Genomic DNA, 72089 nt, shown 5'->3' with positions numbered 1-72089 from the left:
CGCTGTGGACTCCGTGAAAATTGTAACAACACTGAGAAACATGAAGCCAACACAGTCACCATGCTACTTATTTCTCTTTTCTCAAAATATGGCACAAAACCGATTCTAGGGGTTGAACGAAGTTATCACAACTTTTTTGATAGCATCCAAAATGCACATCAATATGCAAAAATACATTACGGAAAAATTTTCAAAAAAGGAAATAAGAGCTAATATACTAACAAGATTTTGTGATTTCGAACAGACCAGACATCTGTAATCACATGACCAGAAAAATGTGGAATAAGTTTTGTTTAGACGACTACACTTTAACCCACTTTTCATACTGTCGGAATACTTACTTAGGTGTAAATTAATATGACATTCGTTTGCTAGCTTATTTCGCTCATTCTTTTTCCTCTTTTATTTTTATTTCGCTCATTCTTTTTCTAGACGGCACATTCGACTTTTTAAAAGTTTTCTCCTTTACAGTACGTAAACAAATAAAAATTGAATAGCAACACATGGGTAATATAATTTTAACTACTATAAAACAATTACAAAACAAAAAACTACGACAGCTGTTAGAAGTCTAGCCGCTCATGAGAGATTGCAATATGCAAGCTTTAGAACTATTGTGTGGAAGTAGTACATCTGTGCATTACTCGAACCAAAAGTCTACATCAATGAAAGCTACGTTCAGTTTATATCCGGCGTGAGCCGTTAAAAATGGGTATAATATGAACGTAACTTAACGACTTACGTAGAAGGCCTGCTATCTCTTGTACATGACTTTGAGCATGTATTAGCACTTGAATGGAGACGCTGTTATGTTGAAGTCATTGGGCACACGTTTCTTATTTTCCCTTTTACTGGTTGGATTTAAATACAGCTTGGCAGAAAAACCCACCATAGACCGTTTGGAGGTGAGGAAATTCTGTTGGCAGCATGACTAGTTTCTTGTTTCAATAATTTCATGCTCCTGTTTTTAAAAAAACGTGGAACCTTTTTGCTCATCTATAAGAATAACTGCTGTGACGAAGTCTCTACATGTGGGGTCTCTAATCAAGAGCAATGTACATATCAAGGGTAAATGTAATGATCATGCAGCTCTCCTAGGAGTCATCTGGATACGAAAGAGCCAATAAATGTAAACTGTGAAATAATACACAGTTAAAATTGCCAGACGCATCTTGTAAGCGCATTTATAGAATGAAATCGGACAAGAAGGGTAGGCAAAATCAGGTAGAGAACATGCAAAAATGTTTATAGTGTATTGCCCACAGTTGTTGCTGCGTCCGAATAAGCTACGTAACATTAGATTTAGCGCGACAATCTCAACGATATTGGTATAACATTAGTTACTGATGTGAGGCTCATCATGCTCGCCTAGTCTCCAAAAATAGCTCAACGCGCTGGACGGCTGGGTACAGTGAACATGCTCAGGGTGTAACGAAATATTTTTGCTCAAATTAGTGGACCGAATAGGAAAGCCGCAATGAGTAATCTACTAAATAAAATTCAAATATGCGTGGCATACCTCCTGTCATGAAGTAAGCTTAAGTACGGTTATAAGAATTTGGAGTTTTTAAAAAGGAACATCTTAGCAGCCGAGATGGCACAGTTAAGCGGGACTAATATAAAGATTTAAGAACCGTTTGCTTTAGCGGGAGACTTCAACGTAGACATTGTGGATCTTAGGACCTAACTTCGCATGATCGTCAGGCCCAGTCGTCATGATTCACGATATAGAGACAAGATCTCGATATCACCATTGAACATAGGTGATGATAATGTCAAAATATGTGCAATTCTGTGGTTTCTTGAAAATAGGTATCCTATATGGCGTACAACATCCCTGTGAAACAGCTGCTCTCAGATAAATAATTAGGAAGTTTGTGAGCTTCCTAATTATTAAGGGGAGGAAGAAGAAGTGGTCACAGAAAACAGCCTCTGCTTCGAGCTCTGTGAGTTTTCTCATTACTTTATTAAAATTTTTTAATAATCCACACACCGCGGAGAGACGTTCTGCCTTAGAATGGGGGACCAAAACCGCATCCAGCAACCGGGACCGGAACCATCACATCATAGTGCGTCTGACGCAAGTTCTCATTCCGGCCCGAGCATGGTACACATTGACAACTCTGATGACTCTTCCGTTGAAGATATGGCTTCGGACAGCGACTACGTGGTCGTACGAAGCCGACGCCTGAAGAGGAAAATCAGCTGGACATCGCCGACTGGCCGGCAAGCACAGACAAAGGCGAGTAGCATGCGGTCGTACACAATTTTGTATGTGTCGACATCGAAGACCGCATCTTGAACTCTCTGAATAGTCAGAGCCTGTCGGAGTACTTTGAGCTCATCGCCCCAGTTAAAGTCGTAGAATAGGCATAAATATTTTAAAGAACATCCTGTTTGTGGAGGCCACTGTGAAGGCCTTATTGGACACGCTGAAAGCGATTGTTCAATTAGGAAACGTTCCGGTTCGCGCATTCTCCGCGTACGACTAAGAAACGACAACAGGAGTTATATAAGATGTGGATGAGGAGATCACAGACTCGAGTCTCGAGAAACTGCTGTCGTCGTCGGCTCCCGTGCTTGGCTTCCACCGCTTTGGACGGACGCGATGTGTTAAAGTAGTGATTCAGTCGAAGACGTTACCCACACATGTAAAAGTTGGATACGTGGGGCACTCGGTACGTCCTTATGTACCAAAACCTCTGCATTGTCATAACTGCATAAAATTTGGGCACATTAGTGCAGTTTGCAAGGGTGCTGTAACCTGCAAGCACTGCGGTGGCCTTCATGATCGTGATAACTGCAATGCTGCGGCCAAATGCCCAAACTGCTCAGGCGCCCACGATGCAAAATCAAAGGAATGTCCCCAAACGAGGAATGAAATGAGTATCCTGAACAAGATGGTTCGAGACCACTCAACTCACAAAGAAGCTGCAAGAACTGTATGGCGCCGTAAACATCGTTCCCGACACCAACGCAAACGAAGCAGCAGTGCTCATAGCTTATCGAATTCGAAACACAAAGCTGTGCCCTCACCACCTACTAGCCTACTTTTGTCGGCCAGAAAGGAGGATATAGATACTCAAGTGCCAATACAGTCGACGCATGTACAAGGCAGCCAGTCATTGGCTCTCACCACGTCGGAGACTCGGTGGCCTTTACTACCGTCAAGAGCTGCCGTAGTTCCATCATCCAATGGTGCCTCCACCCCAATGAAGAAAACAAGAAGATGGACAACACAGATGTCAAGGCATTGCTTAAAATTTTGATGGGTTCCCTGCGTAAGATCTTCAGCACCCTAAATTTACCCGCTGCTAAAGCGGCTGTGCAGTAATAATAAGCTACTTGAGGTTTTGGAGCCTCTTCTACCGGTTCTTCAATAAGTGAATATGGCATTGATGTTCAAAGAACGCATGCGCCAGTCGCTTGTTATGCAATGGAATGCTCAAGGTCCATGTGGTCGTTTGTCGGGCTTCAGACAATGGGTTTTTAAATATCAATTTCCTGTTATCGTGATATGAAACCGAATATGGTTTCAACTTTTCGTATATCTGGATATATCCAGATTTGGTGCCACAGTGATCAACGTACAAGCAAAGTTCTCGTTTGTATACGCCGTGATTTGACGTTCTTGATACATGCAGTCACGTCGCATACCAGCAATGATTACGTGAGCCTGACTATAACTCATAAAAAGCGGACATTTTCAGTAATAGGAGGATACATACACTCAAGCCCACAGATAGACTGCTTCCACCTGGGGACCATTCATCAAGCAGCACAAAGGCCACACAGTGTGATTGTCGATTTCAATGCACATCATCCTCTCTGGGGTAGCACTACAATGAATTATCGCAGAAGGGATTTGGCCAATTTCATATGCAACTATGGGCTAAGCGTGCTCAACGATGGATCACCAACATTTATTCGTGGCACGTCCTACAGCAGCTGCCTCGACCACTGTTTTGTTTTCCAGAAGCCTTCTGTCTTCCGCATGCTGGTGCACAGATTTGGACACTCGCGGCAGTGACCACCTTCCAGCCTACGTTCAGTTGAGGTGGTTTCGACGCACACACACACGCTACATCGTCAAATCGACTTGACACTGTTCAAAGCATCCGTCGAGTCCGCGTGTGAGCGCATGACTGATCCATTCGAGGTAGAGAACATCATTGCTTCTTCACTGCGTGACACAACCAAACAGGTTAATCTATCGATGCAGAGACCAGCAGTTGACTCCCAATACGAGGCCCTTCGTGCAATCCGTCGCCATGTAGAACACCGATACAGACAAATGAAGTCGTCTCCAGACCTTTTCGCCTGTCGTCAAGCTCAAGTACATGTTCTTCGGCATCTTGACAAAATTTACAGGCAGCGTTGGAGAAAATCCTGTGGATCTCTGGACCCCAGGCAACCTATAAGATGTGGTGGTCAGTACGAGGTTTGCAGACAACTCCCCAAGAACGTCAACCATTTCAAGCTGTTGCTCTACATCAAGGAAGACAGAAGTTGAGATAGCCAGCGACTACTGTAGCCTCATCATGGACACCACTGATGGTCTTGCCGCTAATGAGCCTCTTACTACCATTGCACCTCCATCGTCTGACGAGTGTTTTGATGTGCGTTTTACAATGCATGAGCTTGACGCTGCGATTTCTGCCTCTCGACGCTCATCGGCACCAGACCTTGACGGAATCACGTATGCTGCACTCAACCATCTTACTACAGAAGCACAGACATATCCTGCTATCTCATTATAACACCTCATGGGAGTCATAAGTAGTCCCAGCTAATTGAAAATGTAGTTGCATTATTGCATTGCTTAAGCCGGGAAGTGTCCTTATGCGCTTTCCTCCTACAGACCAATCGCCTTAGCCAGCTGCGTCGGGAAAGTAATGGAAAGAATGGTACTGTCAAGAATTAGAGTGGCTTCTAGAGAGCAAAACCTCCTTTCCTGCATTTATGAATGACTTCAGAAGTGGCCGATCTGCCATTGACGGTGTGGTCGACTTGATCACCAGCGTTGAAGAGGAAAGAAGCCGACGCAGACTATTGGCGGCGGTCTTCCTAGACATCAAGGGTGCCTATGATAATGTGCTGCATTATGTGATTCTTGACGCACTGGAAGATTTCGACATCGGTGGACGACCATAAGCTTGAATTTTTAGCTACCTTAGGGACCGCACCATTTATATGACGACAAATAACGGAGACACCGATCTCTATAATGTTCATCGTGGTGTTCCCCAAGAAGATGTTCTAAGCCCGATTCGATTCAATGTCACAATGATCGGCCTTGTAGCAGAACTTCTCAGCACGGTGAAGATCAGTGCATACGCTGATGAAATATGCTTATGGGCATCCGGAACTACTCGTTCGCAATTGCGAGCTCGACTACAGCATGCAGTGACGATCACTTACAAATATCTACGACGTCAGGGGTTCACTCTTTCAATCGACAAATGCGCAGTGGTTGCGTTCACGCGCAAGCATATGTGGCAATACCCGATATTTATTAATGAGACAATGATACCTGCTGTAACGCACTACAAGTTTCTTGGGCCTGTCGTACACATAGATCTATCGTCGAGGAGACATGTGGCAGTACTTAAATCTAAATTGAAGAGCTTTGCTCTCGTTCTTCGCCACATGGCAGGAGCAAGATGGGGCCCATCAGAATCATCGCTATTTCAATTGTACAATGCCTTATTTGTTGAATGGGTTTGATACAGCATGCCGGTGGTCTGCAATATGAAACCTAGTTGTGTGAAGACGCTATAGATTGTTCAAGCTCAATGTTTACGAAGATGATTGGGTCTACCACACTGTACTTCAACAAATGGAACAATCGCAAAGGCTCCGGCTTGTCCCATCAGTGTATACCTGCTGTGCGGGTCTCTTAAAGTTCACCTTCCATTGCTGAGCCGACACAAACAGCACTCACTATCAGTACTACCCGCCACTCACTCAGAGTGAAGTTTCTTTAGAGTAATATCGCGGCATGAGAATATTATGTCATCAAGGTATTCGCCGCGAAATGTATGGGCAGTGCCTCCATGGGTGCTGCCTAAACCATCTGTTTGTTTTACGATACCTGGAAGTACGAAGAAGTCGCCCATTACTTCTGTTGGCCTCAGACAACTGACCCTATATCAGATTTATACAACGTAGGGTGATTCTCTGCATGTGTACACTGACGGGTCCACGACTCTAAACACCTCTGCCGCAGCCTTTGTCATCCCAGACATGGATATCACTCGACGATTCAAAGTGGACCACAAAACCGCATCAACTGCCGCAGAGCTTGTCGCTATCAGGGAGGCAATAAGATTTATTTCCGGAGAGCGACTTCAAGCCTGGACGATTTTCTGTGATGCCAAACTGGCTTTGAAAACCATTAATTGCATCATGAAGCACGTTCTGTATTACAGCTTGGCAATAAAAATCACAGAACTTATTCAGGTTGCTTCAACAAATGGCCATCTTATCACTTTTCAGTGTATTCCCGCGCATTGTGGCATGATGGGAAACGAAGAAGCAGACGCTGAAGATAAAAATGCCTTAAGCAGTGCCCCTGAAGTGCGCATTGTGTTTTCACGAGCTGACACGAACGCCCTGATACGCTGCGTGATGCGCAGCACACTTCAGCACTGGACCAAACCGGAGTGGCGACACCGGCGACTTCACAAATGGGACCCGGAAATGACGTTCCGCATGCCCCCTAAATTGAAACGGCAACTAACCAAGTTTGATCCACCGCATTCGTCTTGGTGTGACGTACACCAAACGTTACGCAAATACCATCGGTCGCAGTGACATTGGTCCTAATTGTGAACACTGTGATGTGCCAGAAAAACTTTAGCACATATTTTGTATCTGCCCAGCATGCGCACGTGAACGGCAAACACTGATTTCTTCTTCAGAACTATTTCGCAGTAGGTCATTAACTCATGAAACCATGTTAGGCCCTTGGCCAGACATCAACAGTGCAATTGTGGCCATAAGAACGGTTATAACCTTTTTGGAAGCAACTGGGCTATATGCGCGGCTATAAAGTTGATCTCAGCTAGAAAGAGTAGTACATACCCACCTCTCTATCTCACCATCATCATCCATTATTCTTTTTCTCCCTCTCCCCGCCCGCAGTGTAGAGTAGCAGGCTAAAGCAAGCTATGGCTCAGGCCAACCTCTGCCTTTCTCTAAATAAACCTATCTCTCTCTCTGTCCGAACTATTAACATCTATCTATCTATCTATATATCTATCTATATCTCTATCTCTCTATCTATCTATCAAGCCGCCTGCGACTTTCAGCTCTCCTAGCCGTTTCGATAACGGTATCGATACCAAACTTGTCTGTCTCTCTGTGGTTGCGACGACACACCTGGCGCGGAGTATGAAGCACAAGATCAAGGTAGAAGATAAATTGGTACGATTTTGACTCAGCGTGACGGTCACAATCATGGAGCCAGGCGTTTTCTCGATATCTGCCTTGAGGAGAGGACCAATTGCTCTAAAAATATTCTATTTGAAAAAAAAATGACAAGTACCCTGGATCGTATGTCGGAATCTTCGTGTCTTTTTGTGTTTATAGAGCCACATTTTCATCAGCCTGCTGAGAACTGTAGCCCATACAAGTGATTAGTACCACTCAACTTGTACCTTCAGGCGAGTGGGATTCCTTATTATTGTTGTGGGTCATTCTCGTGTGCAGATCACCGGACAAGTGGTGGAAGGAACTTCTATACTCCCAGGCTTGAAATACTGCGTCGACGTCGGATTTCGTGTAAGTGTGTGAGAGTGTTTTATGATACAAGTCTTCATAAGTTATCACACTGTTTCGACAAATTCGGAGCCACAAGGTAGCCACACAGTGCATCAATGTGAAACTCCTTCCAGTAATATCCTTAAATCTGAATTCTAACTACGAACCTAATCACGATTCGGCCCACAAATCGCACACTACGCCACTCTATGTGAGCCGTTACCACGTTCCGGCCTCGGTCCGCGCGGAGCGGCTTGTGAAACGAAAGAGTCCCAAATCACAGTTGGCATTCGTGGTTGTAGCTATGCTGAAATCCTAGCTTGCAGCATGAATTCTCCCCCGCCGTAAGAATATTGGCGATTGTAAGAGTCTTCCGCAATAAAGTCTCTCATGTAAATAAATCTTGAAGGAGCCTTGATAGAAGAATAAAATCTTGAGATGTACCATTCACTCGATAGCTTGGTATATTCATGTAAATTGCGTCGTTTACGTAGACGTTATTTTATATGAACTAGCATACCTAGTAATTAAGCAATACGGAAAGTATCGGCAAAATTAACCTTATAATTGGTCAATCCCCTTCATTTAGTACGAGCCATGTGCAGAGGAAAACAACAACAAGGCAAATTGGGCTTCAAGGCCCGACATGCCAACCACCCCGTACAAAACGAATAGTACTATGACGCGTTCACCATTTCTGCAGGCCAAGCTTTCGACGCAGTAGAACGGGGTAGAAGTAGTGATAACGTAGACGACAGCTGTGTTGTCATTGTAGTGCCACCTGGTGGAGACCGCCGGGAGCGGCTTCGTTTCAATTATCTATTATCTTTCGCCACAAACACCTGGTTAGTAGATGTGCCACTTCCCATGATCTGCCGCACACTTCTCAGCGCGGGATAAATCAAGCCCCGATATCAACGGCATAACGCACTAGCATATCGTGAAAATCTTGTGCATAACTTACACAAGGGTCACTTCACGCGGAATGTTCTAGCGGTTTTGGCGAACATGTCAAATATGCTCAAAATATTGTCATGCTAATTTACTGACTTGAAAACCGTGAACTCCTAGAATGCCCCCGGGGCGTCTCGCAAACCCAAAGCAGGGCAGCGTCTGCTAGCAATTTTATTGATTGAAAGAAAAAAATAGCAGATTTCACGTAAATTGGGAATCAATGATATGCGAAGCACGAATGATAAAGGTTGAAATGGTACCTTAAAATTAACACAACGTTACCAGATGGAGGTAAATGATGCCGCACATGACTTCCATGTCATGATAATCATGTTAGTATGTCTAGTTTACGTTTGTCATCTATAAATGCCCCGTGATACCAAGTTTAGTATTTGGGGAGCTAGCGAAACGCCAGCGGGCACTCCATAAGCGTGGTATGTTGTCATATTCTTACAAACACGCGCGTCAGGATTATCAAGTTTGCACCAGTCATATATTTTTTCATCCATTGGCGTCACCTAACACCGAATTTGGTATATGTGGAGCTAGCAAAACGGCCGCGAGCGCCACATGAAGGGCCCATAATGCTCCATTGCAGCGTTGACGCACGCGCACGCTGGGCACAACGACGCTACGTTAGCAAAACACGAGGACTCTATAGTCTGACGTCAGCCGTAACCGGCGCGACCAGCGTCCATCGGCGCAGCCCGACGGCAACCGGCGCAAAATGCGACATGCTGCATTTCGTGCCGATGCGTTACTCAGACAACACTGCGTCTCCCTCTTTTGGTGACCGATGCATGCCGGACGTGCTTAAACACGCATGCGTCAAAGCAACGCAGCGCGGCACACGCCTGCGAGTATATGGTAGGACCGGTGCCTGGCGTGGCAACGCCAGCGTGACGCAATGGAATGAACACCAGCGATCTCGTGCACCGCATCACGTCGAAATGTATTGGCGCCTTGACTGTGGCATGTAGTCATGTTCTCACATGAGACGCATCTCATGATTATCATGTTTGCACCAGTCACACACCTTAGTCATCCATTGGTGTCACGTAATACCAATGTTGGCATATGTCAAGATAGCGAAACGGTCGCGAGCGCATGAGTGTGGCATGTGGTCCTGTTGTTACATGACACGCATGTCGTGATTATCATGTTTGAATTTGTCATTTACCTATGTCATTCGTTTGCATCGCGTAATACCGAGTTTGGTACATGTGAAGCTAGCCCAACGGCTGCGAGCGCATCATGAGCGTAGCTTGTAGCCATGTTGTTACATGACATGGCATCTCATGATTATCATGTTTGCACCAGTCACATACCTTTGTCATCCATTGACGTACCGTACTACGAAGTTTGGTATATGGGAGGCTAGTGAAACGGCCGCGAGCACATCATGAGTGGGGCATGTAGTCATGTTGTTACAAGGCACGCATGTCATGTTTTTCATGCTAGAACTGTCGCTTGTGTTCACCTTGCAATCATGCCATAGCATACCAGTTTTGCAACATGCCATGTGAAACAAACCACCGCAAGAGCAGCAACACCTTGAAGTATAAATCATGACATTCATGACATACATGTCATGATTTTCATGTTATGACTAGACAAATATGTTGCTCATACAGTCATGTTATGCCATACCAAAGTTGGTATCGATATTATTATCGAAACGGCCAGGAGAGCTAAATGTCGTAGGCGGCTAGATAGATAGATAGATAGATAGACAGATAGATAGATAGATAGATAGATAGATAGATAGATAGATAGATAGATAGATAGATAGATAGATAGATAGATAGATAGATAGATAGATAGATAGATAGATAGATAGATAGATAGATAGATAGATAGATAGATAGATAGATAGATAGATAGATAGATAGATGAGCTCAAAGTCGCCGAAGTTCGCTAAGAAAGGCTTCGCACAAAAAAAACGGCTGCTCGCGCTGCACAAACGCGATGTTTCGCATCACCCTATGATCCCCTTCAGGAAGAATGTGTTTTTTTTCTTTTACTGCGCCTATCACAGCCTTGATGCACCTTCATCACTGAGAGCTACGAACTCTTGAAACAGCTTTCACTTTTGAAATAGCCTGCTGCTATTGCAAGAGACAAGTTCCGGTCACTGCTTCGTACTTGGGCGTATCATGTGGATTGTAGTGTGTACATTTATCCCTCTTCTTCCAGGCAAACCAGACACAGTGGCAGTCATGATGCGGCACCGTACTGTGCACGTATAACGTTTTCAAAACTCTCTCTGAGAACTATTGGTCAATTGAATGGACTGCCTTCAACTTTTTTGTGTGTGTGAATGTCACATTCCTGTCATAAAAAATATGTTCATTCTTCAGTACAAATAGCTGAGCTATTGGCATATTATATTATGTCATCTCAATATTTCAGTTGTGGCGTTATACGTTTTTCTAGAACCAAGTGCACTTTTTTCTGCAAATGTATATTTAATCGTCGTAAGTAGTATGTACTTTTTAGTGGCAATGTTTACTCAAGCCTGCTGCATAAATTGTTCACTTTTTCTACTATGTTCCCTTTTTTCACACCTTATGTCTGGTCTACAGACTGCAGTATGTATCAAATGAATTAATAAGAAGGTAAAAATGCTGAACAGCCTTTCTTCAAGAATTCTCTAACTAGGACCGTGTACATGGTTTTATTGCGTGAAGATCTTATAGGGCGTAACAGAAATGGCTTTGTTTTACGACTCTATGTAGGCGTGCATGCATACTGACGTTGGCGTAACAAAGAAAAAAATCAGAATATCAGTGAATGATGATGTGTGGGGTGAAGCTTCGGAATCTTTTATTGGTAAGCCGTGAATGGGCCGTCCATTCGTTCATCCGTCCGCCTGCCTGCCTGCCTACCTGCCTGCCTGCCTGCGTGCCTGTCTGTCTGTCTGTCTGCCTGTCTGTCTTTTTGTCTGTCTGATTGGTTGATTGATTGATTCGTTGATTCAGTGATTGATTGATTGATTGATTGATATGTAGGGTTTAACGTCCCAAAACCACCACTGTCTGTCAGTCTGGGTATGTGTTCATCTGTCCGTTGGTCTGTCCATCCGTCCGTCCCTCTGCACTGGTTGTGTAAGTCATCAAAGTAAACGGTCACGTACGAGCTAGGAGGGCAGACCCACGGCTTCAGGAGAATCGCCCATAAAACAAATATATTTTCCCGGAATCAATCTGTACGCAAAATACTTTATTCAGCTAGAGGGCAAGGCAATTTCTTTGGTGTTCAAGTGGCTTTGTGAATGGAGACGATTTTATTGCTTATAACTAGCATTCCAATGCAATAGAAAAACTGATATTGTACATTTTAAGAAATATATTGTAGGAAAAAGAAGTTCTTGCATAGTTTCTCTGCTAGATACCTAAGACGACATTGACTGTACACCATCACTCACTACAATATTTTCTTTTCTTTGTAGTGTTCCTTCAGGAGATGCTGCCCTCCATATGGCTGTCAGCACCCTATATACCGATGCATCGTGCCGTAGCCTGTGCTCCTCAAAGAAGAAGTCAATCGTTAGATGCACAACTTTTTTTTTCAACAGCGGTCCTCAAAATGAACATTTACAGACAGTTTCACAATAAATTTTGTCACCAGTTTTTTTTCTGTCAGCTGTATTGCACCAAGCAGATTTTGGCACCCATGTAAATGCAACTGGCACGGCCACGATGGAACCCGTGACTTTCGGATCAGCATCCGAGCACCGCAACTAGTTTATCAACTCTACAGACGGGAGGCCCGTCCCCTACGCGTGGTACAGTCGTTGAAAGCAGAGAGCGGCGGAGCTAGCGTTCGTGGCCCTTCTTGGAGGGACGCTAGCCCTTTAGTGACGGTGTTTATTATGCATTAAGGATGCGGGCCACGTCTACTCGGACAACGGCCTTCTGCTCACGTCGAACTCAGTCACTGCCCGATACTCACATAAAGGTTGATCAGTCGATCTCGCGACGTCACGTAAGGGTGTGAGATGATTTCGGCGCCAAAAATATTGGTACTGAGCTTGTGTATGAGCGAAGCAGCTAAAAAATTGAAGAAAAATTAGCTTGAGTGGCAGTTTCATTGCAACCTTGTGGTACTATCACCTCACTTCTGCTGTCGCAATGCCACCTGAAAATTAGCGAAAGACACATATGGAGCCATTAAGGTCACTATTTTATTCTACATATCAGCTAATTCGTGGCGCCAGCAGTTTTACAAAAAAAATGTTTTGCCCGGTAACGCTCGAAGTGTTATCAGCATGCTGTCGTTTGCCGCCTGTGTTCTCAGCTCGCTTTTCGGAATTAACTATACCAACCGACTCTGTTGCATCAAGTTTATTCGGCCGCACTTGTTTTGAATGGAAGGGAAGTATCACTTACATGCGAGAAATGGAGTCGCATGCACTACGAAGTCTCAATGTTAAGGCACACTTTACCAGCGTTTCGCACCGGCATTCACTTTTGAGTAATGCGTTCCAGGTGCCCCTACGTAGTCAAAGCTTGACGAGACTGTATAGGGTCGTTCTTTTCTTTTAAATTTCAATCTTTCTTTTATCTTGTATATGCTGCCTCTTTCATTTTGTATACGATCACTTGCTGCTTCTTTAACGCCTGTCACATCATCTGTCTGTTTGTGTGACACCTGCCAACTTTTTGGTCCAATCGCTCATTGTGATACCAATTACGCACATGCCCGACGCCTCACATGCCTCAGCAGCTTACTCACTCACGCGATTGATTTCACGAAAAGCCGTGTGGCATTATCAGACACGGAACAGCTTCTAAGGTAAATGAGACGTGTAGTTATCTCTTATTTAACAGAGCAGGCTCGAATCAGTTCTCCATGCAGAAGAAACAATTTCTGCAGCGACCGTATGTTCTGGCTGCTTTAAAGGGACACTTAAGTCAAATAACAATTCATGTCACAGTGAAAACTCTGACAACATCTCAAACGACAATGTTATTAACAACAGTGCCCCACTTACCGAGAAATCATGGTAAATGCTCAAGAACAAAAGCGCCGCAGTAAGACACTATCAAAATGATTCCGATGGCATGAGATGGACCGCTTACAATCAATCACTACTAATCAATCTAACTGCACTAAATAAAAAAACCTGCCGCGCATCAAGAGAGGCAATAAAACGCTGCTTGCTCATTTATAAATGAATAATGGAAAAAAGAACCGCCAGACGCTACTACGGGGACTGGCGTGAGTGATTCGAAAATTCTATTTTCACGTGGTTACACTGGACAGGTCATGTAATCTAGCGGGGCGCAGTTGAAACAAAACGTCTGCAATCTCGAATTCAATGGCAGGAAACTGATTATTGGCCGTTGTTGCTGCTGTGGCTTCCGCTGCTTTTGGTCTGCTGCTACTAGCGCAGTGAAGCTGTGCGACGTTCTGCACGACAACGGAGACGTAAGTCGGTATGATCGGTCCGCTTCTTAAGGCGGGTAATTTGAAGTGCACTAACGCTATGCGGAGCACTAAAACGTGAATTTATTTCAAAACAGGCCCTTTTTTAGCACAAAAGTAACACTGCGAGGTTTCTGGACTGGCATTTAAACAATCAACGTCGACTTAATAGTTTCCTTTAGTGTCCCTTTAACTGTGTGGCAAGATATGCATGCGCCATGTGATTCAAGAGAAATTGATTATATTTCTGTGAAAACTATCACAACGAGCCCAAGAGAAGTTCTCCTATGAATATGTACGCAGAGACTGCGTGACATGTTATGACAATCCAGCCCTCAAAGGCCCTTTTATTAAGAAGTTGACTTGTTTGTGTGACTCCCCTGTCTTCGTTACTTTTTCGACATGTTCTGGTGGCTGCCCCGCCGTGGTGGTCTAGTGGCTAAGGTACTCGGCTGCTGACCCGCAGGTCGCGGGTTCAAATATTGGCTGCAGCGGCTGCATTTCCGATGGAGGCGGAAATGTTGTAGGCCGGTGTTCTTAGATTTGGGTGCACGTTAAAGAACCCCAGGTGGTCGAAATTTCCGGAGCCCTCCACTACGGCGTCTCTCATAATCATATAGTTGTTTTGGGACGTTAAACCCCACATATCCATCAATCAATGTTCTGGTGGCTGCTCTAAATGTACTCAAAACTTCGCGTTGTGTATGCGAGAAAACACAAACCACGTACATATGTTCAAGGATCTTGAGCATCGGCACTGCTACCCTGGCAGGACCTCGGCTAGTAGAAAGCAGAGGAAGACGAAGCGGAATAAAGACTGCCTTCCTGGAATACGGGTGCTGTGTCTTATGGCATGTCGTTCATGTCGACAAACGCTATCCACACGTCCTTGACTATGTACCCGTTCGTCATCAGCACAAGAGTCACCGCGCACTCAGGGCTTGTCGGGTGCCTTGGTCGGCAATCGTGCAGAATTCTCGCGCATGCTGGAAGAACTATCCTGTCGACTGCGTGATTGTAAATAAACTGAGATAAAGAACAGCCGGCCTGCAGCTTGGGCCTTGCCTCTTTGTCTCATTTCATTTACAATGGCTTGTCTAAACTTGAAATTGCATGGTCCTCAACGTTCCGGTTCGACAGAACGCCAACAGCATGTCAAGAAGTGCGACTGAACGATCAACGCAGCCACCTTCCCGCACCGAGTATCCCCTGCTACCCACTAAATGCGCCTTCTGCACAGCACGTTAATTTGCACCATGGCTGAGAACTGCGGTCGCAACGAGGCAGTCATTGTCAGCCACCTGAGAGTTTGACACTTGAGGCGTCGGGAGCATATATAGTACGTGCTTCTCACAAATACCTAGAGAGAAGTGGGGTGCCACCGTCTCATGCGAATTTCTTAAGGGGTGATGTTAGAGCGCTGGAAATCACGGTATATGTGTCTGCGAGGCAACAGCACCCTATATTTCTCTTGCCTGCTCGATTATCGGCGGTCACTTAGGAGGCAGCCGTCGTTGGAACTGTGGTGGTGGCGCCACTTAGTACGGTTGTCTTAAAATACGTTTTTACGTTTTCGAAACTTATACGCAACAAAAACAACATCAATGTTTTTAAAAGACGTGAACGCAATAATAGTTAACTATATTTAACCATACGTAACTGATGCCGCCATACACGACGGGCGTTTTGTGTTCATTCAACAGGCAAGCCCATCGATACAAGGCATAGCCTCTGAAATTAGCAAACGCCAAAGTTGCTAATCTCAAAGGCGAAGTACAAAGAACCTTAACCTTACGTAGGTAGGACCCCCTTGGATGACGGGCGTTTGGCGGTTTGGCGCTTATCCGGCAGGCAAGAAAAATATAGGAGGCTATGGCGAGGCTTGTGTTGGTTAGTGTTAAGCGAGGCTTCGGCTCAAAAGCAAATACGACTGCGTAAATAAAGATTCTCTAAAAAAACACTTATAAGTGAATCTCTTCCACAGATTTTATATGCTGAAATAAAACTCTATTTACCCTGACGGCACAACCAAATGGCGAAAGAAAGGAACAAACGACATAAACGTGGCGGAAAGAACGCTCGCTTTGTCGTCTGCCTGCTAAGTTTAGCGGCCGTTGGTTACTTCTTGCGCTTCGTTAAAATATAAATCAACGTAGAAGGTTCTAGTGTTAAATAAAACACGTTTCTGTTAAATGACAAAAGATAGCTTATAAGGTGCACTTTTAGTGAAAAATCAATCCCTTTAACGTGAAGCCAGATGCATCTTCTTGATATACAAATCCGAGTCAAGTTCGAAGCTCACATATCCCGTCATTCCCTCGCATCCAGCAGCTCACTAGCGCTAGATTTCCATCTAGGTATGATGTAGGAAACTCTATGGCTGGGAGGTACAGAAAAAAGTCACTCATGCACAACCCAAACTAACCGCCATGCAACAGCCAAGGCCGACCACGAGAGGCATTGTTTTTTTAAAAAACGATAGTATTTCTTGGACACCTTCGACGCAAAAAGTTTGGTCGGTCTGCACATTTGTCTGTTTGTCCACCTTTAACGGTACCCTACACGGCACCAAAGTGACCAAACGATACTCCAAACGGCCGACCCCACCCGCAGCGCCCACCAATACTGCTTAAGGCTCGGCGTTCATGCTTGTGCGATTGTCAGTTAAAGGCAATTATTGCGCATATCTGAGGCACCATAAGAACACGCCAATATTATGTATGTGTATTTTTTACAACAAAAAGCATACATGAGTAATTATAGGGATCTTAGCCTCTACAATGCTGCGCTGGCCATGCAATGCTTGTGCGAAACGGCAAGTGTTTCCAACGCTTCGCTAAGACGACCCGGTGGTGGCACGTACCCGTCCCCTTGCGTTCTACAACTTACCACTTCAGAGACGTCGGGCGCGCACGGCACGCGCCTCGTTTTTTAGGATAATTGCCAGATAGCGCTCATGTCTCTCGTGTGATGTGACTTGATATGCTCCTTTGCCTCCGTTGCATGCTCTAGGCACTCTAACCCAGCACCTCCAGAATACCATTCACTGATTTTCTTACGCAGAACATTGTTTTGTTCACTCTCTCCAGGCGCAACACTATCGTGTTTCGACGACATTTGCAGATTAACATGCAGATACGGGGCCAATTTTTTAGTAGGCCAACATTCACTATGCTATCCTTCGTCATTCTTCAGGGAAGTGTAGTATTCGCTACACACTAGAAATTTTGTGCAAGTTTTTATAAAATGGCTGAAAACAATGAAAAATTGTGCCTGAAGTTGGTGTGCGCCACATTTATTAGGTGATCAAAAGTAACCTTTATCACGAGTTAGAGGATTGGATCACCCACTTGTTACGCAATTCGCATTGTGTGACATCTGGTTGTTTCTTTGATGTTCTAAAACGCTTTATTACTCATAATAACGCGACTGTGTTCCCTACGTCAAGCTTGCTTAGGGCCAGTTCAGAAAGAAGTTTCAAAAATCGGCCTGGCTTAGTGTTAGATTTCTGTGCTGACCCACAGCGAACTTTGGTTCAATTTGCAAAGTGTGCCTATTGCTTTATATACCGGCCCCGCCGCGGTGGTCTAGTGGCTAAGGTACTCGGCTGCTGACCCGCCGGTCGTGGGTTCGATTCTCGGCTGCTGCGGCTGCATTTCTGATGGAGGCGGAAATGTTGTAGGCCATGTGCTCAGATTTGGGCGCACGTTAAAGAACCCCAGGTGGTCGAAATTTCCGGAGCCCTCCACTACGGCGTCTCTCATAATCATATGGCAGTTTTGGGACGTTAAACCCCACAAATCAATCAATGCTTTATACACCGAGTTCTTTTTTTTATTCCTTGCAATACTGGTTACGGACACCGGCGGCGGAGGTGGTGGCAGCGGTAGCGGTCAAGTACGGCGCCACACGTTATCCGCGTTCTAACTACATAACACCTTTTGCTGTAAAAAAACGTGCAGGTAATGAGAACAGGGAACGTACGGGGCTACGTCAATGGTACACTCACAGCTCCAACAGATGCAGCTCTATTTGCAGGAGTAAAGGCTTGTCCCACATTTTACTCTCTTTTCAGGAATGCTAGGAACTCTCTGCTGCACAGAGTAAGCACACATTCTGAACCGAGTGCTGGTACTCTGACTTTACGAGAGTGAACAAGCTCCCTCGCCAGAGTACAATCATGCTTCTCAGATAGAGTTCATGCATACACTCTCTACGGGAGTTGCGCTACTATCTCACCGAGCTTTACAATCTGGACGGGCTAGAGTGCATCAGCCTCTCCAAGAGTAGAATTACTCCTGCTGCGCTAGAACTTTTGCCGATGCGTTAAATGTTGCCGATGGTTTTTTGCTTAGAATTAAGGTGTTACTGTTGGCGCTTCGGGAACGAAAGGATCATGATCACACAACCATACTTTTGTTATCAATGAAAGTTATAAATATACCTATGCATTAAACTTACGTCTAGGGCTTCTATGCATTCAGACGTATAGTTACGAGACAGTCATATTTCTTTGCGGCGTCGGTGCTAACATTCAACCGCTAGATCTTACTCCGTCTGCAAACACGGAGCGCCAGACCACATTCACCCCTTATCGGCACGAGAGTTGCAGAGGTCGGAAACTCCACGTGCGCAGCAGAGTGTTCACACTCTCTTTTACTCTGCCTTCAACAAAAGAGTAAGTAGCGGACAACCCTGCTCTACTCCCCCACGGAGTGAAAGAACTCTAGGGAGGGTATCACAGTTCCTCTGCTCTTACAGTACTAATTGTAACATATATTTTATGAATATGAATTCGACATACGAAAAACCTGCATTTATAGGAGGTGCCAAACCTGCCACAATAGAATGACACAGCCGATGCAATCGCCCGTTGAGCTATGGCTGTGGGCATCCCATCACCCACATTGTGGCGTAGTTTTGTGAATGCAGACCCTTCAAATGCAAGTCAGCCCCACTCGCAGCCATGACAGCGAACGTTGAGCACTCTCTCTTGCCCAGCGGGCATATCATAAAACGTAGTCTTTCAAAGAACAGCCGACTCATAAACCACCTGAAGCCACCGCGTTTTGTCGGAACAAGACCTTCGCAATTCGGAAATGAAAAAATTTGAAGCTTCGAGAGCTTGAATATTTCTTTGATGTACTGGTAGTAGAAACTACTGGATAATAAAGCCAAATAAAGTGTAAATGACGTAAATGAACTTGTTTTAGGGGACCGTAGTAATAGTGGTATAGGTGTCAATATAGTATAGCCGACCAGCGTTTGCATGCACTTCAGTACCAAACAAAGTTATTGAGGAAATACAGCCCATGATAAATAATAAGAAGCAGTGAGGTCATATCTTTTAGTTTAAGTGATCGCTCTTTTCCGGCGACAAGTTTGCTTTATTTCATTTTACTTTCTTCACATCTTCATCACAGTTTTTATTACATAGTTAAAACAGTCTAATGAACGTCTCTCAAAGTTTTCTTGGCTATTCATGTGTTGATTTTCATAGTGATTTTTTGCACTGCGGTCTCACTGCGTCTTCTGCGCAGGTCTACTGCGTATTCGCAGTAGACCTGCGATGGTGAATACGCAGGTCTCACTGTGTATTCACCATCAGAAATTCGAAAACATGAAGGGCATAGAGTGAAAAATCTTGTCAAGATACGATGGTGAGCAAGTTCTACGGAACGAGGATGGCATTACGCTGAAAAGTAAATGTTATATTTTTTAACAATTATTTGAATGCTTTTTATATGGAGCGCCCGACATTTAAACATGTACGCCACTTGCGTAATTATCGGTTCTACAACCTACGAACAAGCTGTAGGTCACTTCAGTGCGATGAGAAATATTCTCTGATTTGATTATGCCGTAAGTGGAAGCATAACAGAAGCTTTGGCTTTACCTAAGGGTTAGTGCAACTCTACAATATTAAGGTTAAAAAAATGGGATTCTTCAACTGCTAACAAGAATACGCGTGCTCCCAGTAGTTATTTCGAAAAATATTGTCGACGTGGGTGACACAGCATTTGTGAGTTTCGCTTAGTTGCTCATGACTCTTTTAGAGAGAAAGGGAGAGGTTCACTTATGAGTGACAATCTAAGTCACTATTACTACTGATGACCAAACCACTTAAACGAGCCACTATTTCAAGGGCAAATGAGATTACCCTCTTATTTCAACTACAGGTCTAATTTTCTTTCTGTGTTGATGTCATAGTACAGCTTCATACATGGGTCGCATACGGCTGTATGCCCAGTATATAAGAAAAGTTGCGGTACATTAATGCCGAATTTTGTTTTTCCAGTGCATCAGTATTATTATAAAAGGGCCAATTAAAATTGAAAATGTTTCCTCCAGTTTTCGTCGCAAATGACAACTGCGCATGTGTCACTGTCACGCACAAAAAATACCCTACTCGATCAGTTTGCTTATTCGCTGAAAAAAGCCAGCAGCTGTGCCAGCCGCAGCGTCTACAGTTCAGTGATTGTGAACGTGCATTCGACACACGCGTTCACAGTTCGGATAACTTTGCGAAAAGAAGATACATCATAAAGAATCGTCTCTGTTTCCCCGAATTTCTCGGCAAAAATACCGTTGAGGTAAGCTTTACCAATTTTTTATTCAGTACAGATCCCAACTACGCATTTTACCTCGCTGAGAACCTCAAACGCTACTCGATACCACCACAACAAACGTAAACAAGAGATTACCCGTTTTTCAGGCTAGCTGGCTGAAGTTTCAACCGGGAAACAAACATATGTGCACCTATAAAAAGGACGGCCAGGCAGTTTGAGGCATTGTGAATTTGTCTATCCAAATTATAACGCAAATAGGGCTTTCACTACTCACTGAAATGTTTGCGTTGACTTCCAGTGGCTATTCAGTATCAGTGAAGCGTCGTCAAAAATAAAATATTATTTGACAGCGGTCACTCTTACTTCAACGTTTACAGCATGATACATACCTTAATGAAACGAGTGTTATCAACTATAGAGATGGTTCTTTTTTCCAACATAAATGAACACCACGACACTTCATATGCTTTGCTAACGCACTGTACTACCGACTTAAAAAGGGTGTATGATGCAGAGGGTAATCAGCGCAACTCATAATGAGCTGGCAATGGCGACTTTGGATGAAGAATTTTGTATACTAGTGAACATGTGTAGGCGGAAAGATTAGGTTCAATAATTCAAATTGAACACCTTAGAAGTGTTTTTTGCACTGCCTGCATGGTATGTTTTAACGCGAGAGCCCTAAAGAGCTCGTGTCTCGAAAATTTCGGCGTTGGCTTTGTTGGTTCTGAGCAAAAAAAATGATCTTTTGCGCGACAAAAAAGTAGAATGATGCAAATAAAATAATAAATAATCTTACTCCGACTCAGGATTGAACCAGCGTCATCTGGATCTGAGTGTGGATCAAACCTGGGAACTGTGCGTTGCAAGCGAATGTCTACCACACAACCACTATTCTGCTTGTGAGTACAGAGAAAATAACTTCTTCTGCTTGGAAATGCAGTCATGAAACTTTTATTTATGCTTTACCAAACACACGCCCTGAATACAAGCTTCACAATAAACCACGAAATATTGCAGTTATATTCGGTGACACAAGCGTATACATTGATATCGGCAGTTATGTCGCGTGATTATCGTGATCACTTCAGGGTTTTTATCCGGTCTTCCGCTACAAAGTGCCCACTCGTTACTTCACCTTTCCATAAAGCCCACGTAGTGGCTGAGTGAGTAGTTCAAAACTTTTTCTTGCATTAAGGGCTTGAAATACGCACTAGGGATATAATATCGCTATTGCGTTCAACTTTTGAAGGCAAAGCATAAGAGTCCCGCAATTTTTATGGTCATCGAAGGGAAACCCTACTGCCAAAAAAAACAAAGAGAAGTGAAGAATTTTTAGCACACAAGCTATATCAAATTTTTTTAAGTTCTCTGTTTGAGCAGCTAGATGAATTAGCCCTTAAGACTTTTGGGTAGCAAGTGCTGCAAAGGTTAGTTGTTTGTATTTCAAAACAATACTTAATGGAACGTCAAGTATAAGATATATTTAGTAATAACAATCAAGGTATTCCGTTCTTTTCACCGTTGTATTCACTGTTAAGATATGAAATGTTCTGTGTGCAACACATACAAATATACCAACGCATTCATTCGGTGGCAATCAACGCATACATTACTGACAGCGTCTCTGTCATCAGTGACATATATAGAGATATTGAAGTCCACATTCCAGAGTTCATCTCTTTCACACACAGTTTTTTTTACCTCTACAGCTTATTACCTATTAAGAAGGAGTGAGGTATTACTGAATACAATTGTAGCACGTACAGCCTAATTAACTTTCATTATGTGTGTAGATTTCATAATTATATTGACATTTCATAATTATATTGACATCAAAGCTTCTTTACAGCTTCCCTACCTCTACAAGGTTACTGAGGAAAGATTATTACTGTTGTGCCCTAGAAACTGTGTCGGTTTCAAGTGATGTGTGGCAGAATAACTACGAATGAAACTCAAAACGACAGTTCTTCATTAGTATTCAATTTCCGCAATTTGTTAATGCAAATTATTTATAGCGCGCATGTTTATTACACGTCGTGAGCACTGTATCGCAAAAGGGATTGCAATGGTTCAAAGAAGAACACGATAGCGGAAAGTAGAATAGCTGCGCGAGTTAACTGCTCAAACTGCAACTCTGGCTCGCGTGTTCCTGAAGCACTCTTCAACATGCGAACATGCTAACTATAGAGGTTATCCTATTATTGTTAGACGCACACCTCGTCATCTCTCCCTTGAAGTAATGACGCTTCGAGGGAGTTACTAAAGGGTAGCAGTATTAGTTTGTGTGTTTGTTGTTAGCTTCGCGCGTCCTCCACACTATTCTGTGTCTAGTCATATATAACCATTTGCACCAAATTGATTTGGTCATCATATAGAATTTAGCCGTCTCGATGGAGTTGTATCATCAGGCACTAACTGGTACTATGCTCGTCACAACGTGCCATAGTCACTAGGTAGCAATAAGAGTCATGTGCGCACATATATATGAGCGTACAGTAAAGAATCAACTATAGTGAGTCGATTTTCACGTCTATGGTATATAAATTCCTATGATGGAGACATCAAAATTTTTGATGTCTCCAGTCAGCTACACTACAGTCAGCCACTACAGTCAGCTCTCACTGACTGTATTGCAGTCATTTCCATGCTTCACTATTATAAGGAATGATGACGTGCAAGGAGTATCATTTCGTGAACCATCATAATATACTATGGAGAAGGCAACTTAAAGTTTATTGATGCGTCCGCTTGTTGTTTTAGTTTTGTGACCATTTACAAATACGCAATGAAAGCTATTATGTATGAAAAAAAGAGCAGCATATGCCACATCTTGGCCAGAAGCTATGCGTTTAAAAGCATTTCTAAAAAATCCTTCTTCAAACCTAATCTCGATCAAACTTTTTCGTATAATTCTAACATAATTTTATGCCCTGTGTCCCCCAGAACTTGCTCAACTCATTGAGTGATTCCTCTCATTAAAAGCTTATTTTTGAATTGTTTCCAGTTTTGTGGGTACATTTATTACTGTAAATTAAACCCCGGTAAGACAGAATATACGTGTACGCTGAAGGCTTATTGTGCAACGTTCAGCAGCGCATCGAGTCGCCATTTTTTGTTTGCCTGATGGTTCCAACAATTAACTTTTTGCGGCACATTTACAGTATTTGGGAAGTGCAGCCAAAGCGCTGCACTGAAGCTCGCGAAATTCATCTCGCTGAATTTGCGGTTAACATAAATCTCTTCAAAAAATTGGCCGACCCCACGTACAGTGGTAATCGGTGATATGCAAAGCACGAATCAGAAATGTTGATGTGTCACTTTGAAATCAGTAACGACGTTATGAGGTCGAGCGGAAAGATGCCGCAAATGACTTCCGTGTCATCGTTATCATGTTTAGATGTGTCGTTTACCTTCGTCATCTACTCAGGTCACGTGACCAGAAATTTAGTTTATGTGGAGCTAGCAAAACTGCCACGAGCACGCTATGAGCGTAATAAGTTGTCATGTTCTTACATGACACGCGTGTCAGGATTATCATGTTTGAACCAGTCTTGAAGTTCGTCATCCATTGAGGTCTCGTAACACCAAGTTTGGTATACGTGGAGCAAGCAAAATGGCCGCGAGCGCATCATAAAAGGCTCCATATACTCCAATGCAGCATTGACACGTGCGCATGCTGGGCAACGCGACGCTACGTTAGCGAAACGCGAGCACTCTATAGTCTCACGCCAGGTATGACCAGCGTCCGTCAGCGCGGTTTGACGGCAACAGGTGCGAAATACGACATGCTACATTTTGCGACCATGTGTTACCCAGCCAAGAACACCAGGTAGTCAAAATTTCCGGAGCTTCCCACTACGGCGTCTCTCATAATCATATGGCGGTTTTGGGACGTTGAACCCCACATATCAATCAATCAATCAATCAGCGAGACCCACCGAACACTGCACCTCCCGCTTTTCGTGACGGAGGGACGCCGGATGCGTTGTAACGCGCATGTGGCAAAGCAACGCAGCTCGGCCTGCGCCCGCGAGTATAAGGCAGCACCGGCGCCTGGCGTAGCAAAGCTGGCGTGATGCGACGAAATGAACGCCGGCGAGCATGTGCCCTGCGTCACGTCGAAATGTATTGGCGCCTCGACTGTGGAATGTAGTCATGTTGTCACATGACACGCATTTTCATGATTGTTACGTTTGCACCAGTCATATACCTTCATCTTTCATTGCCGTTACGTAATACAAAGTTTGGCATGTGTGAAGCTAGCGAAACGGCCGTGAGCGCATTATCAGTGTGGCATGTCGTCATGTTGTTACACGACACGCATGTCGTGATTATCATGTTCAGATGCGTCATTTACCTATGCCATCCGTTCGCGTCGCGTAATACCGAGTTAGGTACATATGAAACGAGCGAAATGGCTGCGAGCGCATCACAAGCGTAGCAGGTAGTATTGTTGTTACATTGCACGCAACTCATGTTTATCATGTTTGCACCAGCATCATACTTTCGTCATACATTCACGTCCCGCAATACCAAATTTGGTATAAGTAAAGCTAGCGGAACGGCCACCAGCGCATCATGAGCGTGGCATGTAGTCGTGTTGTGTTACATGACACGCATCTAATGACTATCATGTTTGCACCAATCACATGCCTTCGTCATCCATTATTGTACTGATACCAAATTTTGTATATGTGACACTTGCGAAACGGCACCGAGCGCATCATGAGCGTGGCAAGTAGTAGTCAGGTTGTTACATGACACGCATGTCATGATTTTCAAGCTAGGGTTTGTCGCTTGTGTTCGCCATGCAAACATGCCATACCATACCAGTTTTGGAACATGTCATGTGATTGAAATCACCACAAGAGCTGCAGGACCATCAAATGTAAATCATGACATACATGACGTACATGTTATTTTCATGCTATGACTAAAGAAGTATGTTCTTGATACAGTCACGTTATTCCATACCAAGATTGGTATCGATACCATTATCGAAACGACCAGGAGAGCTAAAAGTCATAGATAGATAGATAGATAGATAGATAGATAGATAGATAGATAGATAGATAGATAGATAGATAGATAGATAGATAGATAGATAGATAGATAGATAGATAGATAGATAGATACGCTCAATGTCGCCGAAGTTCGCTGCGATATACTTCGCATTTAAGACATTCCAGAAAGAGTCTGATGATAACCAACTGCGGATGCTGCACCGAATTATTAAAGCACGTGTCTTATCACGTCGCTGGTGGGTGCCCTCCGGCACCTCTTCCGTTGATGCAAGTGAACACCAGCTGCAGAACTTTTTCGCACTTCCGGCATCATTAATATCTGCAACGCCCACTCAGTGCCATGGAACAACTGGTATTCGGTTGTCTGTAACTAACAAACTTCTCGGAAGTATTCAGTCACTTGCCCCAACATATGCCATGAGGCTGGGTTGCTTGGAAGTACTTGCTGTTTCAGACAGCTCAGGCTTCTTGTGTGTAGGGTAACTGCACGAGAGAGAGATAGAATAATGAGAAATACAGGGTGTTTAACCAGGGCTGAGCGGGGTAGGCTGCCCTGAACTGGGGAGAGCGAGGAGAAAGTTGCATAGAAGGCGAATAAAGTCATTGACTGGGCCACCACATTACAGTTCCCCGTTCGACATCACAAATGAGGAAACAGATTGGTGTCTTTCAGGAGATGCAGCAGCGCTTTCGGTGCCTTTTGGAAGTGGGACGGGCAGCGTCATGGTCCCACTGCCTTCTGCACTGTTAAATCACTTCCGCTCATTTGATTTAGAACTTTGCGGAGGTGAAGCCTCTCTTTTCCGAATGCCGGGCCGTAACAGAAAATGTATTCAATCGTCTCATCGACGGTACAGTCATTGCACTCTATGCTGTCGTCCATCTCAATCTTAAAAGAGTAAGCATTGGTAAGGGGTACATTCATGCGCAGAGTGTACAACGCTGTGCGTTTCTTCCTGGAAAGACCAGAGGCTAGCCGCCGTCGTAGAGATGGGTGAAGATATACAGTCGATTATGTGCGAACTGTCATGTATACGACTTCTGTAAAGTCTTGTTCTGCGCGAACTTAAGTATCGAGCCGCGTCAATCTTTATACATGAAGTATTGAAACAAGGTTTGTTTGTACGTGTGAATTTCTGGCAGCTTCGTCGGCGCGGTCGTTGCTGGAGATACCGCAATGAATTAGTATCCACTGTAACACAACCCTCTGTCTTTTTTCGGTTGCATAGTGCAGCATTGCTCTGATCTTGCACACAAGTTGTTCGTACGGCCCACAATGAAACATTCTATTAGTGCTTAGGACCTCTGACATGCATCGTGTACCGTGAGCGATCCCTTTCTCCCATATTAATTAACACAGAGGTCCGCAAGCAGAGTTCCCTCAAGCATACTTTTAGGAGAAACAAAGTATAAGTGGTTATTCTTTTCAGTTAAAGCAGAAAACATAAAAGTTAGGTTTGGCTGTAATAGAGCCCTTTATGAAAAATTGTAGTGGCTAACGTGTGCAGCTGTTCATACAAAGGTCTTGAGTTAGATGCTGGACGTGGCAGTCGTGTTTCAATGAAGGTGATACATTGGAGGCAAACGCATTGTGCTGTGTCAGGGCACGTTGAAAAACACCAGTTGGTCAAAATTTCTTGAGCCCCCCACTGTGCTGCACCTCATAGTCCTAACGTGCCTTTATTTGACACATGAAATTCCAGGTGTTGTATTTATCACAAATAATAGCTCCTAAATTAAAAAGCTATCCACAGTAATAAAAAAGGTAAAATTGAGTTCCCATTATCCTTGTTAGACACAATAATAATGTGAACTGACACACACCTATGCAAAGGAAAGTATAACGGATGTTACTGGAAGTAATATTTGTAGTGTGATTTTGAAAAAAACGTGGGAAAAAAACTTGCCGTAGGCAGGCAGCAAACCTGCAACCTTCAAATACCGCGTCCTATGCTATACCAAGTGAGCTATCATGTCAACTATGTCCTCGTTCACTTTGTATGGTATACACGTGCACTAAACCTGGGAGTGTTACTGGGCGCTGGCTGTTGCAATTACGGCGAGTGCGGGACACTCATTTTACTCCTGTTAGCATCACGTAACACGTGATCTTATTACAAGCTGGCAGCTGACGAACCAGTCACAATTACAATGCAATTACTTTGAATAATATTCGCTATATAATTCCTACATAATTGTCTGTCATTTCTCATTATTATTGTGCCTAACAAAGAAAAGGAGCCTTTGAATTTATGTTCTTTCCTTCATCCATTGCGAGGGTCTCTTTCTGGCATGCTTAATCTTATCATAGTGATATGCGAGGGATTATTAGTCAGCTGCAAGCTCGTAGTAACATCACGGGCTACGAGAATTCAGCAGGCGAAAATCACCGCAAAAGCGAGAAGTGGCGCTGACGGACGCTCCCACGTTTGATTCGCATGTATACCCTAAAAGTGGTAGCTCAGTTGGTAGATGACCGGACGCGGTATTCAAAAGTTGCAGGTGTGATCTATGGGCAAGGCTAGGTTTTATTTCCATCCACTTTTATTTCTTCAAAAAAACACTGAAATTACATTTAATAACATCCTCTACATCCTCTTTGATAATTTGTCAGCTCTCGTTACTATAGCAACAGAGGGATCTATCGTTGAGTTTTATACACAGTTGATTACCACCACATAAACAACGCCTCTGTCGGCACATTTTACCGTCACTGGCAACACCACGGCTAAGATTGATAGGTGTATATCATGTACCCATTTGTAATCTGGGCTGATTGAGGCAGGTATGGTCGCATTCACGCAAACAAGAGAGTACGATAGGTTTGCCTGGCGCTGGTTGCCCGAACTCTCCTCTTCACAATGAGTCATGCGCAGTGGGCCCGGGAACAATGAATAAAAGCGAAGAAGCACACTGGATCAGTGCTGTACCAAGTCGTGTGAAGCGCAATTTTTCGGCTGTATCTCTTCTCTTCGCACGATGCGATAACAAATTAACAAAGCGACATGAATCAAGTTTATGAACAGTGCGAAGGCCACCTGCACTAGTGGCAGGTTGTCGTCAGAATAGAAGCTTCATATAACCTAATACGAGACATCTTGAAAATTTGTACTGGAAACGAAAGGCACAAGTAAGAAAATAAAAATCAAGAGCTATGCACTCTACCTCATCCTACTTAATTTTTTTTTCAATTCCAGGAGTATAAAAGAACTGCCAGTTGTAGTATGATAGTAGAATATGAAAATAGTAGACCTGCCAAGGACTGTGGTGCCAACAGTCATGCCATGTAGCGTGAATTGGGCAACTGGTGGTATGAAGCCGGGAACTACTGAGTCTGCAATACTGCTTATATATTTCCTTCTTTACAATATTATGAAGTCATTAAACTTCCTTCCGTGTTTCTAGAAAAAATAAACGTAACGTGGGTGCTAATCATCACACATAATATACAGACAGAGAGAAAAAGAAAACGTTCATTGAAAAACCGAAAGCCTTAGATATGCTACCCTGAGTGGTGAAAAGAAGCCATAAGTGGCACTTTTCTGGCTTCAGAGTGAGTCCAGAGGTTTTTATTTCTTGTAAAGTACAGCTTCAAGGCGCTGGAGATGGTTGTCGAAGCTTGAAGAAAGCACGACGACATCGTCCAAATACACGAGGCAAGTCTGCCAATTCGATCCAGCAAGCAGGGTGTCCATAACACGCTGGAATGTCGCAGGCGCATAGCAAAGACAAAAGGGCATGACTTTGGACTCGAAGAGGCCATCTGGTGTTATGGACGCAGTCTTTTCTTGGTGACTCTCGTCCACTTTGATCTGCCAATCGCCTGTCTTGAGGTCTACCGATGAGAAGTATTTGGTGTTGTGGAGTGGGTAAAGGGCGTCGTCTATTCGGGAAAGAGGGTATACGTCCTTCTTCGTTATCTTGTTGAGTCGGCGATAGTCAACGCGGAAGCGCGTTGTTCTATCCTTTTTCTTCACTAACACCACCGGTGACGTCCAAGGGCTCTTTGAAGGCTGGATAATGTCATCGCGGAGCATTTCGTCGACTTGTGTGTTTATTGCTTCGCGTTGTCGCTTCAAAACTGTACGAACTCTGACGCAGTGGCCTCGCATTTTCATCTATTACAATTCGATGTTCACGACAAGAGTCTGTCGAATCTCTGATGACGACGAAAAGCAGTTCATGTATTTCAGCAGCAGGGTATTGAGCTGCTTTTGTTTATGCGTCGGAAGTCTCAGATTAACGTCGAAAGCTGGTTGAAGGGTTTCAGTCGTCGAAGTAGATTCGGTGGAACCAGTGAGGGCGAAAGCGTTGCTGGCTTCCATTATATACATATATATTGTTACGAGGCAGTGGGCATGGCTCTACCGTCGTGGACAACAAATCGATGAAAAAAGAAGTGGACTCGCCGCGCGAGAGACTGGCAGCTCTGAAGCGTCACTTTTACATGTAAATATAGGAAATACGCTCATTTCTCTCTTCCGTGTGTTTGCGATCCCCGTAACAAATTGGTGGGAGTGCTGGGTAACGAAGCGCCATACAACGGAGCTCCGCAGTGGTCGTCAAATCGGAGTTTCCGTGATGGAACACGGGACTGATCCCACGGCCACCTCTCCATCGGCCTCGGCGACGCCCGCACCATCCACGGCAACGCCTCCACTGGCCCCACCCCCACCCACGTACGTGCTGACGCATCCGAAGCATCCTGGAACGTTCTGCGGTACGGACGAAGTTGATGTCGACGACTGGATAGCCGACTACGAACGCACCAGTGCTCTCAACCGGTATGATCCGACTCTTATGCTGGCCAATGTGCTGTTTTACCTGAAAGGCACGGCCAAAGTCTGGTACGAGAACCATGAGGAGGAGATCGGCAGTTGGGACACCTTCAAGGAAAAGCTTCGCGACTTATTTGGGAAGCCCATCGGTCGAAAGGCGGCTGCAAAGAAGGAGTTGTCTATACGTGCTCAGACGTCCACAGAGCCATATATTTCATATATACAGGACGTGCTGGCTCTCTGTCGTAAAGTTGACAACGACATGTCGGAGTCTGACAAGGTTGGCCACGTCCTCAAGGGCATAGCGGACGACGCGTTCAACCTGCTAATGTGCCGGAACTGTGCGACCGTCGACGAAATTATTGAGGAATGCCGGCGTTTTGAACTGGCCAAAAGCAGGCGGATTTCAAGATCATTTACTCGACTGCCGAACACCGCAGCGACGTCCTCCTGCGAAGATGGACTGTCCTCTCGTCGGCAGTCTTCACCAGCGTCTGAAATTACGCGAATTGTCCGGCGGGAAATCGAAGCAATTACACCTACTCTTCCCGCCAACGGCCACGTCGATTTGCAAGTACCTCAGGTTTGCTTGGTACAGTCGATTGTGCGGGAAGAACTGAGCAATTTGGGCTTCGATGTCTGCGCCGTTGCTCAGTCTCGACCAATTGGCTTCCGTTCAAGGTCGCCGCCTCGCCCCAGGTCACCACCCCAAGAAAGGTCTTATCCACGCTCTCGCAATCCGGCCGAATGGAGAACTGCGGATGATCGGCCGATCTGCTTTAACTGCCGCCGCATAGGTCACGTCGCACGGTATTGCCACAACCATTGGTCTTCGTCCCGAAACCAGTATAACACTGCTCGCCGCACCGATAGCTACCGTCGTTTCCAGCCTCCTGAGCCGATCGCCGACAACTACCGCCGGCCTCTGCCCGTCGATTCCTACGCCTGCGATGCCCCTGATACGCAGCACAGCCGCTCACCGTCGCCTCGACGTCACCAGTCTCGTTCGCCGCCAGGACGTCGCCCGTCGTCCCCTTCTCCTCTACGACGACGCCCGACCTCCCCGCTCAATTCTCACCAGGGAAACTAAGCGGTGCAGCTCTTGGAGGTGAAGCTGCATCCTCGATACCGACCTCAAATCCTCTCCTTGTACTGCCGACACGACGAAATTTGATCGACGTCGACGTTGACGGCCTGACTGTTTCTGCACTTGTTGACACTGGGGCGCATATTTCTGTGATGAGTGCCCGACTTCGTCGCCGCCTGAAGAAAGTGCTCACACCGGCTGCTCTTGGCATTATTCGTGTCGCCGACGGAAGAAGTCTTGCCATCACAGGAATGTGCACAGCACGCATCACTATCGCCGATCACCCCACATCTGTTCTCTTTGCAGTTATTGAGCAGTGCCCAAATGACCTAATTCTTGGTTTAGATTTCTTGTCCACCCATGCTGCTCTCATCGACTGTGCAACCGGCGTTCTTCAACTTGAACTGCCTCGACTTGGACCTGTGCCGTCCTCACCGTCACACCGCTTGTGCGCTGTTGATTATGTTCGGCTGTCACCGCAAGCCACCACGTGTGTTGCCTTAACGATATCACCAGCTCTTCCTGACGGTGACTACATAGTGTCTCCATTGGTGGATGTGCTCTTGGCTCGAAGTGTTGCTGTGCCGCATACAATCGTGACTATTGTGGACAACTACGTTCAGCTTCCGCTCCTTAACTTCAGTAGTTCGACCCAAGTTCTCCCGCAAGGCATTTCGTTAGCCCACGTTTCCCCACTTGATGCATGTAGCATCGTGGCATTGGACCCTGAAGACTGCTCGTCCCCTACTGCAGCCAGCCGAGCAAACGCACCTAGCGACGAAATCACGATGATGATCGCTCCTGATCTTCTGCCCTGTCAGTTGGCGCAACTCCACCACGTTCTGACTACCTACCGAGATATTTTCGACTTCGATGACCGCCCTTTAGGTCAAACGTCCTTCGTGCGTCATCAAATACATACCGGCGATGCTAATCCTGTTAGACGGCGACCGTATCGTGTTTCCCAGTCCGAACGCCAGGTCATACAACGAGAAGTCGAGAAAATGCTCTCCAAAGGAGTCATAGAGGCCTCTTCAAGTCCATGGGCGTCACCTGTTGTTTTAGTGAAAAAGAAGGATGGCAGCTGGAGATTTTGCGTTGACTACCGTGCCTTGAACAAGATAACCCGCAAAGACGTATATCCGCTGCCACGAATTGACGACGCCCTTGATTGCCTTCATGGCGCGCGATACTTCTCATCTATTGATCTGCGTTCGGGCTACTGGCAAATTTCTGTCGACGACTTAGACCGAGAAAAGACTGCCTTCGTCACACCGGACGGCCTTTATCAGTTCAAGGTTATGCCTTTTGGGCTGTGCAACGCCCCGGCAACGTTCGAACGCATGATGGACTCTCTTCTTCGTGGTTATAAATGGTCCATCTGTCTTTGCTACCTCGACGATGTGATTGTTTTTTCCCCAACATTTGAAACTCACTTAACTCGTTTGTCGACCATTTTAGCCGTTTTTCGTCGAGCAGGACTCCAGCTGAACTCGAAAAAGTGCAATTTCGGCCGACAACAAATCACGATCCTTGGTCATCTTGTAAGTGCTGCTGGCGTCCAACCTGACCCTGACAAGGTTAGCGCTGTCAAGAATTTCCCTCTGCCTTCTTCAACCAAAGATGTTCGGAGTTTTGTGGGCTTATGCTCGTACTTCCGCCGCTTTATACGCGATTTCGCTACAATTGCACGACCACTAACTGATCTTCTCAAAAAGAACGTGCCCTTCTCGTGGGGCCAAGACCAAGCAGCTGCGTTTTCCACGCTGATCGACCTGCTCATTTCACCACCAATACTGGCTCACTTTGACCCGTCTGCGACGACTGAAGTACGCACAGACGCCAGTGCTCACGGAATCGGCGCCGTCCTCGCTCAACACCAGGGAGGCCAAACGCGTGTTATTGCGTATGCCAGCCGCCTTCTCTCCACATCTGAGCGAAACTATTCGATAACAGAGCGCGAGTGTCTTGCGTTGGTCTGGGCTGTAGCGAAATTTCGCCCCTACTTGTATGGCCGGGAGTTTTCAGTTATTACGGACCACCACGCTCTGTGTTGGCTGTCGTCGCTCAAGGACCCAACTGGTCGCCTAGGTCGCTGGGCTCTACGTCTCCAGGAGTATAACTTCGACGTAATTTATAAGTCTGGCAGGTTGCACCAAGATGCTGATTGTCTCTCGCGTTATCCAGTGGACCCTGCTAGACTCGCTGTCCATGAAGGCGATTCTTGTGTGCTCGCCATATCTGATTTGCACGACATCGGCACAGAGCAGCGCCGGGACGCAACCCTCAAGAAGGTCATTCAGCGAGTATCTTCAGGACATTCCGACCCTTCGCTCCGTCAATATGTCCTTCGCAACGACATTCTGTATCGTCGCAACATGAAGTCTGATGGCCCGGAATATTTGTTAGTTATTCCCCGACACCTGCGTGCCACTATTCTTCAACATCTGCATGACGCACCGACGGCGGGACACCTGGGTTTTTCACGCACCTATCACCGCGTGCGGCAACGGTTCTTTTGGCCTGGCATGTATAAATTTGTGCGCCGTTATGTCGCTGCTTGCGAGCGCTGCCAGCGTCGGAAACGTCCTGCTCTCCGTCCGGCTGGCCTGCTCCAACCTATCGACATTCCCCCGGAACCATTCTTCCGCATCGGCCTCGACTTGCTCGGACCTTTCCCGACGTCCGTGTCAGGCAACAAGTGGATCGCTGTCGCAACCGACTATGCGACCAGATACGCGATAACTCGTGCCTTGCCAACTAGCTGCGCTACAGACGTCGCAGACTTTCTCCTAAATGACGTCATTCTGCGGCATGGAGCTCCGCGCCAGCTTTTGACGGATCGGGGCCGCTGCTTCCTCGCAAAAGTTATCGACGAAATCCTCCGGAGCTGCTCTACCGAACATCACCTTACTACTGCCTACCATCCCCAGACTAACGGTCTCACGGAGCGTCTCAACCGAACTCTTACAGACATGTTGTCTATGTACGTCTCTGCTGACCACCGTGACTGGGACGCAATGCTCCCCTACGTTACATTTGCATATAATTCGTCAAGACATGACACCGCCGGCTACTCTCCATTCTTTCTTTTGTACGGCTGCAACCCTGCGTTGCCATTCGACACACTCCTTCCTTCTGCTACTATCCAACCAACGGTGTATGCGCAGGACGCTGCTTCTCGAGCCCGCGTCGCTCGCCAAATCGCGCACACTAGGCTCAGTGCTTCTCAGGCCGCACAAAAAGTCCGCTACGATGACTCGCACCGCGACGTTGACTACCCTGATGACTCTCTTGTCCTACTCTGGACGCCGTATCGACGTGAAGGTTTGTGCGAGAAGCTCCTCCCACGATACACAGGACCCTACAAAGTTCTCCGCAAGGTCACCGACGTCGACTACCTCATCACTCCCGTTCAACCGCACTCATCCTCTGCCACACCATCTACTGATGTTGTTCATGTGTCGCGCCTAAAGCCCTACTATACTGCCAGTCCTGATTGACTTAGGGGCGCCGTGACGGCGCTTTGTTCGCCGGGGGTGATGTTACGAGGCAGTGGGCATGGCTCTACCGTCGTGGACAACAAATCGATGAAAAAAGAAGTGGACTCGCCGCGCGAGAGACTGGCAGCTCTGAAGCGTCACTTTTACATGTAAATATAGGAAATACGCTCATTTCTCTCTTCCGTGTGTTTGCGATCCCCGTAACAATATATACAAGAGGTGAGAGGTAAGAAACACTGAAAGAATGTAGTTAAAAAATAAAAATTGAATTAATAGCGATACTTGAGCTTTCTCTTGAACTAAAGATGTCGGTAGCGTGTTTTGAACCCGCTTGCGTCGCCTTCTTAACCAGAATTGCCTCTCTGTCGACGCCTAAATCTTCTCGCGAGAAAAGTAACTTTCCGCCGCATTAGGTTACCCTAAAGTGCCTACTAAAATTATAGTGGTGAAGTGCCCACCACGACATTTGAGAATTAGTAAATTACAGAAGCACTTTGTCGATGCTGCTGCTGGCGTTGATGCTGCGCCTGTGCCACCTTCGCTGATCTTGCTCCGGCAACCCGAGGAGCCACCAACTTTCCGTGGTTCCCCACTCGACGACCCGGAAAGTTGGCTGGAAAGTCGTTGTGACCTTCACAAGCGTCGTCCGAAAAGTACGAGCTGAAACCTTATTGGAGAGCAGTGTGCAGCTCCCGATTGTTCGGTAACGCTGACCCTGACATGGCTGATGCAAGAAGATCCGATTCCTCATGCGTGGTGTCAAGCAGGAGTTCTTTGCGGGACTCATTCGCAACCCGCCCAAGAATGTCAATGAATTGCTCGCAGAAGCTACAACAATAAATAAGGCGCTTGAAATGAAAACAAGGCAATACAGCCACTGCCCTCCAATTGCGACATACGCCGAAGTTGAAGCCTTCAGCACCGACGACCTCCGCGAGACCATCCCAGCGGTCGTTCGTGAAGAGCACATGATGTTACCGGAATCGCAGCCTAGAGTGGACTCGATCACCAACGTTATTCGTCAAGAAGTTCAACAAGCGCTTGTAATCCCCGAAGCACCGCAGCCTGAAACGGAAGCAATGAGCTACGCCACTGCAGTACACCGCAATGCTCCTCCACGGCCTCATCAGGACATAGCCCTGCCGTAGTTCTTCCACCAGGCACCGCCACCACCACCGCCGATGTTATACCATCCACCGTTCAGCCAGCGCTACGCTTCGAGGAAGACTGACGTCCGGCGCGACCCTGACCAACGCCCACTGTGCTACCACTGCGCTGAAGGCGGGCACACGTACTGCCACTGCCAGTACCACCTGATGGGACTACATGGTTTTGCCATCGACGCACCACGTCCACAGCGCGTTGAAAGATCACGTGAAATCGCCGATTATCTCGCCGGAGCGCGAAGGACACCCCGGGAATCATCTCGTTCACCTTCACCAAGGCGCTACATCGCCGTACACTGGTCCAAACAGAGGTCGGTCATCTAGCCCGTATCAGGAAAACTAAGGGCAACAACCGATGGAGGTGCGGTTGCTGTACGAGGAACTGACGACGACGTGACGAAGCCTCAGGAACGTACCGATTCTCGAACGCAGCTCCAACGTCGATACTTCGCGGCCAGCGGAATACTTGACGATGCAACGTCGAAGCAGTGGTACAAATTGTCGTAGCCGTGATCCGACGCCATGACCCAACTGCAACGCAAGGTGACGAACTAGTGATTTCGAAGTCCACATTGACGCCCACAGCGTCACAGATCCCGTTGACAGCTGAGCCGACTACTCCGTCATCAGTGAGACGTTTGGCGCGAAGTTGAAAAAAGTTAGAACAGCCTGGGAAGGCCCCGAAATTGATACTGCTGGAAGTCACCTTGTTATGCCGTCAGGAATCTCCACAGTAAGAGTCACCAATAATAACAAGATTTACCACGCTAGCTTCGCCGTACTACACCATTGCTCAAGAGATGTAATTCTTGGTATGGTTTATTTAGGCCTCCGTGGTGCCGTCATTGACCTGAGAACAAAGTTCATAACACTATCCACAGATAAAGCACTGCCGCTGCACACGTCGTCAAGAAAGCACACCTTGAATGTGCTGGAAGATTCAGTCACTATTGTTCCTCGCTCCAGAGTCAGCATTTTCATCGGCACTCAAGAATCAACAGATATGCATGGAGTTGTAAAGGCGACCAGCACCCATTGACCAACCACGAAATTTGCATCGCCAGAGGAAAAGCCGAGCTGCGAGAGGGGATCGCAACAGTGATGCTCACAAACTTCAGCAACGAGTATGAGCACGTGAGCAAAGGCGCGATGGTTGCCCACATCGAAGAGATACTGGAAGCCAGCAACGCTTTCGCCCTCACTGGTTCCACCGAATCTACTCCGACGACTGAAACCCTTCAACCAGCTTTCGACGTTAATCTGAGACTTCCGACGCATAAACAAAAGCAGCTCAATACCCTGCTGCTGAAATACATGAACTGCTTTTCGTCGTCATCAGGAATTCGACAGACTCTCGTCGTGAACATCGAATTGTAATAGATGAAAATGCGAGACCACTGCGTCAGAGTTCGTACAGTTTTGAAGCGACAACGCGAAGCAATAAACACACAAGTCGAAGAAATGCTCCGCGATGACATTATCCAGCCTTCAAAGAGCCCTTGGACGTCACTGGCGGTGTTAGAGAAGAAAAAGGATAGAACAACGCGCTTCCGCGTTGACTATCGCCGACTCAACAAGGTAACGAAGAAGGACGTATACCTTCTTTCCCGAATAGACGACGCCGTTTACCCACTCCACAACACCAAATACTTCTCATTGATAGACCTCAAGACAGGTGATTGGCAGATCAAAGTGGACGAGAGACACCAAGAAAAGACTGCGTCCATAACACCAGATGGCCTCTTCGAGTCCAAGGTCATGCCGTTTGGTCTTTGCTAGGCGCCTGCGACATTCCAGCGTGTTATGGACACCCTGCTCGCTGGATCGAATTGGCAGACTTGCCTCGTGTATTTGGACGACGTCGTCGTGCTTTCTTCAAGCTTCGACAACCATTTCCAGCGCCTTGAAGCTGTACTTTACAAGAAATAAAAACCTCTGAACTCACTCTGAAGCCAGAAAAGTGCCACTTCGCATACGAGCAACTCTTGTTCCCGGGACACGTGATACGCAAGTCAGGAGTACGCCCAGACGCACAAAAGACAACATCTATCGCATCATTTCCATCACCCGACGACGAGAAGGCCGTGCGTCGATATCTCGCCCTTTTCGCCTATTATAGGCGCTTCGTCAAAAATGTTGGCCGAACCGTTAAGCCACTTACTAACCTGACAAAGACCGACGTCGAGTTCAAGTGGGAAACCCCACAGGAGAAAGCCTTTCAAGAATTAAAACGACGTCTGTAGACACCGCCAATACTTGCTCATTTCGACGAAAACGCCGACACGTAAATCCACTCCGACGCAAGCATTGTAGGGCTTGGAGCCGTATTGGTGCAGAAGATTGACGGGCTTGAAAGGGTCATCAGTTATGCGAGCCGGTCGCTATCTAAGGCGGAAGTCAACTATTTTACAATAGAAAAAGAGTGTCTTGAAATCATCTGAGCTACCTCCAAGTTTCACCCTTACCTCTACCGCAGCCCTTCCAAAGTTGTGAGCGACCACCATGCCCACTGTCGGCTAGCTGACTTGAAGAACCCTTCAGGTCCCCTTACACGGTAGAGTCTGTGACTTCATGAATTCGATATCACTGTTGTTTACAAGTCAGGGCAAATGCACTCTGACGCCGACTGCCTGTCTGCCACCCCCGTTCAACCACAGCTTCAGGACAACGAGGACGGTGACTGCTTCCTGGGAACCTTAAGCGTCTATGATTTTACAGAGCGACACCGACCCGACCTTGAAACTAAGGCCCTTGTGGAATACCTGGAGGGCAAGGCTGCCATTGTTCCAAAAGGACTCAAGCGAGGATTGTCATCAATTTTTTTTTGCAAAACGGCTTTTTTAAATAAATCCTTGTAAGGACAGGTTGGTGCCATTGCGTGGCGCCGGCTACTCCTCTTCTCTTGCACAAAAGTTGACATCGCACATTTTGTAGCAAACACAAAGCTATACGTATGTACATAGCACAACACTTACACAATGAGTTCATGTTTTTTCCACACTGAATGTCCACACCACAGAGAAATAGGTCCACAATGCATAGAACTGTGTCCGCACCACACTGAGCTTGTAAAAAACAAAAAACACACAAGTAATCACGCCAATTGAAGTGTTCACACAAAAACATAAATGTTCAATAAAATGTCTAAGGTGATCTCGTCGCTTAAATATTGACATGTTTTCAGAAAGCTTTTCCCAAAACTATCGCAGTGAAACACGAAAATACTGTTTTGAAACATACTGAGGTTAACATTTGTTTTTTGTTTAGTACTTTTGAGCTATTTCTGATTCCTCCAGAAAGTGAACGACTGCACACGCTGTAGTGGTTTGTAGCTTTTCTTTTGTGCATGGACCCAACATTTTCGCAATTGATGGAGGTCTCTTATCCAAAGAATTGAGTTTTTGAAAAGGGTTCTTTAGAGGTACTTCATGGTACTTTAGAGGTACTTACAATGCAGAAGAATGTGTTCAACGTCTTCTTGAGCATCTCCACACGAGCAGCTAGTACTGCCAGCTTTCCTTATTGTATACAGAAAAGCCTTCGTATAGGCAGTACCAAGTCGAAGCCTATGGATGACTGTTCCTACCAATTGGCTAACCTTTAACGGAATATTCAATTTTATACCGGGATGAATGTTCTACAACAGAGAGTTTTGCGGACAATTTTCCTACCAGGTTCCCTTAGACAGTTGACAGCTCAGCTTATTTATTAGACACCATGCATAGCTCATCGATAGAGGTAGCAGTGATATATTATTTTATTGATGTGCTGCGCGTGCAATGTGATCAGCTATGTCGTTTCCTGTGATTCTACAGTGGCTTGGCACCCACTGGAACATTATGGTGTGGTTTAAATCTTTTCCTATAGCGTACGTCCTCTGTATTTCATATGCGAGCTCACTATCTTTATTTCCCAAGCTGATTCCTTTTAAAAAAACTAATGAGGACTGTGAGTCACCTATAACTAGCCATTGAAGTGGACCTGGTTGTAAACATATGAAGTGTAAAGCACAGAGTGTTGCATAAAGTTCTGCCGTGGTGGATGTTGTGAAATGGCTGAGTTTAAAAGCTTTTCTCGCTTGGTATGCAGGTACAAAAAATCCCGACGTAGAGCTTTGATTCAAACATGATCCGTCAGTGTACACGTCAAAATAGTATTCACAGTTAGTGTAAAGGTGTGTTAAAGTTAATTGCTTTGTTACGATTATGGGCAGATCGTTCTTACAATTTATTCCCGGAATGGAAGTTGTAATATCTGGGATAGAGAGTCGCCATGGTGGGTGGGATGTACATGGAGGCCAGTATTCGTGCGTAGGCAGTAAACTCTTGAATTCTACTATATTTTCATGTATTCTTGCAGCTAATCTCTCCTAAATAGCTTGGTATAGGGGATGATTAGCGTTTTGAGTGGCCAACCAAAGATAATGCCGGCAAGTTTCCGTAAATATCATAGCATGGAAAGTCGGTTGATGAGACTCCGCAATTACTAAAGGACTGGCAGAAGCTCGCTGTACACCAAGACATATACGAAGGCTTCTAGCCAACAATCTTTGAATCCTCTCCTCTAAGTTACGTGATATCCCATGTAAAACCTGGGCAGAGTAAGCTATTCTTTGTCGAATTATTGCTGAATGTACACGCATAAAGAACATGAACTACCCAATCTCACTCCGGTCAGTCGACGTAATATATTGATTAGGGAGTTGACTTTGTCCCCTAATGATTTTATCTGTGGTGCCTAAGACAGACGTCTGTCTAAAATAACCCCTAAAAATTTGTGCTGCCGCACAAGTTGCAAGCGCTGAGAGTCTATCTGAAGTTTGAATTTCTTTAGGCATTTCTTTGTGTACGGAAGTACAAATGATTTCTCATGGGAACGAATGATGCCTCTGCTCTTAAAAAAGCCATTGATTATCGTCAGCCCATCTTGACGTTTTTGCTGAACTGCTTGAATGCTCGTGTCTGATGCCCAAATGCAACGATCGTCTGCAAATATGGAATATTTCAAACTAGTAGGTAAGATATGGGATATTTCAGCCATAACGCAATTAAATAAAAATGGGCTTAGTACGCTACCCTGTGGGACTCCTTGACCAACTTCATGCTCTTTACTTTTACCGTTGGCCTCGTCAATGAAGATTTTCCTGTCTCTTAAGAATTCTGCAATCCATTTTAGTGTCATGCCTACTATTCCCAACTGAATTAAACCGTGTAGTACATGAGCTTGGCTGGTTGTGTCAAATGCTTGCTTTATAACTAAAAATACTGCAACGACAATTCTTCCACAGCTCCTCTCATGATCTACTTAAGTTACAATGTCTAGAATGGCATCCATGGTGCAGCGGCATTCACGAAAGCCTGTCATATTTTCTGGAAGCACGTTCTTACATTCCACCCACCACTGAAGTCTAGCATCTATCATCTTTTCTATAAGTTTACAAAGACAGCTAGTCAGGCTGACAGGACGGAAATAATCTATGGATAAAGGCGTTTTTCCGGGTTTGAGAATTGAGACCCCTCTTGCAACTTGCAACTTTTTAGGAGGGTGGAAAGCACTCTGTAGTCCATGCATCATCAAATATCTTCAACAAAGTATATGTGGCCACAGGACCCAGGTTTTTTAATGCTGCATATGTTATCTATCATTGCTGGTGGAGTTACCGCTATAAGAACTAGCAGTAACCCAGATGACACCCCACCAGTAATGATAGAAGAAGTCAGAAAAGCTTCGGAGAGCATGCAAAGAGTCAAAGCTGCTGGCGAGGATCAGGTAACATCAGACCTGCTGAAAGATGGAGGACAAAATGTGGAGGACTAAATGCTGAAAGATGGAGGACAAAACTAGCCACCCTGTTTACGAGACGTCTCCTGACGGGAAGAGTACCAGAGTCACGGAAGAACGCCAACATCATCTTAATGCATAAGAAAGGAGATGACAAGGACTAGAAGAATTACAGTCCGATTAGCTTGCTCCCTGTAGTATACAAGCTATTTACAAGGTAATTGCTAACAGAGTAAAGAAAACAATAGAATTCAGTCGACCAAAGGAACAAGCAGGATTTCGAACATGCTACTCAACAATCGATCACATTCAGAATATCAATCAGCTAATAGAGAAATGCTCAGAATATAACCAACCACTATACATAGCCTTCATAGATGACGAGAAGGCGTTTGATTCAGTAGAAATATCAGCCGTCATAGAGACACTGCAGAATCAGGGCATCGATGAAGTATATATAAACATCTTAGAAGAACTCTACAGGGAATCAACTGCTACCATAGTGATTCATAAAGAAAGCAACAGAATACCAATCAAGAAGGGTGTATGGCAGGGGGACACAATCTCCCCAATGCTATTTACCGCGAGCTTACAAGAGGTTTTCAGAAGCCTAGAACGGGAACAGTTAGGAATAAGAGTTAATGGAGAGCACCTTAGTAACCTGCGCTTCGCCGATGACATTGCATTGCTGAGTAACTCAGAGGACGAATGGCAACCCATGACTACGGAGTTAGACAAGGAGAGCAGAAAGGTGGGTCTTAAAATTAATCTGCAAAAAATGTACAACAACCTCCGAAAAGAGCAGTGCTTCGAGATAGGTAATAATGCACTTCAAGCTGTAAAAGACTATGTATACTTAGGGCAGGTAATCACCGCGGAGCCAAACCACGAGATTGTAGTAACTAGAAGAATAAGAATAGGGTGGAGCACATTTGTCAAACACTCTCAAATAATGACAGGTATATTGCCACTATTCCTCAGAAGGAAGGTATATAACAGCTGTATCTTGCCGGTACGTAGCTACGGAGCAAAACCTGGAGACTAACAAAGAAGGTTCAGCATAAATTGAGGATGACGCAGTGAGCAATGGAAAGAAGAATGGTAGGTGTAACCTTAGGAGACAAGAAGAAAGCAGAGTGGATAAGGGAAAAAGCAGGCGTTAAGGATATCATAGCTGAAATCAAGAAGAATAAATGGACATTAGCCGGGCATGTAGCGCGTAGACAGAATAACCGCTGGTCATTAAGGGTAACTGACTGGATTCCCAGAGAAGGCAAGCGGGTTAGGGGGAGACAGAAGTTTAGGTGGGCAGATGAGATTAAGAAAGTTGTGGGTATAAATTAGCAGCAGCAAGCACAGGACCAGGTTAAGTAGCGGAACGTGTAAGAGGCCTTTGTCCTGCAGTGGGCGTAGTCAGGCTGATGATGATGCTGATGGCGATGATGATGATGCTGATGATGATGATGTTATCCCGTCAGGACCAGCTGCCGTCCTCTGTCGGCCCACTGAAAGAGCATTATTTATTTCTTGCAATGAAAACGAATGATATAGGTCATCATGCTGTCTAGTGAGAGAAAAAGTAATCAATGCTTCAATAACCCCAACAGACTTGATGTATGCAGGCGTGTGCCCGGCTGCACTAGGTTGTGTAATATGCTGAAAAAATTCGTCCGCAATGGTTGTTTCCGGTACATTCTTCACTAAAGCTAAGGCTCTAAATGGTTGTTGATGTGTTACTGTCCCACTTGAAGAGCGAAGAACATTCCATAATTTTGACTCGGGTGTAAATGGCGTTAGCGAAGTGCAGCATTCCCACCAGCGCTTTTTGTCTAGTCTATCCAGCTGTCATCTCATGCGGTCATGCGTTCTTTGACAGTCGCGGTAATCTTCATGTAGACCCCTGCGTCTGTATTATTCTTCAGCACTGCGGCGAATGGCCCTAAGTCTTTCGTGTTCAGCTTCTACTCCAGCGTAACCTTCAGGAATTTTAACGAACTTGGAACACTGATTTATTTGTATTCTATGAGTGAGACTAAGCTGTCAGTGTCAGTAACAGTATCAGCTTGATGTGATATATGATAACTAAATGCTTGCCAGTTGTCTTTGCTGAGGGCCTATATTTAGCAAAGCGTAGTTTTAGATGCTGTATTAGGATAGGTAAAAGATCACCACCTCTTGTTTCAATGTCTGTTCGCCTTGACGCCCCAGGTGCAATATCATGTGAGGAGAGCGTGAGGTCGAGGCAACTCGAGTAATTCAAACCCTGTAGGAACGTCACTGAACCGTCATTTAACAAGCATAATAAACTATCCTGAATTGCTTTTTGTAGGTCCTTTCCGCGACGATCGCCGTACGCACTTCCCCACAAGACATTGTGAGCATTGAAATCTCCGTAATACGAAACAGCTTTCGTGTACGCCCGGAAAATGCTGTCAATGCAGAAAGCGAGATATTTGTGAAAGGCTGGAGATAAACGCTGGCTACTGTTATAGTTACTCGACCAAATCTAACCCCACATGCTACATATTCTAGATAATCCGATGATGTAACATTTAACTGTACTGATTCCAGATCTTTTCTCACACACACATCGCTCTGCTCGGTCCTGTACATCTAGAGGACATATACAAATCGTAGTTTGATAACCGAAAAGTGGTGTCTGCCCCGGCCTCTGTAATACATAACACTGGAAAGGAGCTCTGAGCCACAAATATTCGGAAGTCTGCACACTTAGGGCGAATACTATTCGCATTCCATTGGAAGATCGTGACATTTTGATAACAATATTCATGTTTTGCCTACGCAGTGACTGTTGTGGCTAATTGTAACACTACCTGTTCCATCGACAAGATCGCTTTGACCTCAGGAAGGTTGTTAGCTTGTCGGATCGCAGCTAGTATGGCTTTAAAAGCCGAGAATAACATTGGTATGACAAGATAACCTATCGACACAGAGAAGTTTTCTGGTTGCGTTACACTTACTGGATGCGATGTGGTAGTGCTTTCTCGGATGTTAACCGTGCGGTTACTTTTCTGTTGAGGTCCCTCCTGAGACTCTTGTCGAGCTTGCTGCTGGCTTGTTGATGTCCACGCACTTTTCCCTTGCTTTCATTGTCTTCTTGCAGCTTGCGCGTACGTCATTACATGATCCTGGCGTTTAGGTGCTTGCAGTCGAGGAGGCCGGGCAGGATTCATGGTGCTCATGTTGGGCTCAGGCGCGTCATGCTGTTGCGCGCGACCGTAGATGATGTCACGTTGATATTGAAGAGAAGCCGCCTTGTTCTGCGGGCATCCAGAGGACGACGCAGCGTGGGGTCCCTTGCAATTGGCACACTTAGGTTGCAAAATGGCTTCCTCGTCAAGAAGAGCTTTCAATCACATCGGCCCAACTACCTCCTCGTAGTTCCTTCAGCATTACGCCCAGAAGTGGATGATCTACACGACGACCCGACGACTGGACACCTTGGTGTCTCCCGTATACTCGGGAGAATGCAAGAGAAGTATTACAGGCCACGACTTGCCGTCGACGCCACTCGTTACGTCCGGACATGTCGAGACTTTCAACGATGAAAGACACCGCACCGCCTACTAGGCCAGCCGGACTTCTCCAGTCTATCAAGCCACCTCGCCGGTTGTTTCAGCAAATAGGCATGGACTCACAGGAGCTGTTCCCGTAGTCGAATTCCGGAAACAAATGGATAATCATAAGGACTGACTACCTCACCCACTACTCCAAAACAAGGGCTCAGCCCAAAGACAATGCCACCGAGGTAGCAAATTCTTCGTCGAGAACATCTTGCGTCACGGAGCTCCAAAGGTCCTTATCACGGACAGAGGTACGGCCTTTACGACAGACCTTATTTAGGCAGTCTTGAGGTACAGCCAGACAAGCCAGTGCCGGACCACCGCCTACCATCTACAAACCGATGGCCTCACCAAGCGTCTCAACAAAACCATCGCTGATATGTTGGCCATGTACGTCTACGTCGAGCGCAAAACATGGGATGCAATCCTTTCGTACGTGACCTTCGCGTACAACACCACCGTACAAGAAGCGATGCAGATGACGCCGTACAAGCTGGTGTACGCAAGGAGCCCAGCCACGATACTCGATGCCGTCGTATCCAACGTCAGCGACGGAGTAAACATCGACGTCACCGTCTACCTTCCGCGCGCCAAAAAAGTTCGGCAACTCGCCCGCCTGCGCATCAAAAATCAGCAGAGGTTGGACAGTCACCATTACAATCTTCGACGAAGCTACGTATATAGAATACCAGCCCAGTGACCACGTTTGGGTATGGACGCCGGTATGCCTACGCGGACTGAGCCAAAAACTTCTGCGAAGGTGCTTGGGACCATATTGGGTAGTTCGACGTCTCGGTGACCTCCCCTACGAGGTTGTCCCCGACGGCATCACGAACTCACAACGGTGCCGTGCACGACGTGAACTCGTCCATGTCGTGCGCCTCAAACTGTTTCATGTGCGCAAAGGAACATAATGACTATATTATTTGTTGTTTTTCTATAATTGTGCTTTATTGCTTATGCCTATTTGTTGTACTTTTTGCTTTTGTTATTTTTGCATGCATTTTGCTCTCGTATTTTTCAAGCATCGTGACGATGTCTTTTTCAAAGGAGGGTAATGCCACGTTTCGTCCTCAGGTTTTGATATCGCATCCTTTCACTGCCAATAATTCTCAGCAAAAAGCACGCATACATTAGTCGAAGGAAGGAAAATAAAAGGAAAAGAATGGCAGGGAGGTTACCCACCCTAAAAGTAGCCGGTTTGCTACCCTGCGCATGAGAGGAGGATGGAGGAGCTGAAAGATATAGAGCAGAGAGGGAAGAGAGATAAACAGAGCACATTCGGCAGCACACGCGCGCACACTCTATCATAGTCCAGTCTTGTCTTTCACGGTGTGCGACAGCGCTGTTACAGCCGCTTGTTCAAGTCCGTGTCACGTAGGAATTTCAACAGAGCTTTTGTCGCCGTCTGTTGCAACGTCTTTTTTCGGGCACTTGACAAAATAGACGTTTGGCTCTTGTCGATCCGCGCAAAAACGTACGCCAGTGACTGTCTATAGATGTCATACAGCAGACAGTCGCACAGAATGTGGTCTAGCGTCTCTTCGCAATGACAGACATCGCAGAGAGCGTTGTCGGCTATTCCTATAACAAAAGAACACGATTTAGTAAATGCCACTCTGAGCTATAAGTGATGAAGAAGCGTGGCTTCTCTTCCGTCGAGCCCAGTTGGCATGCGGAGAGCCATCAAAGAGAACAGGTGTTGTTGAAGATTTGTCTCGTTGCTTGGTGGGCACCATAGTGAAAACGGTATTTCACACGCAAGTCATCGAAAATTACTTGCTGCATTGGTCCTCGAAAGTGGTATGGCTTCTTCTCGTGTTCCTTCAAGAGCTGCCCGCGCGGCAGTAACGGCATGTTTGTTCCCTATGACGCCGTAGTGACTTGGCAGCCACTGAAACATCTTATTATGCCCTTTCTCGTTTGAAGTGTGGAGAAGGCGTCGAATTTCGAAAAGAAGATTTTCGTAAGGCCCGCAACGCCGTGCTGAGAGCACAGATTGTAGGGCAGCCCTTGAGTCGCTAAAAATCGACCATTGTTGTGGTGGTTTCCGATTGACCACACAAAGTGCAGCGCGCAAAGCAGCTAGTTGCGCTGCTGTAGATGCCGTGAAGTGGTCAGTCCTAAAGCTGATGGTAACACCTGTTTCTGGGACAACTACTGCACCTGACGAGCACTGGCGGTTCGTGGAGCCATCGGTATATATATGTATATTGTCTGAATATTTCTCATGCAAAAGAAGAAGAGACAGTTGTTTCAGCACGGGCGACGAAAGCTCAGATTTTCTCCGGATCCCTGGTACACTGTCTTGCACTGTGGGTCGAATAAGACACCAAGGGTTTATCGATGATTTAAATGCAGAAGTGAAACTCGGGGGAAGTTTCTCGTTGTACTTCACAATGATTTTAGTGAACGATGCTTGGCGCCTCTCTTAAGGCAACAATGCAAAATGATGACAGGGAGCACGTGCGAAGTGCCTGATGTGCGTTCTCAGGACTTCTACAACAATGTGAGTTTGTATCGGATAGTCGCCAGAGATTGCAATTGTTGCCTCTGTTGACGTACATCTGGGCAGACCGAGGCAAACTCTCAGTGCTTGGACTTGTACTGCCTGTAGAACACGAACTTGCAGGTATTGGTTTTGCAGTTATTTCTAAGCACGAGCGAGCTATAACTTTAACCGAGAAACTTCAGGATGGCAATAGATCATTTTGTTAAGGTTACGCCCACTTTGAGAACATAAGAGATTATTCTGAAACATACGTCACCACTTGCGATAACACTACAATATTCGATGGCAAGTGTATAAATGGCGACATCATTTGCCGCTTGTCAGTTGATCGACAGCCGACGCTCTGTTAGCCGCTATGAGTGCCAGTGTCTTACTTTCCTTTTGTGTGGCCAGATGTTCCGCCCGAATAAATAGATTCTTCTTCGACCTGGAGTCTGTTCCCGTCGTTCACGTCATGACCCCATGACGACACATTTATTCGCTTGGCTCCTTTCCAGCTCAGCCAGTGTTAGAATTTCTGTCTATAACAGTGTTCTTCATTCAGCTTAGCATGCAGGTGCCTTCTTACAGGAAGACAGAATTTACTGTATTTTGTAAAAAAAACTTTTAATAATAGCTTAGGCCATCCTCAATCAGCAAGTAGTTCATCAAAGTTCAGCAAAGTAGCACACAAAAAATCACAGCCCAACCAGTCCATCCAAATTGTTAACTAGCGAAAGCTGACATGTTTGGCCCCGGTGCTTAGCAGTGGACTCAAGCCTGCGATGCACTGAAGCCTTTCACAATTACTGGTTTCATGTTGGTGCTTCTTTATGAGGTTGGACACTTGGGTTTACCACAGTGTTTAATTCACATGCCGCACATTGTGCCTCACAAGGTTATGGTCATGGAAGAGTGTATTCAGTGGTCGAAATGCATTTCGCAGTGCACTAATCACTGTGGTTGTTCCCGAACCTCAAGCGGTCACAGACGTCGCAGACAAAGCCAAAGTGTCGCTGGAGAAAGTCCTGCCAAAAGCTGGCGTTCGCCTCAGCAAACGAGCCCCCACAATCATCACATTGACACTGCAACTTCACGTTGTTGCGCGACTTTGACCTCGGGAGCTAACTCACAACACAGCCAATGGCGCCCATGCTTGGGTACGACGCTGAGAACGACGTAACTGATAACACAGATAATGGAGACCACTTACGACACCGCTGCCGGGCGGTTTTAGGAGTGAATGCTTTCTTACCTTGTCTCGCGTCTGGTGTAACTGGCAGTCTCTCCCGAGCAGTGTAATAGATGGCACTGTCTCCTAGAAGTACTTGCAAACTGCAGTTGAGTGTGGATATTTTAGATGGCACTGTACCGCTACTCTCCGATTGGCAACTGCATAGCTGTGCCTGGGTGCGTGGCGAACAAGTGCCCCTCTCAGGCTCCTGGATCGTCGCTGTACACGTCAGATCATTGTTGGGCATGGACGAACCGCAGCGGAAGGCGCGGAGGGTCGTGGCGTCTCGTTCTCATTGTCATACAAACAGAGAGACAGATAAACAGATAAGCAGACATACAAGCAGACAGAGAAGACAGGCAGACAGAAAAACAGATAAACTGACATACAAAGAGACAGACAGACAAACAGACAGATAAGACAGGCAGACAGAAAAACAGACGTACAATCAGATAGACAGACAAATAGATGGACGTACGGATGACGCACGGATGGACAGACGCAAACATGGACGGACAATCAAACGTATGCATGCATGGATGGACAGAGAGATGCAGGCATGGGCGGACGGACAGGATAGATGGATGGACGGACTGACGGACGAACTGAGGCTTCGCACAGTCATCATCATTCACTCCATGAACATGCTGTGATTTTTTTTTCGTCTCTCATAGCCATATAAAACTTTCGCTGTAAAAACCAGAATAAACGTCAAGTGTGTGTTGATGCGCGTATTGTATATATATACTTCCAATCACTTCGGCAAAAATTTGTTTAGTGGCAGCTGTGCACTTCTCAATATCGATAATAAGAACACAACAATTTCCATCATGCAGAAACAAGCTTTCACATTGAGCTAGTGAGTAATTAATGCATCTTCGACAACCAGTGCAGAAACGGGCAACCTGACAAGAAACGGAATATAGTCAAACGTTAATTGTGCATTTCTGCGCTGATTGTTGTGGAAGTTCTCAATGTGACTCACCAGGCATAAGACATATTTTAGAAAATGATGCGTTCCGCAACACAGTCCGCGCAATGCTCCATATTGGCTGCCCAGGTACTATGTTTCCAGTCTGCGAGGGCTATCTTAAATGTAAAGGGATCGTAAAATTATGGCGGATCGTTGAAGCTGGCAGGGTATACTTTCAACGGTGCAACCGCAGTAAGGTGAGCAGAAAAAGTGATCACCACGGACCGGCTCCTGCTCATGCTACTGTTCATCTTTGCTCCTGGGACACGTGTGCCGATTGGTCGGGCCTGGTATGCAATAACTATGAACAAGAAGAGAGAAAGAAAGAGGAAAAGGGCAGAATAAATTGAAGAGAAGTGAGAAAGAAGGCAGAAAGGGCTAGTGAGCCATAGAGAGAACGGTAAGGGGAACTAATTGAGTAAAAGATTGAAAGAGCGAGACAGAACAAATAATTAAATGAAAAGCAGGAATAAGCATGAACAAAAATTTAAATAGAACACAGAAAACAGAGAAACATAGAAGGAGAAAACGAAGAGAATCGAAGAAGGCCGCCCAGTTTTTGAATCTACGGTTCTTTTAAAGCATGGCTTAAATTGTGTGTGCCTTCACTAGTGGCCAAGGCAAAGAAAGTGCTGAACTGATTCTCACCCAGATAATATTGACCTAGTAGCTGGGCATCAATTCGACTACCCTGTAGCGCTAGGCTGAAAGAGTAGCCTAATGCAATAGAGTATAACTTGACCAAACAAAAGAGCTGCGTAGGCAGGACTTGGCCGTATGTATCCGAAGACAATGAGCAGCATCAAGCATCGCTTCCGAAAGCTTACCGAAGTCAGGCGTAGCCTCACATATGTTACAACTAGCAAAGTGTGCATCATCTTCGCAGTTGCTACTGATTCAAATAGTGATAATTTTTAGATTAAAAAAAGCTGCGATTTTATTTCTTATCCGCGAATGTGTTAAATGACAAAGAACACATTTGAAGGTCCTCCATAAATTCCATTGATAAGGTGCGGAATGACTTTCAGATAAGCGATTAAGGTTGCCGTTCTTGGTTAAAAAAACTCTATGCACAGAAAATACACAAAAAATTAAAAAAATCATCATATTTTTAGGTCTGCTTGTCCAGTGTTCCATGCCCCATAGTTGTTCGGTAGACTGACTGCGTTCTTTGTTTTTTTCGCCAAGCTCTGTGCTGAAAACGTTCGTGTGCCTATTTTACTATTACCCGGTGGCAGCAATTTTCGGCCATCGTTAACGCTGAAATATTTTATCAAGTGGGATAAGGGGCTCCAAGAATCCTTTACTGATATAATTTAGCTGATCGAACTTCAATTTTTGTGCCCATAACAATCAGGTGATGCCCGTAGCACGTGAGCTGGATGAACATTGGTCGTTAAGGATAAATGAATAGGTTTCTGGAGGAGGTAAACGCGTGAGGGGAAGACAGAAAGTTTTGTGGGCATGTGACATTCAGTTTGCAGCTATATTGTGGCAGCAGAGAACAATCTCGGCCTGATTGGCGTCACATGGTAAAGGTATTTGCCCTCGATTTGGCGTAGTCTGGCCGCTGGTTTGAATGATTATCATGAATAACCAGGTGCCAGGTTGGTGTTCTTCTTTTCCCCACAGAAAAAGCAGTGAGCTTCCAGCCAGTCCTACGAATAGCGATGAGTATATCCCACGCTGGAAGCGGATGCGCTGTCGATTCGGCACTGCTGCAAGCTTTTTTTTTGCACTACATTGTCGCAGATTTTTTTCATTGCGCTTAACTTTAGCCATTAAGTAATAGGTGGATTGGGGAAAGCCACGAGTCAGATCCTTATATGACTGACTTTCCCGATGCAGCCGGCATAGGTACTTGTTAATGTCTACGTCACTTTACGCACAGCAATAGGGGTGCAGGTGTTGGAAGTCGTACATGTCACATTGTGCGAGGCAGCTTCCGGCTTTTTTATGACAAATAAGAACCAGATGCACAACGACTGATGACTCGACACGTCTAGACATTAGGGGCTCGGAAGTAATTAGCGCAAACACCCCCACAACCAATGTTTCACTCTTTATTTCGGTGTATATTTCCCTAACAAACAGCATTATATTAAAGTCGCGCCGTAACGATGTAGACAAATATACAATTGAAGTGTGGCAAATATCACATTTCGCACTGGTGTGCAATACGTCGCAGCTCGTCTGCAACACAAGTAAAGCAGGTTCTTGACGTTCTTCTTATGTACCTTCAGTGCATAATGAATGCGCTAAGGTAAGTGCTCCTCATAGTACAAATTGTATTATAATCTCGTATGAGCCGTGATGAGTGAATGCAATAGAATTAGTTTTTTTCTTTTCGTAAGTAGGGTAAAAGGAACCATTTCTCAACTACTTGAGCTCTTTCAGAACAGGATGTAGTGTGACGGTGTTTGCATATTTAAAAATGTGATACGGTAACGGAGTCAGAACGTAGAGACAAGATTAACTCATCGCTGTTACACATTTCTTCTTTTAATAACTATATATATTGCTAGGTGCGAGAAGAGAGGATCGACCAGGCTGTACAGAAAACATAGTATGAGCAGCATTTGTAGCGTCACTGGTTAAGCAGCGGCTGAGTGGAGACAGACCTTAATTCATTTCATCGGGCACACTTGCGTTGCCACAAAAAATTGCCATATGCATCATCATCATCATCATCATCATCATCAGCCTGTCTACGTCCACTGCAGGACAAAGGCCTCTCCCATGTTCCGCCAGTTAACCCAGTCCTGTGCTTGCTGTTGCCAATTTATACCCGCAAACTTCTTAATCTCATCTGCCCACCTAACCTTCTGTCTCCCCCTACCCCGCTTCCCTTCTCTGGGAATCCAGTTGGTGACCCTTAATGACCAGCGGTTATCCTGTATACGTGCTACATGCCCGGCCTATGTCCATTTCCTCTTCTTTATTGCAGCTATGATATCCTAAATCCCGTTTGTCCCCTATTCCACTCTGCTCTCTTCTTGTCTCTTAAGGTTACACCTACCATTTTTCTTTCCATTGCTCGCTGCGTCGTCCTCAATTTAAGTTGAACCCTCTTTGTGAGTCTTAAGGTTTCTGCTCCGTAGCTAAGTACCGGCACGATACAGCCGTTATATACCTTCCTCTTGAGGGACAGTGGCAATCTACTTGTCATAATTTGAGAGTCCCTGCCGAATGTGCTCCACCCCATTTTTATTCTTCTAGTTACTTCAATCTCGTGGTTAGGCTCTGCGGTTATTACCTGCCCTAAGTAGACATAGTCTTTCGCAACTTCAAGTGCACTATTACCTATCGCAAAGCGCTGCTCCTTTCCGAGGTTGTTGTACATTACTTTCGTTTTCTGCAGATTAATTTTAAGACCTACCTTTCTGCTCTCCTTGTCTAACTCCGTAATCATGAGTTGCAATTCGTCCCCTGAGTTACTCAGCAATGCAATGTCATCGACAAAGCGCAGGTTACTGAGGCACTCTCCAATAACTCTTATCCCTAACTGTTCCCATTCTAGGCTTCTGAAAACGTCCTGTAAGCACGCAGTGAATAGCATTGGGGAGATTGTGTCCCCCTGCCTTACACCCTTCTTTATTGGTATTCTGTTGCTTTCTTTATGAAGCAATATGGTAGCAGTTGATCCCCTGTAGATTTCTTCCAGAATGTTTATATATATTTCATCGATGCCCTGATTCTGCAGTGTCTGTATGACTGCTGATATTTCTACTGAATCAAACGCCTTCTCGTCATCTATGAAGGCTATGTATAGTGGTTGGTTATATTCTGAGCATTTCTCTATTAGCAGATTGATATTCTGAATGTGATCGATTGTTGAGTAGCATGTTCTAAATCCTGCTTGTTTCCTTTGGTTGATTGAATTCTAATGTTTTTTTTACTCTGCTAGCAATTACCTTTGTAAATAGCTTGTATACTACAGAGAGCAAGCTGATCGGCCTGTAATTCTTCAAGTCCTTGTCATCTCCTTTCTTATGTATTAAGATGATGTTAGCGTTCTTCCAAGACTCTGGTACTTTTCCCGTCAGGAGACACCTCGTAAATAGAGTGGCTAGTTTTTCTAACACAATCTGTCCTCCATCTTTCAGCAGATCTGATGTTACCCAATCCTCACCAGCAGCTTTGCCTCTGTGCATGCTCTCCAAAGCTTTTCTGACTTCTTCTATCATTACCGGTGGGGTGTCGTCTGGGTTACTGCTAGTTCTTATAGTATTAAGGTCGTGGTTGTCTCGGCTACTGTACAGATCTCTGTAAAACTCCTCCGCTATTTTAACTATCCTATCCATATTGGCAGTTATTTTGCCTTCTTTGTCCCTTAGTGCATACATCCGCCTTTTGCCTATCCCAAGTTTCCTCTTCACTGCTTTGACGCTTCCTCCGTTTTTCAGAGCGTGCTCAATTCTCTCCATGTTATACCTTCTTTCATCGCATACTTTACGTTTATTAATCAACTTCGAAAGCTCTGCCAGTTTTATTTTGTCTGTTGTACTTGACACTTTCATGATTTGACGCTTCTTAATTAGGTTCTTCGTTTCCTGGGAAAGCTTGCCGGTGTCCTGTCTAGCTACCCTGCCTCCAACTTCCACTGCACACTCCGTGATGATACTCATCAGATTATCATTCATTGTATCTACGCTAAGGTTGGTTTCCTCGCTAAGAGCAGAGTACCTGTTCTGCAGTGACACTCTGAATTCCTGTACTTTCCCTCTCAGTGCTAGCTCATTGATTGGCTTCTTGCGTATCAGTTTCTGTCGTTCCTTCTTCAATTCTAGGGGGATTCGAGCCCGTAACATTCTATGGTCACTGCATCTTACCTTGCCAACCACTTGGACATCCTGCACGACTCCTGGGTGTGCAGTCATTATAAAGTCTATTTCGTTCTTATTTACGCCATTAGGGCTCCTCCATGTCCACTTGCGGTTTTCTCGTTTTCGGTGGAAGGTATTCAAAATACGCAGATTATTGCGTTCTGCGAATTCTACTAGTAGCTCTCCTCTGGTGTTTCTAGTGCCGATGCCATAATCTCCTACTGCCTGGTCTCCAGCCTGCTTCTTCCCTACTTTTGCATTAAAGTCGCTCATTACTATAGTATACTGTGTTTTCACCTTACTCATTGCCGATTCCACGTCTTCATAGAAGCTTTCAACTGAAGCGTCATCATGGCTGGATGTAGGCGCGTAAGCCTGTACTACCTTCATTTTGTATCTTTTATTCAGTTCATTTACAATGCCTATCACCCTTTCATTATTGCTACAGTAATCCTCTATGCTGCCAGCTATGTTTCTGTGAATTAGGAACCCTACACCCAGTTCTCTTCTGTCTGCCAAGCCCCGATAGTAAATGACCTGCCCATTCTGTAGCACAGTATAGGCCTCATCTGGCCTCCTAACCTCACTCAGCCCTATTATATCTCATTTAATGCCTTCTAGCTCCTCGAATAATACAGCTAGACTTCCCTTACTACATAACGTTCTAACGTTAAACGTTGCTAAGTTCAAGTTCCAATGGTGGCCTGTCCGTATCCAGAGATTTCTAGCACCCTCTGCTGCTTTGCAGATCTGACCGCCGCCGTAGTCAGTTGCTCCGCAGCTGGTGGGGACTGAGGGCCGTGAGTTAATTGACGAATGCCTACGGGAGGGGGTGGCCAGATACTGCGCCAGGGTGGCCAATCCTTCTCTGGTGAGATCATCGGTGCGTACCGGCTTTAAGCCGGTACGTTCAGACAGTAGTGGGAATGCTCCATGCATGTCTTCATTATTGTTGTTCAGCAGCGTTGGTGGCCACCCACCACGGAGCCCAACGAGGGGACGCTACAAGTTTACAAATGCTGAAACCTGCAGATGCCAGCCGTACAACGCCACTATAACCCATATGCATACATATGCGCATATGCATGCATGTAGCATAATCCCCAGCGAAAGAAGCTCTGTCTTGGCGTATCTAAATGTTAACGTCACTGAGAGAGTGATATGGCTTCAATAACGCTACATGTGCAATATCAGTGACCCATAGGACAGATGAAGGCGATGGGGAAAAAGGACAATTTCTTATTATAAAGGAGTAACCGCCCCAAGGACTATAGTATGAACCTGTGTAACGAGAAGCAGTTTATCCGACAAGCCAACTTCACGGGTCAGAGACAGCAGGACCGAAGAACTGTGCGATAAAGGCACGTTGTGGTGTCGTTGATGATACAAACGCCGTTGCTTTTCTTGAGAGGTCAGAAGGCGAGCATGGGAGATTTCGCGTGCGTGGGTGGCCCGAGTGATAGCGTGTTTGGTTTTTTCGCTGGTTGGTACTGCAGGAGATGGGATGACGGTGTCTAGAGGCAATATTGGTTCTAGACACAAAAAATGAGAGTATTGATGATGCGAAGACTTGTAGGCAACTGTCACGTACAGCAAAGGAGTGGCAGTGTGGGAGTGGCTGGAAGAAACATACTTCGCAAGCATGTCTGTAAGAGTTCGATTCAGATGCTCCGTAAGTCCATTGGTATGCGTATGGTATGACGCAGAGAGCTTGTACCTCGTTTCACAGCAGTGCAAATGTCGGCTATGACCTCCGATAAAAAGGTCAGGCCATGGTCTGTAGGCATGGAGCTTCGTGCGCACAATCACGTCTTGTAGGAGGAAGTCGGCGACATCTGTGGTTCGGCTTGTGGGAAGAGCTCTTGTGATGGCGTGACGCATCGCGTAGTCGATGGCTACAGCTCTCCACCGGTTGCCTGCACTGTCTGCAGACTGATGACAATGAATGCGCCGTGCTATGACTCATATTTTTTTCCGAGGTCCCGCAGTCCGACGGAACAGAGAACTGCAGACAACAAACCAATCTGCTTCCGCTGCCACAGAGTTGGCCATGTCTCTCGCTATTGTCGCAGCACTTGGACGCTTCAAACTGGAGCCCGTTTTTCTATTCTCCTCGCCCATACGACGTCTGCCGTTGGTATTCGCCTTGTCATGAGTCCACTTCTTCCGACGCCCTAAACTGTCACTATACCGCTTGGCAGAGCAGAAGAGAGGGGCGTCGCTATCGATGGGCAGTCAAGGGCATCGCTATCGAACCACGCCACTATTCATTCTTGACTATGTATGCATCCTCTCAGACGAAAAACTTGAACATGCAGCAATATGAAATTGTTGGTGCCAACGTGTGGTACTGGCTGCTCTCCCCCCCCCTTTTTACCTATACCATGGTATTGCTTAGAGCCTAACTGAACAGATTCTTTTTGCACTTCTCTTCTTGTGCCTAACAAACGTCGAAGTAACTTTTTGAGAATAACAAAGCAAAGAATGTGAAGATGGGACACGCACTGAGTTTTCTCTTTATACATATCTCTACGTTTTATCCAAACATATAAATAGCTAATTACAATTCTAGGGGTTTCTCATGCAAAAATTGCAATAAGATTTTTGGATACGCCATCACCGGAGGGCTCTGAAAGTTTTTACCACATGGAGAACATGATTCTGAGGGTAAATTTAAGGACATGGGCCTAAGGCATTTCGCATCTATTGAAATTCAACTACTGCCGTTATGATCAAACACGCTTATTCCTAATTGGCTACCGAGCCTGAAGGGAAAATCATTCACGCTCATGTGTACAATGCAGATTCAAAGGTGTTTAGGAGTTTTGTCTGGCACCATACCTTGAGAAGGCCCAGATGTGCTCGCTAAAAGCTTTGCGGTAACTAACGTGGTGACACTTATTCAAGCAATCACTCGCTTTATGAATCGCATGTCGCCCCAATCTTTCAGTAATTCTTGAAGATATTCAGTATTTAGTGCAGTATCATGTCATGTACAGAAAAATGATTGCCCTATATATTGCTGTATTTGGTAGAAACTAAAGGAAAACTTATCAAACCTAGACATTTCAAAGGATTCCCTTTCATGGAGCCGGTAGCGAACTGCACAAGCACAAAAGAAAGAACCAGGAAAGTACTGGAAGGGGCGTTTTTTTTCTTTCTTCATTCTCTGCTTTGTACTCAAAAAAAAACAGTCATTTTATTATTAACTATAAGGAGACAGCATGTGGTATGGACACGCGCAAGTCGTTAGTTAAAAAGTTATTTTTATATTGAGCAGACAGTACTCGATTCATTCACAATTTTTTATTTAACACCACGGGCACATTGTAATTTTGGTACATATTAAGAAGAGTATTAAAAATCAACTTCTGTATGGAGGTAATCTCAGGAGCGAGGATAATCAATCGAGCATAAGAAGTTTATTTTCGGTAAATAAGATGTGAGATGCATGAAGACGACAAACAATTTTGCCTTGTAAAAGAGAACATATAAGGGCAGTAGTGTTCGTCACTAACTGAATACATTTGAAATTAGATATCCGAAGTGAAACTGTAATTAAAATACTGTACTTAGTGAATTTTTGTGATAAACTTGCGGGGCATGCGAAAACAGACACAACAGAGAAATGAAGACAATTTTAAGACTAATTCTTATCAATCTAACTCTATATTAGTGTGCCAGAATAGTTCTTGCAAGTTGAGACTTCTTACCTCACGCATACACTTGAGTACACGAATGTTCTAACAATTCAGATGCATCCCATTCCACATAATAAATCGCGGTGAAGGTATTCATAGTTGTATTAGAAACCTAAAGGCTGAGAGTAACATCAATAAAGACCTCACATAGTGAACTGGAGTGAGAAAAAATTGCTGAAGTCAAATATACGAGAATATCAGCCCTAACAATTCTAAGCGCCCGTATTTCGTTTTTACTTTTCGACTAGCAATTACTTGTCTGGATACATTGCTGGGAACCCATATGACCCTACAGATCCTTTCGTTGCCACTGTTTAGTGTGTTCATGGAACTGACTTTAGAATGGCAAACAAGCTTGTTCTGGCACATAAAAAAGCAGGGATTTCATGCTCAATTCTGTAGATTGCGCGAGCTTCTTTGCGTTGTTGTACTGATTGATGGCTAACAAGGCAGCAATATAGATCGAACAGCTGCTAATGTACAACGTAATTGTGTAGACTCAAGTACGGCCAACTGAAGTCCTTCCTGCACGTGTGCTTCACGTGTATTTCCAAACTCTAAGCTTGTCCTATGTTGGCTTCTATTTTAATAGAAGTGAATTTTCTACCGTTAATGCTTCATGCTGCCAGTTACTAATATTCTGTAAAGAATTTCCAAGCGAACACTCGTGCACAGCTGCAAGGGCTTTTTGAACTGACGAAAACAGGTTAATGGGCCCAGTAAAGCCTGACGGTAATTGTATATTTTTTATTGAAACATTAACACGCTTACAATACTAAGTATCTTGATATATATGCTGATTCGTCTCATTTTTTAAAAGGAAATGTTTCTGGATTGTGACATGAAAGCGGTACTTTAAAGCCTACGACATGCTTTACGTGGTACTTCTTACAAACTCAACGCAAAGGCATGCTGTTAGAATTCTACTTCTTATGCGGTAATAATAAAACCCATTGATTTGGGCACTCGTTCTTTTATTAACTTCTAGTTCATGGTGAACAAGGGCGAGAACCTGTTAAGAACAAAATCTTCAAGGCTCCTTTGCGCAAAAAATGGAGAACTGATGTTCGTGTAACATGCTTTCGTACTACAATGCCACCAATATATTTTTTTAGTTTCTTCAAAGCAAAAGAATTTGATGAAAGGCAAGCAAAGCTGCATTTCAATTCCCTTTCCGTCTCATAGACCTATATGCATCCATACCAATAGTTTTAAGGGAGCTATGGCGCCAAAAACAAGGTGATAATAAGACTAATTCATCAGCGTAGCTTACGCAGGAGTCGTAAGTTTAGAACTCAAAATTTAAAAAAGCTGTGTGGCTCCTCCACATTTATGATTTTAAAGTATGTAGCAAGTTGCACCGAAGGACAGCAATCAAAGAAATTCAACAGTTTTAGACATACTTATTAGTTTATTCAACTCTCTATCTTTTATTCAAGGCATACTGCCAACCTCATCAGAGATTATCGCAGGAAGAACATCAGCTCTAAATACGTAAGAGTAATACTTAAAATTAGAAGTATTCAATAAGTTAGACCAGTTTTTTATTAAATAACGTGCATACCAAAGTTTGTACATGCGAAGTTTTTACGGACATCAACAAACAACAAACTGACACATCATATAGCATCAATACAGTTATGATTTTGCAATCATAGTTACACAAAAGCACGCAAGCTTTAGTAAATTATGAAACATAAGGATTATTACAGTGGTACTTAGTAGAATTTGGATAGCGAAATAAACACTGCGACCGCTAAATAAATGTGCAAAATGTGAGTAGTTTATGTTTGTGCACAATGTAAGTACTTTATAAGTAGGAATAAAAGAATTGTACGTGACAAAGTATTGCTAAGAATGGCAGGTTGGCCTTTCGTGCACGCGTCTGTTCTTTCTTTTAATGTTCAGCTCTGACGCCATGACTACTCTGAATATTGGCCAATCTGTGAAGTTGGCGGTGCTAGCATGTGCCATTCTGGCCAGTCTGGAACTTATCAAGACCGGCCCATCCACTCGACAAAAAGTTGTTCTGTACACTCTCATGGACATTGCATACATGGTAAGTACAAGATTTCAAAGTAAATTACACAAAATGGGAATGCATAATGAAGAGTAGTACGCCACGTGTGCTGAATCTCATTTTACAAGGCTTTGATTTTACGGTATTCATGACTTTCCTGTTCGAAAGAATCACTGAATTGGCGCTGCTTTCTGTAAGCTTCTCCAACCTCAGGTGTTACGTATTGGTTAACAAGCCCATGCGTTATGAACAATTCATTAATCATTTGAATGACCTATTTTCCGCTTCTTGATTCTGCCGAGGCTGAAGCTTATCGGCTTTTACAGTCGGCCACTACGCCCTGATTGTGATGGACATTCGCGGCACAAGCGTGATTGCTGGGACAAGCTTTTCTTCTGTCTCTTTCGAGATATCCGTCTCAATTCTTGTGACCTTGCGTGAGCTTGTGTTCCCTATACTATGTAGTACAGCCTATACAAGGAGAAATTAGTGCCCTGTTTTGCTAGAACAGTCAGTAGTAGCGGTACGTAATAGTCATGTAAGTTTCCAAAATATTGACGAATCCAGCTCATTCGTTTGCTCACTTATATCAAAAGCAAGGCTTCTCTTTGATCATGCTTTTAATTACCTCCCTCCTCATATTCCTAGCATTTTTTCGTGCTTTAAGGATCTTATTTTCCTAGCACAACAGCAACTCACCACAAAGAAGTTTTGGATATTGTGAAATAAATTGCCTAAGTTGATTTTCTTCTGAAAAGATTGAAATTGCATGAAATTAACCAAAGATATATGTCAATTGACTTTGAATATAAAAATAACGTCGTTTTTGTTCCTTGCGTACGTTGACAGCATAATAATAATTATTCCACCTCTTGTTTCTTTATTTGTAAAAGTGTGAAGCTTCAAAGCAGTAAATTATTTGCACAGTTTTATATGCCTGCTATGTGAACTTTATTTTCGTAATTACATTCCTACTATTCTGATATATAAAACACCGGTACTTTCACGCTCAGTGTTCTCATTCTTCGCTCTATTTGCTGTATAATAGTTGCCCTGTGGTTGTGATATATTTTTAAATATTCAGCAACAATGTACACTTAATGTGTATATTTATATTCAGATGACGTGGTACGCGCAATCAAAACACGGTCTCGTTAGCGGTTCTTCAGCGCATATGCCGAAAATCCCATTGCTGTGTGAAAGCGCCGATGTTAAAGCTGTACGGAACTCACCCCCATGCTTACGCTGAAGGTGTTCACAATTGTACACATCATTCGCGTAGCCAGTGCACTCTTTTTGTCGTCTCGTTAGCACCAGTCATTTCTTTTATATTTGTAAAATTACAATGAATGAAATATCCTAGCTCTTGTAAAACAGTTTGCTGGCGCAGCCATGGCTAGCAGAATTGTTGTTAAAGCACTTAACGTATATATTTATTGTTATAGGTATCGTGTGCCGGAACATGTGCAGCGCTCGTGTACGAAATATACTATGTTTTGTTCAACGACGTTGGATGGATTAGCTGGACTTTGAAGCAAGTGTTTGACATCGCCTTCGAAGTCGTGTTTTTCTTTATCATTGTAAGTAGCCCCGGCAGATTTTGCATCTAGTATAGAAGCACCTGTGTGCCTAAGCTTGGCTACTAAAATGAACTTTGAGTGACATCAGTTCTATGTTGCAAGATAAATATGATATGTTAGGGTAATGGCAAGCTATGGTGTTTCTTGGGTTGTCTTGCTGTAGTACGTAGCAGTGCTGCTTTTAACTCCCAACTAAAATACGTGGGCAGCCGTGTGAACTGATGATTTCTGAGCGTTAGGGGCAAAGCACGAGGTTTCTTCGTCCATAATGTCCGTTCTCAAGGCTACTATATACGGGGCACTTCTCTTGTAACGTACGGTACAGTCGAAACATATGTGAGACACAAAACGCGAAAGTTTAGGAACAGACTAACATTGAATTAAAGTTGTGACAGAATAATATACAACACCTTCAACCAAAAACCTCTTATATTTGTCGGCGATTTCAAAGCAGTTATTATGGACCTTGGAACTTAGCTCTGTAGTTGATTCTTTATGGAGCTTTATACCACTTTCTGCCACTCAATTTATGTTATAGGACTTAACGGTCGGGTAACATACTGTAGAGTCTGAACATGTGTGAGACACGAAAAAAAAAGTTTGAACAGTAAACTCAAATTCAGCATAATGTTGACAGAATAATATAAAACACTTACAAGCAGAAATCAGTTTTTCAAATAGAGCTACCTGAACGTAAACATTATAGACCTTAAGACTTAGCTTTGTAGTCGACTGTTTAGGTCGTTTTGTGTAACTTCACTAAATTTTCAATATAAGGGGCGCCGCCCGGGCACCATACGGTAGAGTCTAAGCATAGACGAGGCACAAAAAAGTTTCAACAATAGACTTATATCAATCATAATTGTGACAAAACAATATAAACCCAAGCACGAAGCATTTTTTCTAGTCAGCTACTCCAACGTAAACATTATGGACCTAGTAAATCGAACTTGTAGACTACAGTGTACGTGAATTCCTGAAGCCGGAGTGGCCAGCGAGCCAGGCGCACTGTTGGATCCTTGAGTGTTCAAAGCCAGCATAGCGCATGGTAATCTGCGGTCACGGTGAAATATCGGCCTTATAAAAAGGAGTGGAATTCACCAACTATTCATACAGTTGCCAGGCATTCACTCTAAGTAATGGAATTATTTTGTTCAACAGGACAAAGCTACCGGCTGCCTGCTATATATTTATGGTGCGGGACGAGGATTTGTTTTCTTACCTCAAAATAAAGAATCGCATAAGCAAGGACTTCATTATGACCGTATTGCATTGCGCTAGCACAGCGCCAATCCTGTAGCCGCTAACGTCAGTGCGGACAACGGTAGCCACGGACCCGTAGAAGTGATCGAGAATTGGTGGAGTCGTCGACAAGGTAATGAGGCATAAAAAAGCAGTGTCTTGATGATGACCCCACATAAATGGCAAGTCCTTCTAATTAAGATCAGTTTTACGGCGTGCCATGTCCACAAAGTTTCTGACAAATTGTCTGAAATACGAGCACAAGCCCACAAAAGTGCGAGTGTGTTTGGTGCAAGTTGGTACAGGGAACTTTAGAACAACTTGAACATTGTTGGGATTGGGGCAGATAAAAGATGAGTCGAGGAGGTGTCCCAGGATGGCAACTTGCTGGTGCTTAAAGTCAGTCGAGAGGAGTCTCAAAGGTTGGCGCAAACACAATGATGTCGTTTAAGTAACAAAGGCAGATGAACCATTTAAAGCTGTGCAATATTGTGTCTACCGTACGCTCAAACGTGGCCAGCGCATCGCACAAGCCGAACGGCATAACTCTGAACTGGTAGACACTGTGAGGCGTTAGAAAGGTAGTCCTGGCACAGTCTAGGCTGTCTACTCCGATTTGCCAGTAACGGGAGCGCAGGCCTATTGAATAAAAATAGGTTGGTGCGTGAAGTGAGTCCAAAGAATTACCAATGTGGGGCAGCGGGCATGTATACTTTTAGTGATTCGGTGTAAGGGATGATATACCATTCAGAAATGCCAGGTATTATCTTTATTTTAACTAGCACTACCGGGGACGCCCACGGACTCGAAAAAAGCTCAATAATGATGTTACAAGCTGCCACTCTAGCGTCGCCAGCGCGAAGTCGGCGACGGGAATGACAGCAGGTTGGTTCGTTTCGTACGCAAGCAGAGACAGTGAAGAGATCAGAGACGTGAGAAAACAAAACAACTTTACTCTAGTGATATTGCAGCACACGGGATCTAATACAACACTTCAATACAACTAACAAAATACATCGACACTTGATACAACTAAAGAATTATATAACAGAAACAATAAATCAGCTTACGAGAGAGAACTATTACAAACCACACAAACTAGCAAGAATAGAACGACGGAGGAGAAAGTTCGAAGATATGAACAGGTGAAGGCATACGTGTGATGACCGGCAGCATTGTGTCCCCGACGATCGGATGCGAAAAGTCGAAGAGAGTTCTGACACGACTGCGATGTCGGCGGTGTTGCAACGCTGGTGGCTCCGGGAGGCTAGTGCTTGCAGGTGACTTCGAGCAGGTTGAGCTAACTCGAGGCGAAGTCCCGATGTCTACGTTGCAGACGTTAATATCGCGTCACGACTAGACGAACAGCTAAGTTTAGGTGGCCAGCCGATACAGAGCCACACTAAAAACTTCTAGCAGAGATGCTTGTTGATCTGTTTCTACACCATGTTGGTCAGCGACTAGTCTGCCTAGCAGGGCAAAATCCTGCGCTTAAATCCCCCTCGTGTCTCCTCGCTCTATTCCTTGGGGACAAGAGACCTCTACATGGGTCCAATCCTGTGCGTCTAATTGATGGAAACTCCGCCCCAAAATATTTTGACCCCACCCCTTTTTAATTGGGAGAGGGCCCGCAACTAGCGAGAGTGACAACCTGTCGGGTTGTTGTCATACGGCTTGGCCACCAGCGCGTTTCCCACGCTTTTCCCCGTGGGAACGGTCAAACGTTTGGCTCTCAGCCGGTGTGTCTTGTAGTCTAATCCTTGTTCGGGGTATACCGCGGCCTTCTACGACCTTGCAGACGTCGCCACAGTTACAAAAGGATTAACTGTCGGCGGCGACGTTCTAAGAAGAGCACCCCATTTTGCACTTCTCGGCTCCCTTTCATGCGCCGCCGTTTCTCACGGTCAGTCGGGGAGTACGGCGCCCGTTAATTGCCGTGACGCGGTGTCGCCAAAAATGGCCGTCCGTGACAAATGACCTTTGTGATCGTTTTTTTTTACCTTTTGTTGAATAACTTGGCGCTCTGATGGGGACAATCGGCAAGGACCCTTGTGGGTCAGAGCTGCATCACCAGCATCTGTGTGGTGCTTGGCCTCCGAGGTCCAACCTGACGGCCTACAATCAAAATCTAATATTTCCGAGTAGGTCTGTAGGATTTCACAATGTTTTTTCTTTGATAAGTCAAAAGGTCTGTCAAAATGAGCTTCATTGCACTGTTGTGCAACGCTGAAGATCCAGCTGCATCTTTCTTATGAGGGTTTGAAGAAACAACAGTGGGCAATTAGTGTGCCACAGACAATATTTGGCTATGTTTAGATGACGACGGAGTGCCGAGAGTCTTGACTTGGGGTAAGCGTTAGGGCTGTGTCCTTAGTTCAAAAAGGGACGGCACATTTTGTTCGCTGTAATAGTAGCAACTGTGCAAGAATAAGACACGTGCCGCGCCAACAAAACTCCCGGAGATAAAATCACCACATAATCACCACCTGGTACTCTCGGGCACAGTTCAGCAGCAAAGAAGGTTGGTGCTTATGATGGCAGCCGAACAAAGACAGTACATGAAGGCAACTTGTGCTGTACGACACCGGCGAAGTAGTAAATGACAGCATAGTGGTAAGACAAGAAATCGAGTGCGAGGATCACGTCGTGAGAATGGTGAACAAGAACATGAAACGTAACGGAAATTTGGTGGTTGGGGACGCTCACGCGTGCGGTGCACATTCCGAGCACAGCCGCAGTTCCTCCAGTGGCGAAAAGCACAAATAGGGACTCAAGCGGTGTAAGTACTTTATTTAGCCATGCACGGAGATTAGTACTCATAATTTAAATATGCGCTCCTGTGGAAATGAGGGCAGAAATAGGCAGGCCATCCACTTCCTCAGCGATGAAATAGACGTCTGTAGTCTTGGGGAGCAGAGGGTTTTCAAGTCGGGGGTTCAATGCAGCGTCACCTCAAGGAAGCTACATTGCTCAGTTTTCCGAGTATGGGCGTTTGGTATAGGGCAGGGCGACGCGTAGCAGCGGTGCTGAGGTGTGCGAGAGCATTGTTCGCACGGGGACGGTGTATGACTGAAGCGTCGTACAATCGCAACAATATTATAAACACATTGTCTATGATTGCTCACCATGCATCAGTGCCTCCTTCGAAGCTATTACTTCCAGCAAAGTACTTCGCCATACAAATCTTGTTGAGATAGCATGAACTATAATCAATTTCGCACTATTCAAGTTTTAATACCTAAAAACAATGACACTTATCAAATAGGCAAAGCAACATAACTACTCTATATATGCAGTAGTGTTTTCGGTCACACAAGTAAGTGAGCATAATTGGGCGGAGTGACCACGACAGCCCCTCTCGGTAGAACAGTTATACACAGTTTATATGCCGCACTTTGCACCATATAACCTGCACTCAAAAAATAAAAACAGTGTGCAAAAAGTGTGGTTCCGGGTTATCTATGCAGCCATTGTATGCATAGCGTTTTTTGTTCTCATTTGTAGCGTTAAACTTAATGATCCCCGTCGTGTGCAGGGGGAACCACGTGCCGAAACTTATGGCATAGGCTGAAGTTGCACCTCACTTCAGTACGGTAGCAATTGTTCTTATAGTTACAAGTACATATATAGAGCTCATACTGGCATAGTTTCACTTTTTCAATACAATAATAACAAACCTAGACAGACGCCAGCCAAATACGAAAGTCGCACTTAATGAGAACTCGCTTGGAACAATCATACCACTTGCTGCGACTTGTATGGGAGGCGCCTATAGACATCTCCTGATTTTAAGGTCCATTAAATAATAAGTTTTGTAATCAATTCTCTTACTTATCCTTTTAATAGCTTCTTATTTCTTTTTTTTTCAATAGGTCCTGTTATGTGTCATATACATTAAGCAAAGACTAAGAAGAGCGTGTGTCCCCGGCATCCTATGCGTCATTCATGGCATGATTCTTTCGGCGTTCATAAACGATTGGCTGGAAGTGATAGAACATGCGTACTCCTGTCAAGTAAGCGTCTTCTTTGTGTTCTCAAAAACTTAAATCATATGAGTGGTCGACTCATTGAAATTGACTTATCGAAGTACACTATACTGAATTTCAACCCTATGCTTAGAGCGAACGAGTTCCGGCTGTCACAAAACAACTCTAAATTGGCAGGTTCACTTTTATGTTACCCCTCTTCTACACTATAAAGTAATAAGCTGCTTTTCTGATACTTTATCAGTGTTCTGCGGAAAATTGTTTTTCAAACCCACACTTAGTTTGTTTAAATTTCTGCAGGTATGCGCACCAGGAGCGCCTTACTTAGAATGCATTATTATAAGTCGAATATGAGGTTGTATTATGTTTCCCGTACTGTTCTTCACTCTGAGTACACAAGACGTCATCAGGCGGCCAACGACACATTCCTGAACTCGTTCTTCTAAGGGTTTACTGTGCCATCTTAGAGCGCGTGAAACTAAAATAAAAGTTATATTAGCAAAGAACAAAAACGTCCCTACGTTAACAGTTACCTTGAATAATGTTCTTTCTCACTTTCTCAAGGATGGTCCAGGCAATAATGCATAGGTTTTTGTTCCAGTCTTCGAAATCCATTGTTCGCATCTACTTAGCTGAGAAGAGCATCGTATTGATGTGCAGCACTTTCATGGCTTTCGGAAACTTCGTGCTGTGTGGCTTTGCCTACTTGCCACGGTCTGAACATAGTTCCAAGGTAATAAATAATTTATTTTTTGTCTTTGCGTGGTGTAGAACGTACTTTGAATCAGTGAGCCATGTACACAACCTTACAGTATTGGGCAAAGACAGTTTCACTGTACACAATGGCATTCATAAGGTCTAGGTTATATAGGGTTGTTTTGTTTTGCAAGAAAATGCTTAAGCAGCATACTGCTAATAAATTTTACCATCTTTAATTGAATGCACAAGATGGCCCATTCAGCTATAAAATTTTTATGCTGTTTGGCTGACACACAAGCGTCATTATCACACGTAAATTCAAAACGATTTTCACTAGCACTTACTTAGAGTATCCTTTTTAGCTCTAAAAACTAAATCCTGTGATAACGGTCATGAATTTACACTACACTATACCCCCATAAAAAGCAAAGATTTGTGGGTTTAATTTCTTAAGGTAATTGGTTTGTCTTGCAGCTGGATATTGCGTGCATGTACAGAAAACAGCACTTGAGATAAAATACAAGAGCGCATCGGAAGCTTTTTTTTCTCATTCTATAGAAACCAATCTACCTTTTGTAACTTGATTTCAGAGTTTCTCAAAGGTTTTAAGCAAAACGTGCTGCCTTATGCAAACTTTAACCTTCTACACGAGAAACTGGGGGTCCACATGATGGGGGGCCACATGACTGGGGGAGTATGGGTGATAAAATGCCCGTGAAAAGGTCAACATTGAAATTATGTCTGGTAGTATAGCGGGCAACACAGCTGTGTTAGTGACTCTGGCTCATAAGTTCCGAGTGTTCTATATTCATTACTTGACGGTTGAGTGCCTACAAACGGGAGCTAAGAAACTGCGAAGTGACCTGTAAAATATGCCTTGTAGACGACTGCCACGTTCCTGCTTCTCTACGTGCACCAAGAACGCTTGCCATTCGTAATCATAGGGTGGTTTTGGGACTTTAAACCCCACATGAGAATGAAAATGTTTACATAAATTACTATGTGTTGGAAGATATCTCTTCTCATCTAATATTTGCTTAGGTTACTTTTACCGAGTTACGCTTATTATTACGACCAATCGAAGCGTGGTTTAGGGTTCAGCCGTGACGTTCATGCAAATACGAAGCTTACAGGGTGACCTTTAGTACTGGCGAGAAGAGGCTTCTGCAGTTTAATGACACGTCAATTGCAATAAATACAAGCTGCAAACAGTGAGCCAGCATTTGTCGCCATGAACTTAAATATTTCAGTTGCTGACCTCTGAGAAAGTGCAGTATTCAAACAACTAAAACCTACGACCACTTGGCATAATTCAGGATCCTTTCTTGAATAATACTTCATGAACTACAGTTCACAATAATTGAGCAAGCACATCGAGTTCATCAGCCTAGCTCCGCTAAAAAGGCAGTGCTTTGTAATATTGTAATAGTATATGCATGGTAATTCCTTTCTAAACGGATATAAAAATATTTATATTGAATCCGAGGGGAGATAGTTTTAATAATATATACCGACACTTGCCCGGCATACCATTTAGAAAAGTATCTTCAATCATTATAATCATCTTCGTCAACTTTTTTCAGCAAGCAAAACAGCAAGACATGGACGGATATTCTCCATTTTCAAATGTTATTCTCAGGGTTGCGTACAAGTAAGTATTTAAATAGATTCACCGAATATTTGCACAGAAATGAGTTATCCTAAAGCAAAACCACACCATCTAAGAAAAACACCTCTGCAAGTTCAAATTAAAGAACAACCCCTTTTAAGGAACTCTAATAATTATTTGAATTTTATTCAACACCGCAAAGATCAACAGCGCTGAGGTATATTACTTCGCAACAACTTTTAATGTCTAAAGATATACTTTAACAGCACCCTCCTCTCAATCCTAGCAGTGCCACCCGAGAGTAAAGGAGGAAGCAGCAAGGATCTCAAAAGTGCTTTGAATTATTTATTCTGAAACCATTGAGTAGCACTAATATTTACCTTATATGACAAAAGACAGTTATTCATTATTAGTTGTGCTGGGTGTGTTTTGTAAAAAATAATTACATGCATATGTTGTTTTATTTAGTGCGTGTACGTTTTTTTCATAACGCAGGCACTTTAGAAACACGCTTTTTCGCTCAAAAGTGGTCACACAAGATATACCGAGGCTCACTCTACGAGCTCGCTGCACTTTAAACAGAGAAAGCGAGTACGAAAAATTTGTAAAACAGACGTAAGTATTCTGAATGACTGCTACAACTGCTAAACAGAACAAAGCTGAGCTGACACTTGAGCATACGCATGCGCTCACGCATTCCAATACTCATGTATGACATATTGATTGTAATAATTCTGTTAACGGCTTATGTGTCATTTGAGCCGACAATGTTTTTTGAAATAACTGTGAGTGGTGCATATACTAAAAGTTAAAGTATTGTATGCACGACTTGTTTGATAAAAGGTCTCAGGGCCGTTTGTTGCGCGTGCTAGGATGAACTCTACATCCGTTCAATCATTATGTAAGAAATTTCACAGCTCAATAACGCTGAATAGAAAAAAGCAGGGCACGCTCTGGCAAACGGGTAGTTTTGGGTCATTAGGGCAAGGCGTCGGGCTTCACACGGGATGTCTTCTAATGAAATAAAACATTCAAGCATACCTGCAGTTCCCGGGACCTCTTGCTTCACCGGCATTCACTTCACCTTTCCAATCCCTGCAAACAAGTTCAATATCTGTAACGTATACAACAGATCTTACGTATATTGTAGGGGAAGGGGGGGGCAAAGTTATGCCCGCCAACAGAGCTACCGACTTGAAAGATGTGCGAGATGTGCTCGGAGCACGTTTCTAAATATCTGGAAACTGCGATCAATTTATTTTCATTCATTTTACAGCCAAAGTTCAAGCAGCCCGTGCTCTTTCTACTGTCTCGTGCTGAAGCATGTCTGGAAGGAACTGTATTGGTCGAATTCATTGACACTTCTGTTCTATTCATCGCTTCTCATCAGAATTCCACTGTTTGTGTAAGTTGTGTTTCTTGCTTGGCTATCAAATGTATTTGTAAAGGTAATGGTTATTGCGTACACTTGTAACCTTGTCTCAATCTCGTTTGCTTTTTTTTGAGCTTTGCTGAGGAGAACCTGTAGTTCATTCGACATTTCGGACAATTATTACACAGTTGGACGGGTTTAGCTTGTGGCATCTATATGCAAAATTATCGCATAACTTGTGGTCGCATTGCACATTCATACATCAAAAGCTACCTATTCCTGAAGGCTTGCTGGGCTTTCTTAAGGTGAACTAAATTGCTCTTCCCGTTGATCGTACAGTCTGTGCGATAGGTATAAACACTATTATTCTCAACAAATGGTCATGTATAATGAGCAGAGCTGCTGGTGAACGAAAACAGTGTCTAATGGCGTCGAGTGGCCAAAACTTTACAATATTTCTTTACACTTATCGGAGTCGAAACCATTATGACATTTTTGTGCATGACCTACAAAAAAGAAAGTCCAGCGCACTTCTTTATTGGACATCTAGTCGTTACAACACAGTTGAAAGCCTGTCTTAAATATGCATGATTATTTCGCCCATACGGCAGTGAATCTGGCACGCCTTCAATTACAGCATGTGTATGATCCACTATTCATCAATATTCAGCAACGGTCGCTCAATTGTAAGAGAGCTCCAAAATAATCTGACA

At 44.6% G+C, this 72089-nt stretch overlaps 1 protein-coding gene across 1 annotated transcript; it reads left to right on the top strand.

The window, feature by feature from the left end:
• Nucleotides 1-46031: 46031 nt before the first annotated feature.
• LOC142784768 (uncharacterized) lies at nt 46032-70623 on the top strand. Its single transcript, XM_075883268.1, has 7 exons — nt 46032-46282; nt 60777-60927; nt 62334-62468; nt 67583-67723; nt 68298-68429; nt 69979-70046; nt 70500-70623. Exons 1-7 carry the CDS (start codon nt 46032-46034, stop codon nt 70621-70623), a joined length of 1002 nt encoding a protein of 333 aa, XP_075739383.1.
• Nucleotides 70624-72089: the final 1466 nt, after the last annotated feature.

The sequence above is a fragment of the Rhipicephalus microplus genome, unplaced genomic scaffold (genome assembly GCF_043290135.1).
Source record: "Rhipicephalus microplus isolate Deutch F79 unplaced genomic scaffold, USDA_Rmic scaffold_15, whole genome shotgun sequence".
NCBI classification, from domain to species: domain Eukaryota; kingdom Metazoa; phylum Arthropoda; class Arachnida; order Ixodida; family Ixodidae; genus Rhipicephalus; species Rhipicephalus microplus.
The sequence above is the reverse complement of the archived record's forward strand: the minus strand, read 5'-3'. Positions and strand labels throughout refer to the sequence as shown.

What these genes read in the sequence shown, in the direction of transcription:
- LOC142784768 (XM_075883268.1), top strand. Translation starts at nt 46,032, where the DNA reads ATGTACGTCTACGTCGAGCGCAAAACATGGGATGCAATCCTTTCGTAC. An exon ending in CGCATCAAAAATCAGCAGAG is followed by an intron (nt 46,283 to 60,776) that starts GTTGGACAGTCA and finishes TTTAATGTTCAG; the next exon opens with CTCTGACGCCATGACTACTC. An exon ending in GGTCTGAACATAGTTCCAAG is followed by an intron (nt 68,430 to 69,978) that starts GTAATAAATAAT and finishes AACTTTTTTCAG; the next exon opens with CAAGCAAAACAGCAAGACAT.